Source organism: Ascaphus truei, chromosome 2 (assembly GCF_040206685.1).
Source record: "Ascaphus truei isolate aAscTru1 chromosome 2, aAscTru1.hap1, whole genome shotgun sequence".
Taxonomy (NCBI): domain Eukaryota; kingdom Metazoa; phylum Chordata; class Amphibia; order Anura; family Ascaphidae; genus Ascaphus; species Ascaphus truei.
The window spans coordinates 172,180,735-172,252,823 of record NC_134484.1 but is presented as its reverse complement, the minus strand read 5'-3'; the positions used below and the strand labels follow the sequence as shown (position 1 = coordinate 172,252,823).

The 72,089-nt window shown below is 41.1% G+C and overlaps 1 protein-coding gene across 4 annotated transcripts; it reads left to right on the top strand.

Annotated features, from left to right (window-relative positions):
- Positions 1-21,881: 21,881 nt before the first annotated feature.
- On the top strand, positions 21,882-70,726 carry SCGN (secretagogin, EF-hand calcium binding protein). 4 transcript variants are annotated; one of them, XR_012799527.1, is made up of 12 exons: positions 21,882-22,246; positions 25,501-25,568; positions 37,761-37,853; positions 41,065-41,154; positions 46,355-46,411; positions 49,844-49,921; positions 56,682-56,737; positions 57,445-57,490; positions 61,811-61,870; positions 62,779-62,929; positions 65,803-65,871; positions 70,208-70,256. XR_012799527.1 is itself a non-coding variant. In XM_075589050.1 (11 exons), exons 1-11 carry the CDS (start codon positions 22,123-22,125, stop codon positions 70,334-70,336), a joined length of 870 nt encoding a protein of 289 aa, XP_075445165.1. In that variant the 5' UTR covers positions 21,885-22,122; the 3' UTR covers positions 70,337-70,726. The 4 variants fall into 4 exon arrangements, 3 of the variants coding, with proteins under 3 accessions (XP_075445165.1, XP_075445167.1, XP_075445166.1); XM_075589050.1 differs by lacking the exon at positions 62,779-62,929 and having other exon boundaries at positions 21,885-22,246; positions 70,208-70,726; XM_075589052.1 differs by lacking the exon at positions 62,779-62,929 and having other exon boundaries at positions 21,886-22,265; positions 70,208-70,726.
- Positions 70,727-72,089: the final 1,363 nt, after the last annotated feature.

The following is a 72,089-nucleotide window of genomic DNA, read 5'->3' as shown; positions in this document are numbered from 1 at the left end:
GTTTGCCCATCTGTAGTGGTAACTAGTGGTTGCTAGCTGGGTTTATATGATGAAATGTAAAAAACTGTTTATGCAATGCAGTTTCTAATCACCTCCTCCGGGTTGCCTAGTATTATCTTCAATATGAATACAGTGGCCGTTATATACATCGGTGTTCTTCAATTTGCAGCCCGTGGGAATCCGGCCCGGGAAGGGCTTACTGGTGGCCATTGGACTATTCTGCTCCGGCTGATTAGAAGCTGATTAGTAGGGTTTACCATCACATTTTAAGTTATGGTAGGTGAAATGTGATGGTAAACCCTACAGTCTTGGAAATGCAAAGCCAGCAGAACAACCAACTTCACACTGATGATACCCATTAAGATTGAAACATGTCTGTGAATGGTTTCTCTGGCTTTGCATCTGATTCCCATGCTGTGCTTCAAAGCTGTGTTAACACCGAGCATTAGCTTATATGGGCTCCATGTAACAATGGTTTTTCAGACAAAAGGTGACATATTGTGTGCTCATTTGAATGTCATGTCCCAGAATCCCTTGCTACAGTGGAAGCATTGTATCCTGAGGATAATGGTGAAAGGCAGGGTTGCAGACCTGCCTAAGACATGTGAATGTGCTCACAAGTGATCTTTTTATTTGCTATATGCAATACGGTGGAGGTTTCTTGTTGCCTTTTTCACCCACCATAACTTAAAACGTAATGGTGTGTGTGTGTATATGTATATGTATATGTATAATTTTTTTTTTTAAATCTCTCTCTATATATTATAATTACTATTGGTTGCCACAGCTGTTTGAGACAGTTTATAAGAGTTTGAGTGTTATGTTAATGTTGATGCTTTAGGCTGAGAGGCGGAAGCTTTGTGTAAATATACCATTGATTTTATCTTCTGGCTGAGAGGCGAGAGAGGTTTGATGTTAAAATGTAATACATTGATAAAGTTTATGCTGCGGCCTTTACCATCATACTGCTTTGTCTTATTTAATAGTTAATTTGAACACGCAACTTGCGCTGGACATAAAAATATTTGATGCAAATGTCTAATCTTTTTTACTTCTTGTTATATATATCTAATATTACATTGCAACACCCTTCGAGCCCTCCTATTTTAAAATAATTTTTGATCTGGCCCTTGTAGTTGTAGTTGCCTCAGGGTGGGTGGTTAGGCCTCCCGGGAGAGTTGCAGGGGGGGGGGGGGGGGAAGAGGAGATGAATCCCTTTATTACCTCAGCGGTAACTACCATTAAGGTAATTAAGGTGCACTCCACCCGCACCCCAAGGACACTACCCCCTTAACTCAACACCAACACCTCACAGTAGAATGGACAATAGCCCTATTAGCCAAATTTGGCGCTTAGTGCTTTTGCCCATTCAAATACAGTATACAGTATAGTACAATAAAATACAATTACATTAAAGCTGCAGACCAACCAATATCCAACACGTGTTTTTTTTTTAAATAAATCAGTTCTGTATGATTGTATTGTATGTCTTTATTTATAGAGCGCCAAAAGTGTACTCAGTGCTTCACAAAGAATACATTACAGGGAATTATAATAATACAATAAGTGCAACAAAATCAGACAATAGGAAAGGAAATCCCTGCCCCGAAGAGCTTACAATCTAAGAGGTTTGATGGGAAATTTACAGCAGGTGAGGGAATAAGTGCTGCAGATGGCAGTGCTTGGTCACAATAGGTGGTAGGAGTGACTGAGTGTGGGACAGTAACCATGAGTGCATGCTATTGGGATGCTTGATTTGTGGGGAAAGTTTTAAGGTTAGTCAGTATTCAAATGAGAGGGTTAACACACTTTACAGGGGAAGAGATGGCAGGGAGGCATGGGTGAGATCAGGTGTGTATGTCTGGGTTCAGGCTTAGGAGAGATCCCCAGCAGCAGGAAGGAGTAGATAGAGGGTGTGAATAGAGGATTTGTGGGGGTGTTTTTTATTGAGGGGTAAAGAAGTTGTTGGGAGAGAGGTGTATAAATAATGGTGCAGTGGGGAGTGGGGAGTGGGGACATTGGAGAGAACGGAGACGCTCACAAAGGAGTGAGGAAACAGTAAACAGAAAAAGCAATAGGGAGGGCATAGTGAGATGCGGGAGGAGAGACTTCGCAGTTATTGGAGGATAGGAAGAGTACAAATAATCACAGCATTTAGAAAATTAAATTCTCACAGTTGTAAAGTTGTTGTTTTACAGAGTCCAGATCTTCCTCTAATAGTCAACACCAAAATTAACTCTGCCAGACCCTTAAAATGTGACACTTAAGATGGGACACACAGCCATATGGCTCACAGCCAAGATAGTCTGTCTTAAATACTGTGATCACGTGCAATTGAATAACAATTAAGGGAGGGGTTTGCCTATCCTGCTCAAGGAAATATACCCAAATAGTTCATTACATTTTAAGTTCTCTTGCAATTGATGAGAAAATACTTGTAGCATTTTTTTTAAACAACTCTGAATTACATTTTTATGTGTTGTAATGTAACAATCATTTTTTGTTTCTATAGCAACCATTTAAAAAGTCACATCCCCTTCTGAAACAAGCTCTAGCACACCCCTTTTTGAGCCCTGCCCTCTCTCTCTAGCAGTGCACTAATTGTATCTAGTGACTGCCTGGTCACATGATCTTCCCCACAGAACTTTGCATCTTTGTTCCTCTTCTGCTGCACTGACAGCCATTTAGTGAACCCCCAAGCCGAATCTTCGGTGATCGATCGGCAATTTAGCCAATTACTAATCATCGTGTGGATTGTATTGTTGCCCATCTTAAAGGGAAAGAAAATTTAAATAAAACGGCAGCTTGGACTGCTGCTTTAAAGGCTTGATCCAACATAAGTACTTGTTTTACAATATGTCTGTAATTGCTTTATGGTTGGAATGGTGGGCTGATTTACATCACACCCACCTTCCGAAGGCTTTGTATAATGTAGATTGTCTCTGCTGTGCTTGCTCGCAGTATTCTTAGCTCTGCTCCATACTGATTTTTTGGTATTTCGGAGGTATATTCTAACAAAAGATGCGATAGGCTTGACCCTGTTTACCAGCTGATGCTGACCTGGTGCAGGTTGGACCAGTTGTTCTTCTGGAGCAGAGGACTTTGCCTTGAGTATCAAATTCTCTCATGCGAGGTAGGGTGCTCCCTGATTATTTATTTAATAAAATGTTGAATCATGCTTTTGCCATTTAGAAACTCTTCAGCAAGTGGGTCACCCTGGTTGAATGTGGAAGTCCTTATGTACACCAATTATTGAAGTTACAGGTGACATGATAGCAGCAATGTTAATGTCATCCCCACCTAGGAATATGACATATGTTTGATAGTGCTAAGCAGCAAGAAGGGGTGCTAAAACACCAATAAACCCCACAGTCTGAAGTAAATCCAATAGAAACACTGGAAAGATGATAGGTACTTAGAGTAGGCTACTCAAGGTAAGTGTTCAGTGTCCCACAGACAAAGGTCAACAAAATAAGGAGGGTCACTTGGATGAGTGCTTCAAATTGGCAGAGGCCTGTGTAGGCCATAGTAGGCCATAAAATGTCAAAGTACTTCCGAGGAAAGGGCTGTTCAACTCTCACAATACACATGATTTCAAAGATTATGTATTTAACTCTGGCTTGCGATATAACGCTGAGGGGAATAATCTTCAAATTCACAGTTTAAGCAAAGATTCAATAAGCCAACTAAGGAGCAAGCCTGCATTTTGGCAATGTTAGCCAGCTTCCTCTTGGAAGTCACCATTAAAAGTGCATATCTAAAGATTTCTGGATTAATTGATGTTCATTTTTTGTTGAGGACACTATCTAATGAAGAGGTATTGGTTGTTTTAAATAAAGTAAGTACTATGTTAAAAGTGTTATCACAAGGTCAAATTTAAAGTTCAAAACAGATGTTCATTGTCTAAAACCTGAAATGGTGTATAAAACATTTAAGCATTGGTTTCACAAGGGAAGTGCTACCTATTCAATATGCTTCGCTTTAATAATTAATTCCAGTGGGATACTGGTTACAGCAGGTGTTAGTAAAAAATGAAGTACATTTTTTCTATCCGTGTAAATAATTCATCAGATCGCACCCACAAATATTTTGTTAATGCAACAAAAAACTTTCAGCTGGAAACGATGATGTTTATGTACTCATTTATCATGTTGCAAAGGTTTCTTGGTGACTGTGGTTGAAGACAATAACCATTACTAATTATATTGGGGATTATCTAGCACGATTACAGGAAATGTGTGCCCACAATATATTTTGATTGTGTCTTCATGAAGTGTCGAATAAGGATATGCAGTATATAACGTCCATATAAAAATCACAAATACTATTTTTGGGAGGAAAATTATACATTTATACATGTTCTACCCACATCAGAGGTTAACTGTGGAACACTTCCAAAACAAAAATTCCGAGCACATTGGAACACCAGCTTTAACTTACTGTATCCTATGAAACACTTTAAACATACTTTTGCTGTAGAAGAATAAATACATGTATTTATGTATGTCTTTATAAAGTTACATATTACTTTATCATACATACAGATGTGCACTTCAAGGTGTACTTATTTCAATAGACCTTGATATAAGTAAGAGATCGCAGTGTGACTGGGTCGTCTTTGAACCTCCTGCTACAGGGCTTCTGCCCTCCCTCCAGCGTTTCCACCACAGGTTGTAACAGAAGCTTGTGCCATAGCGTTGCTTCCGTGATGTCACTGTCTGGATCTCACAAACAAGGCTTGAATAAAGATGGCACCCAACGTGTTTCACCAGTACTCTTCTGGTTTTATCCTGGGTATTTATTGACTTTAGACTCCTATATTTAAATCTAAATTCAAGTATAAGATAAGAACTTATCACGTATTCTATATATGTATATTGTTGATCAAATGTCACCTTATTGATTGTTATGTTCTCATTTTTATTAACCTTTAGTTGGTTAACGCATCTGTTTGTTTAATCAATTTTCATTTACGTGCTTCTGCTATTTATTCATAACTGTTATATATGTGTACTCTGGTATGTATATATGTGTACTCTGGTATGTATATATGCGTGTGTGTTTATATATATATATATATATATATATATATATATATATATATATACACACACACACAGTTAGGTTCGGAAATAATTGGACACTGACACAATTTTCATAAATGAAATGAAACAACTGAGATGCAATAGAAGTGCAAACTTTCAGCTTTAATTCAAGGGGTTGAACAAAAATATTGTATGAAACGTTTAGGAAATGCAACCATTTTCATACACAGTCCCCTTATTTCAGGGGCTCAAATGTAATTGGACAAATTAATACAATCATAAATAAAATGTTCATTTTTAATAATTTGTCGAGAATCCTTTGCAGGCAATGACTGCTTAAAGTCTGAAACGCATGGACATCACCAAACGCTGGGTTTCCGCCTTTGTGATGCTTTGCCAGGCTTTTACTGCAGCTGTCTTCTGTTGTTGTTTGTTTGTGGGTCTTTATGCCTTAAGTTTTGTCTTCAGCAAGTGAAATGCATGCTCGATCGGAGTGAGATCAGGTGATTGACTCGGCCATTGCAGAATATTCCACTTCTTTGCCTAAAAAACTCCTGGGTTGCTTTCGCAGTATGTTTTGGGTCATTGTCCATCTGTAAAGTGAAGCGCCGTCCAATCAATCTTGCTGAATTTGGCTGAATTTGAGCAGACAATATATCCCTATACACTTCAGAATGCAGCCAGCTGCTTCTGTCTTCTATCACATCATCAATAAACACTAGTGACCCAGTGCCATTGTAAGCCATGCATGCCCATGCCATCACACTGTCTCCACCGTGTTTTACAGATGATGTGGTATGCTTCTGATCATGAGCCGTTCCATGCCTTCTCCATACCTTTTTCTTCCCATCATTCTGGTACAGGTTGATCTTAGTTTCATCTGTCCAAAGAATGCTGTTCCAGAACTGGGCTGGCTTTTTTAGATATTGTTTGGCAAAGTCTAATCTGGCCTTTCTATTCTTGAGGCTTATGAATGGTTTGCACGTTGTGGTGAACCCTCTGTATTTGCTCTCGTGAAGTCTTCTCTTTATGGTGGACTTGGATAATGATATGCCTACCTCCTGGAGAGTGTTCTTCACTTGGCTGGATGTTGTGAAGGGGTTTTTCTTTGCCATGGAAAGGATCCTACGATAATCCACCACTGTTGTCTTCCGTGGACGTCTAGGCCTTTTTGTGTTGCAGAGCTCACCAGTGCGTTCTTTTTTTCTCAGAATGTAACAAACTGTTGATTTGGCCACTTATAATGTTCCTGCTATCTCTCTGATAGATTTTCTTTTTTTTTGCAGCCTAAGGATGCCCTGTTTCCCTTGCATTGAGAGCTCCTTTGACCGCATGTTGTGGGTTCACAGCAACAGCTTCCAAATGCGAATGCCACACCTGGAATCAACTCCAGATCTATTACCTGCTTAATTGATGATGAAATAAAAAAGGAATAGCCCACACTTGTCCATGAAACAGCTTTTGAGTCAATTGTCCAATTACTTTTGGTCCCTTGAAAAAGAGGGGGCTACATATTAAAGAGATGTAATTCCTAAACCCTTCCTTCAATTTGGATGTGAATACCCTCAAATTAGAGCTGATAGACTGCACTTTCAGCCCATATTCATTATTTGACTGTAACTTGAATTTATTTTGGTACACAGCCGAAATAACAAAACTTGTATCGGTGTCCAATTATTTTCTTAATGTGTATGTGTATGTGTGTATATATATATATATATATATATATATATATATATATATATATATATATATATATATATATATATATATCTCAAGAATGCAGAACACACTTAGGTTGCACTAAAATCAAACAGTTTATTGCATTATCAAACAAATATAACACTACACAATATAAACCAGTGTAACCCATGTTCCCCCCCCCCCAGACGCAGATGTCTATCTAGGGTGTAGTGAGGCTGGCTACGTGTACTTGGGTGGTGCGTACCTGCTTGGAACAGGAGGGCCCGAGTCTCCAGCGTTGGATTGGGGACAACAGGACCAGGCTTCTGGGGTAATGGCCTTCATTCTTTAGTGGTGCAGCGCCTCCATTCTCTATAAGCCCCAGGGATGTGGGGTAGGACCCTTACAGAGAAAGAACCCTGGTCCAAGGGTGAATGCTCCAGATCACACACACACAGTCTCTTGGTAAAATAGAAGCAGTGTCTCTTTATTATCCTTGTACAGCTTATCCTTGGCAGCACACAGCAGCAGCACACAGCAGTTCATAAATACCCCGCACTTTAGATATTTACAGGCCTCTCTCCTCCTCTCCTCTCCTCTAGGCTGTACTCCAGCAGGATGGCCTGTTGGGGCTGCAATACCCCTGATTTCACCCCAGGGTAGGCCCTATGGGTGAGGCTAGATCTCTCCCCTCACCCCCTCAGCAGGGGGAGGGCCATTGGTCCACTCTAGCTCTGCTCACACTCCAAACTCTCTTCTGCTCCCAGGATAGCATAGAACTATCTCCTCCAACTCCCAGGACAGCATAGCACTAACTCCTCCAACTCCCATAGCATAGAACGAACTGTCACTGACAGGAACTGGCCACTAAATAGAGTCAGCCCTGTCCCTCATGATGTCAGCAGGACCTCCCCTCTGTCTAGGCCTGCACAGAGTCAGGGGGCCCGCCTCCATCACTCCAGGCAGGGCTTGAAGGGGGGAAAACCCATGGTTACTACTGGCGCCTGCCCTTACCAGGGCTTACTCCAGTAGGAGAAGGATAAGTAGCCCACTCTTACTTACAGGGGCTACACTCTCCCTCTGGTGGAATCCAATGGTCCCCACTTGGACCTACTTTTAGCAGCACCATCCTGCAGCGAACAAACCTGGGAACACAAACACAAAACATGGCAGTTTATTGTTCATAGACAATACCAGGTGAGATAAGATATCAACAGAATACAGTTACTCCCAACGGGGAGAACCCTAATAATAATGCTTCGGATCACGCTTCCGTATCCTTCTATCATTATGGTCAGTTATGGTCACATGATATTACTGTACCGACCCAGACTCGGGCCGATATATTACATTGTGCATGTATATGCCCCGTCCTATACTCCAGATCCTGACCAACTCACTGATCCGGTCCTGATTGTGGTAACCTGCCTTACCAAATTTCGTCCGCAAGTACTCTTGTACGGCTTCTCGGAGCCAACTATCCCTGTTCTCCTCTATCTCTCGCATTATGGGTTCAGGCACATAAGGGTATTCATAACCATGGGATTGCCTATACCTAGCCACTATGGCTCTGTCTGCTCGGCTCAACTTGATCAAGTTCTTCCGACCCGCCCTGCTTGGCAGCACCCAAAACTCCGGTTCTACAGGGGCAATGTCATCATACAAAAGACTAGGCCCCTTCGGCAGAATGATCTTTTGCTCTATCTCCCGTACCGATGCTCATCCAGAATGATCTTTTGCTCTATCTCCCATACTGATGCTCATCCACCACCTCCTGGGGAGTATAGGCACCTACCGCCCACCAATAATCAACTATGTCATTTCTGATGAGTACGAACCTGGTGCGGTCCATACCTTCATGGTACCCGGTGAACAGGGGTGCCCACCACTTGTCACGGTGCTCGTACTCTGATAAGGGGCTACCTGTATCTACCTCTGACTCCACTTGTGATGAGACACCGGACGTACCCGCCTCTGTAGAGCGCGAGCAATCTCTCCTCCCTTTGACGTTGATGTACACCATAGGGTTCATCTTGTGAACCACTTCACTTACATGCACAGTCTCTGCTGTAGTGTGGGACACTTGGGCCCTCCCTCTAAACGCAGGAGAAAAAGGCACAAGGTTAGGTATACGAATTACATTATCATATGGTATCTCCCCATCAGACCCTTCATCGCTCAATTCCCAATCCCTTACATCTCTTGAATATTTAGGGTACTTGCTCAATTTATCCCCGCTAGGTCCTGGTGGTAACACTCGTGACGGGGCAGGGGCAGTGGCCGGGGCGATGGAGCTGGGGGTTGGGGCTGGGGCAATGTTCAAATCAGTGTCCAGCAAGCGGGTAATACCGCGACCAGTGGGCATCTTCTTGGTTGCTCTCTCCGCTGAGGCCCGTGATCCTCTGGAAGGACCTTGGCCTCTCAGAGTTGCCATTGCAGCTGCCATTGCTGTTCTCCGTGGGGAGAACAGCGCTCCCGGGCCTCTTTTCCAGTCGGACCCGGAAGTGATGTCATCGTCGGCGCCCGCGGAATCTCCATCCGCTCTGTGGTCACGCACCGGAAGTGCGTCGAGGACCGGAAGGGGCGGTGGTGGATCATCCGGTCCGCGGACGGGTAAGTAGGCCGCACGCCTCTCCTTCTCGCCCTCTGCAGGTTCCGTCTTTGCCTGGCGGGAGTAAGGGGGTGGTGGAGTCTCCTTACCTCTCCGCTGCAGGCTGGTGATCTTTGGTTCCTCCGGAGCCGTATCAGACGCCATCTCCGCCGCACTGGGAGTCACCACGGCCGTGGGACTTCTACGGGCCTCCGGCCGCACCAGCGCTCGCCGTCGGAAGGTGTCCGGACTCGTCTGCTCCCTCTCTCCGGTAAGTGAACCGACATCTTGGTTACAGCTGGGGTGGTTCGCCGGTAGGCGCATCGCCACCGATGGGATGCCATCTTCCTCCTCTGAAGTTATTAGGATCGGATCCTCCGCACGGGAGTCACCGGGTTCTTGGGTGGTACAAAACGGGCTCGCTCTGGTACCTCCACTGTGGTCGCGCTCTCCTCTGCGACGGTTCTCTCAGCTCAGTAGCTGGCTGGGCCTTGGTTCCCACCGCATGAGTGACGTGGGGAACTAGGGCAGCCTCGTCTCTTGTCTCCGCCACCTCAGTTAGTGTTCCCGGAGAGGCACCCCGCGGGGTCTCGATCAATGGCCATGGCTCGTTAGGCCACAGGTAGTACGTGTCACATTTAGGGCATCGTGCTTTCATGCTTGGGACCTGTCCGGGTCTCCCGCAGTGGACGCACAGGCACCGGAGGTACTCGTGGCCCTCAATCTCCACTACCAGTAAGCCTCCTGGAAGCTGGTAAATCATGATGCTCAGTTCGGCCATATTTCGCTCATGGGTGGAACATTTCAAAGTTTCGGCTCCTCTCTCTGTGAATGTCAGACAGAAGTGAAGCTCCTCGCTCTCACTTCCTGTCCCTCCCTTCGCTGGGGAAGACTCTTCTGATTGGCTCTCCTTGTGCCCCCTCCCTCTGGTGGAAACAAGAGGAGGGGCACTCCTTCTTTCAGTGTGACGTGGCCTTGTCTGTTGGCCAGTCACAGCACAGGTGGGTGGGCTTTTGCCTTTCGCGCCACTCCGCTCCCTTTCCAGGGAATCTGGGTTTGGCGCCAAACCCCTGCACATCTCCCTCCACATTTCTCGCACAGTCTCTTTGCACGATTAATTTGCGCGCTCCAGAATTGTCGGGAGTCACCATTTTAGTTCGGCTGCAAACTGCTGGGCCGTGGATGGCGCAGCGGTCGCCATTTTTAACTCTTTATTGCTCCGCGGAGCACATGTAGTGACGGCCGCCATCTTTGATGAGCCCACCAAATGTATATCACCGCTATTCTCAGTGTCTAGTGCAAAACTCGTTCCTAGACACTGACTATACTCAAACTGTTCACTGAACACTCTCTGCATGCTATTTCTCTGTGCTTTACCCACTAGTATGATGTGGCATACCCCAGGCTAGGCAGAACTCCTTCTCTGTGCACTGCACTAGCTGACGGTTCCTACAAGTACTCTGTGGTGGGTTTTATGTGGGTGCTGGCTAGTGTACCAGGCATCTCCCTAAGTACGGGCGTCTTCTACTTTTGGCCACTCATAGTGCGGGCCCTGGGCCATGGTCCCTGGACTAGTTAACAGGCTAACCCCCCCAGTTGCCTCACACTATCTGCCTCAAGGGACTAGCACAGCAATAGCTCCACACCCATCTTACATCACCCATGTAGTGCACCCAGGGTGTACTGTGCGGGAATCCATGCTCCCCTGACTACCCCTGGTATTACATGCCCTACCCTCCATAGCCCTTGCACGGAAGGTGCACTTCACTCTTCCTGCTCTGCTTCGCTGAAAGCCTGTCCTGTTCTGGATCTCAGCAGCTCGCCTCCAAATGTAACCCATGTCCCCCCCCCCAGATGCAGATGGCTATCTAGGGTGTAGTGAGGCTGGCTACATGTACTTGGGTGGTGCGTACCTGCTTGGAACAGGAGGGCCTGAGTCTCCCGCGTTGGTATTGGGGACAACAGGACCAGGCTTCTGGGGTAATGTCCTTCATTCTTTAGTGGTGCAGCGCCTCCATTCTCTATAAGCCCCAGGGATGTGGGGTAGGACCCTTACAGAGAAAGAACCCTGGTCCAGGGTGAATGCTCTAGATCACACACAGTCTCTTGGGAAAATAGAAGCAGTGTCTCTTTATTATCCTTGTACAGCTTATCCTTGGCAGCACACAGCAGCAGCACACAGCAGTTCATAAATACCCCGCACTTTAGATATGTACAGGCCTCTCTCCTCCTCTCCTCCAGGCTGTACTCCAGCAGGATGGCCTGGTGGGGCTGCAATACCCCTGCCTTCACCCCAGGGTAGGCCCTATGGGTGAGGCTAGATCTCTCCCCTCACCCCCTCAGCAGGGTGAGGGGCATTAGTCCACTCTAGCTCTGCTCACACTCCAAACTCTCTTCTGCTCCCAGGACAGCATAGCACTAACTCCTCCAACTCCCAGGACAGCATAGAACGAACTGTCACTGACAGGAACTGGCCACTAAATAGAGTCAGCCCTGCCCCTCATGATGTCAGCAGGAACTCCCCTCTGTCTAGGCCTGCACAGAGTCAGGGGGCCCGCCTCCATCACTCCAGACAGGGCTTCAAGGGGGGAAAACCCATGGTTACTACTGGCGCCTGCCCTTACCAGGGCTTACCCCAGTAGGAGAAGGATAAGTAGCCCGCTCTTACTTACAGGGGCTACACCAGAATCAAAGCTTATCTGCTTAGAGCTTTGGTGTCCTTGTAGGGTTCGTGCGGAATAGAGTGTCCTCACAGAAACTACCACCATTTGCTGCAATGCTGCACAGCTATGGATCCTCACTCAGGACAAACTTAGGATCTTTAGAATATATATTATAATATGTTATTAATTCAGTATTCGTTTTTTATAAAACAAAGGGAGGGTTAGGGAGTGATCACAGGGCCACACTAATTGAGTAAAGTGAGAAGGTAAATAATAATAATGGTAATTGTAAATGTGGGTGCAAACTGTGAACTGAAAAGTGAATCAGGCAAAAAGAGGGGGAAGGGGAACACCAAATGAATGAGTCCCCTAAAGAATTCACTAACTGCACACCTACATATTATAAAATCTAACTTTTAATAAATTTACTTAAAACATATATTACCAAACGTAATGTACTAAATGTTTTTAAAAAATGAATTAAATATTCAATAACGTGCAACCATGTCAGATGAATGTATGATTGTACAAACCCAAATGTAATATTCCTGGGTTTGACAGGACAGTGGATGCTGCAAGTCAGGGTGTTAACCCCTCTGGAGTATATATGCAGACTGTAGGTAACCGTATCCTACTCAGTGAGCCTTTAACTGGTCACAGACTCAGCAATCCTGCAATGATATATATAGCAGCGAACACCTATGTGTTAAGTGCATATGCTTGAGAAGTGACGCTGATACAAACACAATCAATCCATAATACCCTCAGTATAGTTAGGCTGGAACTCGCAGTGCCATTGACATAGAGTTTCTCAGCAAAGAGGCTCAGATTGTATATATATCATGTATTGTGTATAGCAGGAAAGCAGACTCACTGCCTGTTGTTATATTTATCAAGCTAATGCCGTCTGCATAGATAAAACCAGGAGACTTAAGGCACTACATTAAAACAGCTCCAAGTAGGAGACTGACACAACTGCGCGTCCAACGCGCGTTTCCCTCCAGCAAAGGAGCTTCTTCAGGGACAAATTATTATTTGTCCCTGAAGAAGCTCCTTTGCTGGAGGGAAACGCGCGTTGGACGCGCAGTTGTGTCAGTCTCCTACTTGGAGCTGTTTTAATGTAGTGCCTTAAGTCTCCTGGTTTTATCTATGCAGACGGCATTAGCTTGATAAATATAACAACAGGCAGTGAGTCTGCTTTCCTGCTATACACAATACATGATATATATACAATCTGAGCCTCTCTGCTGGGTAACTCTATGTCAATGGCACCGCGAGTTCCAGCCTAACTATACTGAGGGTATTGTGGATTGATTGTGTTTGTATCAGCGTCACTTCTCAAACATATGCACTTAACACATAGGTGTTCGCTGCTATATATATCATTGCAGGATTGCTGAGTCTGTGACCGGTTAAAGGCTCACTGGGCAGTGAGTCTGCTTTCCTGCTATACACAATATATGTTATATACACAATCTGAGCCTCTTTGCTGAGAAACTCTATGTCAATGGCACTGCGAGTTCCAGCCTAACTATACTGAGGGTATTATGGATTGATTGTGTTTGTATCAGCGTCACTTCTCAAGCATATGCACTTAACACATAGGTGTTCGCTGCTATATATATCATTGCAGGATTGCTGAGTCTGTGACCAGTTAAAGGCTCACTGAGTAGGATACGGTTACCTACAGTCTGCATATATACTCCAGAGGGGTTAACACCCTGACTTGCAGCATCCACTGTCCTGTCAAACCCAGGAATATTACATTTGGGTTTGTACAATCATACATTCATCTGACATGGTTGCACGTTATTGAATATTTAATTCATTTTTTAAAAACATTTAGTACATTACGTTTGGTAATATATGTTTTAAGTAAATTTATTAAAAGTTAGATTTTATAATATGTAGGTGTGCAGTTAGTGAATTCTTTAGGGGACTCATTCATTTGGTGTTCCCCTTCCCCCTCTTTTTGCCTGATTCGTTTTTTATATATGCAGGTCTGTATTTATGTCATCCAGATCTGTATAGTTCTGTGTTGTCTCTACGGTTTATATCTTCTTATCAGGACTGGTGTCCGCTTGTATCATCCACTGTGTTGTAGTCAGTAATCTTACTAGACCATCTGTGTATATGCTTAGTCTGTTAGTACAACTTTCTCTCATCCTCCATTTGTAGCACCCATTGTCTATCATACACATATTTATAATGTGTATGTGTGTGTGTGTGTGTGTGTGTAACATTGTTCCCCTCCCCCCCTGAGAGATACACTGTATTACTCTGTTTGTGTGGTGTGCTGAGGCATACCTGTTAGTTTCAGAAGAGCTGAGTGGCCGTGATGCTAAGGTGCAAAAGGACAGGCTTTTTGTCTCTTGCATGAGCTTCGGTTCTTGGTACAGCGCCTCCAGCTTCAGTGAGCTAAGGGGGTACCCGAGACTATCTATCCTGAAGCACTTCCATACCCCATTCGCACTGACTCTTATCACAGCAGGGGTATAGTAAAACAGGGATTCTTTATTTGCATCACTGCATTAGATGTTGTACAGCGTCTTATAGGATCTTAGAGGATTCCAGGCCTCAAGAGGATGCTGGCTTCTGAGTCTGGAGCTTTAGATCTTCCAGGACAAGGTCAGCCATGAGGCTGCCTGGCCTTCCTCATGCCCTCGGCTTAGTAGCTGTATTGTAATAATCTTAGCCTCACTACAAATCATTCAACATATATACGGTGGTGCGGTAATTACTAATATAACTGCTAAGGTATATACCCTACAAACTGAAGAAGTGTCTACGGACACAAAACGGCGTCGGGGTGCAGTGACGTCACGGTTGTGGCGCCTGCGAGCAGGATGGTGTTCAGGACAGTGGTGGCGGGAGATTTCCTCACTCTGCTTGGAGATACGGTCGTATACCAGACACTGCTGACATTGTGGTGATGCAGCTGCAGCCTTCTGATATTATCAGTTTTGGGGTTGAGTGTTGGGGCATTATCTGACAGAGGCATTCTTAGGCGTATAGGTGTTTATCACCGCACCACTATCTCTTGCCTGCACATACAGCGTGTATGTTGTTATACACCACACTCTTTATTATACTTACCTCTGCTGCGGCTGCAGCTTACGATATACCACGTGTATTCAGTTTGTAGGGTATATACCTTAGCAGGGTTATATTAGTAATTACCGCACCACCTTATATATATGGAATGATTTGTAGTGAGGCTAAGATTATTACAATACAGCTACAATGCCGATTGATCTCACTACTAACTTTCCACCTGATACACCTCCCCTCAGGAGATCATTTTTATTCCTTTTTTAACTCACCTGTACATAGTTACATTTGTTTCGGCGTGACTGTCAACATTAAAGTTTTGTTATTTTCTGTTTTTATACAGACTGTCTGTCTGTTATTGTTGATATACCCTCATTGGGGTAGTGGGAATTTTGGTTGAAATTAATGGATATGTATCCTTGTTAATTATACTTGTGCATCATGTGTGTGCCAATAGGGATCTGGGTGATTCTGTTCGCCATTTGTGTTTTTGCTTTATCTCCTCCCTACGCACCAGGAGCCTTATACTTGATTGTTTGTTTTTGGTACTGAGCGATAACTGTATTTTTGTGTGTTCAATCCCCTACAATCTATCCTTAACGCTGCTGCCAGAATCACTCTACTCTTTCCTAAATCTGTCTGTGTCTCCCCTGCTGAAATCACCCTCCTGGCTTCCTATCAAATCCCGTATCTCGCACTCAATTATCCTCCTCACTTTTAAAGCTTTACACTCTTCTGCTCCTCCTTACTTCTCAGCCCTAATTTCTCGCTATGCACTATCCCGACTCTTGTGTTCTGCTCAAGGATGTCTTCTCTCTACCCCTTTGGATCTAAAGCCCTCTCCCACCTTAAACCTTTCTCACTGACTGCCCCACACCTCTGGAATGCCCTTCCCCTCAATACCTGACTAGCACCCTCTCTATCCACCTTTAAGACCCACCTCAAGACATACTTGCTTGAAGAAGCATATAAGTAGCACCGTGGCTAATACTAGACACAATACATAAAGCTTGTCCCCCTGCAGGCGCACTTACCAGAACTCTCTCCTTCTGTCTCTGTACATTCTCCCTACCAATTAGACTGTAAGCTCTTCGGAGCAGGGACTTCTCTTCCACAATGTTACTTTTATGTCTGAAACACTTATTCCCATGATCTGTTATTTGTAGTTATTTGTTATTTATACGATTGTCACATGTATACTACGGTGAAGCGCTATGTACATTAATGGCGCTATATTAATAAAGACATACAAACATACATAAATCGCATACTGCACAGGGGGGAAGGATAGGCTCCAGTTTGATACATTCCAAGATGCACTGTTTTTAAGTAGAAACCTTTCTTGCTTTATCCATTGAAGCCGTAGACCCAAAATGTTATTTTTTTTTATAACTCATATTTTATAACTCAATTATGGTTGAAGACACAACTGATATACAATCATGATGGGTTTTTAATTTTTGATATAAATTTTTACATTTTTAAAGAATACTTGTTATCTTTTTATACTTTTTTAACCTTTTTTAGAAAAATTGTTCCATTTTATCACCTAGCCATAAATTTAGTATAGTTTTGATATTTGTCCTTAGAATGAATTCTCATAAGCTTATTGAAATATATTCGTATATGAGATGACTAATGCACTTTTTCTGTCTTTTCTCTCTCCCCCGTGGTACCGCAAGTGTTATTTTATTAACATGTTTTACAAAATAATTTTCAACTCATTGATTGGTATAAAGCTTTTAAATAGTACTAGATGTAACTGATAGATATGTTTTTTTCTGATATTTAATAAAAGTAACAAATGCTGTTTTAGTATGTTAATTATTTATGTGTAATTTTTGGACCACAGAATACCTGTGCCTGTTTTTAGAGGCGAACCTGTGGGTTAAAAATATGTTAATAGGTTAAATGATAATTGCCAATGTGCAGTCAATTAGCGATACCATATAAATAAGCACCACCCATATGAGACGCCATTCTGCTCCTGAGGAAGCTGTATGTTACACAGCGAAACGCGTAGAGCCAAAGAAGTTGCTGCAGCTGCCTAGACGTGAAGACGCCGGACGCTTGAGTTACATTACAGATTCTACCCCAGCCCGTCGCCATCCAGCACGACTGGATGTGGTCACCCGCGAGTCAGAAGTGATGTCAGACGCCACCACCGGCGGCAAGGTTGGAGGTACTGGAGGATTGTGGGAAGAACTACCCTTAGGACTGATAGATATCGCCGAAAGAAACCAATACATGTACAATTGAGTTGTACTTATTGTAAGTACATTTCCTATCATCTACCTGTGTTATAAATTTTTGCTTTGCAATCTAGACCATTGGTCTGTTCTGTTTCCATTGCATGTATTATACTGGGATCTGAGTGCATTCAGCAATGAAAACATTCTCTACATTGGATCCTACTTGGGCCAGGATACACCTTGAGATGTGACATCTATCTCCTCACACCCTGACTGAGTCAGACCACTGCGTTATAAACTTTACACTTGTTGTAAGTAGGAAATCCCAAAGAGCCAAGATATCCATCTAGCCCCAATTACACTAATATACTGCACAATTATTGTTTTTATGTTTTTTTGTATTTACATGATGTGTTCCTGATCTGATCGCTCCCTTCCCACCCCAAACTGTGCATGCATTGTCTTGTATATAATGTATACCTTGTTCATTTATGTAACTGTACTTGTAACCAGGTATTATTTGTTTTACTCTGTGCCCAGGACATACTTGAAAACGAGAGGTAACTCTCAATGTATTACTTCCTGGTAAAATATTTTATAAATAAATAAACCAAGACTGTATCTGTGGGAAATCTCTGCATATTTCCTGGAAAGGTTGAGAAGTATCTTTTTGGGTTACACTTCACGTTACATTTTGTTTAAATTCGTTTGTTGTATTTCACTTCTGCTAATTGGTGTATGGGAAATTTGGCGCCTATTCAAATCACTTGAGTTCAATCATATACGTAACAAAAAATAAATGAGAAAACGAAAAAGAGGGAGGGGCAGTGGGGTCTGTCTTCCTCTCGATCCTCCCACTTGTCCCCTTCTGCTCTTAGATTCGTCCTTGCCGCCTCTCATGGCAGTACCTCCCGCGTGGCCTGTAGCACCGCTTCCCAAATCTACATCCCTCTTCTGAGGCTCGGTAGATCTAATACCTAACTCCTTTAGGTCAGTGGAGAGCGTGTTTCTGTTATTATCATAGCAAGATTGAGGTACCATTTACTCCTGGGATGTCTGTTTCTGCTAGCCACAGTATCCAGATTTTTAGAAATGTAGCGCCAGTATCATTAACCAAACTCGTTAACTTTTCCATCTGGCATACGTACCAAATTCTGATGATTTTTTATGTGCATAAAAGAGCAAAATTTAACATAGTTACATAGTTGATGAGGTTGGAAAAAAACACACGTTCATCAAGTTCAACTTACAGTATGCTAAATTTAAATGGCAGATACTTATCTTATATTTGTATTTACAGTATATTGAAATAGAGGAAGGCAAACAAAAAAAACCCAGCGAAATATCATCTTATGATATCTCATAGGTGGAAAATAAATTCCTTCCCGATTCCAAACATTGCAATAAGAGTACTCCCCGGATCAACATCCTTTCCATGGTTACTTATTTGGTACAGTGGCAGCCGCCTTTAGCCTCCTGCGGCCGTTTCCCCGCGATTTTTGAAATCGCGGGCAGATGCGGCATGTTTTCCGTCGTTTTGGGCGCTGCGGGCGCTTTCAATTGTTTAGCGCTATTAGCGCTGTCTGGTGAGCGCAGCTGATGCGCGACAAAGTGCGTGAAAAACGGAAAACATCCCCAAATTTTTTCGGGGATGTAGGAGGATAAAAGGGGCCGCAACAGTATATCCCTGTATAACTTTCCTTTCTAAAAAGATGTCCGACCTTTTTTTAAAGATATCTATTGTATCTGCCATCAAATTCTCCATGCGTAAGGAATTCCACATATTAACTGTCCTTACTATCAAGAACCCTTTCCTTTGTTGCTGGCGAAATCTCCTTCCTCCAACCTTAAGGGATGACCCTGTGTCGTTTGTACTGCCCTTGGGATGAATAGTTCTTTTGAAAGCTCCTTGTATTGTCCCTGAATATATATTTGTATATAGTTATCATATCCACTCTAAGACACCTCTTTTCTAATGTAAACAAATCTAATTTAGCTAGCCTCTCCTCAAATCAGATTATCTATCCCCTTTATTCATTTGGTGGCTCTTCTCTTCACTTTTTCTAGTTCCATAAGAACTTATTATGGAGTGGTGCCCAAAACTGTACTCCATATTCAAGGTGTGGTCTTACTAATGCTTTATAAAGGGGCATAATTATGTTTACTTCCCTTCCATCCATTCCCCGTTTAATGCAATATAAGATCTTGTTTACCTTTGCTACTGCATGACTCTGGACACTATTGCTAAGCCTGCTGTCTACAAGCACTCCTAAATCTTCTCAAAGGATTCTCCTACTTTATCCTGATTTAATTTCTAAGTTGCCTTTTTATTCTTGTTTCCCAAATGCATAACCGTACATTTATCTGTATTAAACCTCATCTGCCATTTACCTGCCCTGACTTCCATTCAATCCAAGTCCTTCTGGAGAGAAATTACACCCTGCTCTGATTCTACTATTTTGGCATGACCTATCCTTCATAAATCCATGCTGACTATTACTACTGTAATAATTTTGTTTTCCATTGAGTATTCCTGAATATTATTGCATACTAAACCTTCAAGTAGCTTCCCCACTATTAATGTTAAGGCTTACAGGTCTATAATTACACGGTTGTGATCTAGCTCCCCTTTTAAAATGTAGACACCATGTCTGCTTTACACTAATTTTGTGGTCCTGCGCTTGTGGAAATGGAGTCCTTGAATATTAAATGTAATGGTTTGGCTATTACTGAACTTATCTCCTTGACAACTCTTGGATGTATGCCATCGAGGGCCAGGTGCTTTATTTACTTTCATTTTATAAAGCCGCCTATGAAGTTCTACAGGCATACCCCGGTTTAAGGACACTCACTTTAAGTACACTCGCGAGTAAGGATATATCGCTCAATAGGCAAAAGGCAGCTCACGCATGCGCCTGTCAGCACGTCCTGAACAGCAATACCATCTCCCTGCCTGTACCGCAGCTGTGCGCAAGCGGGGAGACTATAGAGCCTGTTACAACTGCGTTATTTACATCAGTTATGCACGTATATGACAATTGCAGTACAGTACATGCATCGATAAGTGGGAAAAAGGTAGTGCTTCACTTTAAGTACATTTTCGCTTTACATACATGCTCCGGTCCCATTGTGTACGTTAATGCGGGGTATGCCTGTACATCAGTTAACTAATTTTCGCTTAATATAGAGGTTGTGGCTTCCTTCTGCAGCACTATTAATGCAATTGATTCCTCCCTGATAAATACAGAGGCAAATAATTTGTTTAGTACCTTAGCTTTTTCCTTATCTCCAATAACTTGCTGGCCCATCTCACACAGAAAAGGTCCTATATTTATTTGTTTTGTTATTAAGGTACTTAAAGAACCTTTTAGGGTTGAGCTTACTTTCTATTGCAATCCTTTATTCATTTTCAATTTTTGCTAATTTGATTGCCCCTTTTGCAAATTTTGTTACATTCCTTATAATTCTTATGTGATGCCTCCATATCTGACATTAAGAATCTAAACACCTGCTTCTTATTTTCAATTTCCTCCCCTACCTATTTATTTAGCCACAATGGTTTAGATTTGTTTCTTTTATACTTATTACCCTAGGGTATACACAGATAAGTGTGTTTTTCTAACAATGTTTTAAAGACTGCCTATTTATCTTCTACATTTATCCCTGCAAAACCATCATCCCAATGTATTCCTTGTAGATTAGTCCTCAGTTTATTAAAATCTGCCTTTCTAAAATGTAAAGTCTTTGTTGAACCCATGTAATATGGCTTTTGATCGTTTATTTCAAATGAGACCATGTTGTGATGACTGTTTCCCAAATGTTCTTGGACTTGAATATTTGTTATTAATTCTACATTGTTTGATATTACCAAATCCTGTAATGCCCTTCTTCTTGTTGGTTTATCAATAATTTGGGTCATATAATTGTCTTTAAGCACCCCCAAAAACATGTTTCCTTACGTTGTAATGCTAATCTCATTGCCCCAGTTTATGTTTGTATGTATATCTTTATTTATATAGCATCAAAAGTGTACTTAGCGCTTCACAAATACACTACAGGGAATTATAATAATACAATAAGCGCATAATCAGACAATAGAAAAGGAAATCCCTGCCCCGAAGATTTTACAATCTAAGTGGTATTTTGGGAGACCTTGTTTTGATACCTTCTCCATTTGCAAAAGTATTTTGGCTTCCTCATCCCACAAACATGTGGTGGTTTATAGCATATCCCTACAAACATTTTGTTTGTACTTTTACTCCACTGCTAATTTTTATCCACAGAGTCTCTACATTTTCATCATTCCCTTCATATAGGTTTTAGACCTGGTTTAACATATAAGCATACACCACCTCCTCTTCTATTTGCTTGATCCTTCCAAAAAAAAGGGAATAACCCTCTAAATTAACTGTCAGTCATGAGTTTCATCCCATCAAGTATCAGTAATACCTACGATATCATACTTATCCCTTATAGCTATTATTTCAAGCTCCGCCATTTTATCTGTCAGGCTTCTTGCATTGATGTAGCCAGGTCTCACTCTTACCTTCAGGCTGAAGACCACATGTTTCCAGGCAACCAATAGTGCTGCTAGAATCTCCTGAGGGGAGATTGGAACGTTAGTTGAGCTGACAGTTAGGACAGTTAGTACTGTTAGGGGAGTTAGTGAGTTGAATCTGGACACTGAAGGGGTAGGGTGTGAGTGTGCAGGTGTCTGTGGCATCTGCACTAGGCCAGAGACCCCTGAGAGGCCCCAGCTAGGCCCAACTCCCCTCAGATTGTGGCTGCTACAGGGACAGGCCCATAGATAGGGATACTGCCCCTGTAGCTTGTAGTGAGGGACTCAGCCAGGACACAGTGGCATCTTGGACCTTGGTGGTCTGGGACCAGACCATTCCATGGAAGGGACTATCCTTAAGATGGATACCCCACGCGGGGACCACCCCATGCTTAGGCGGAAGCGCCAGAGTTGCGGATCATCGTTGGGTCCGTGTACCGCACCGCAGGATGCAGCGTGCCAAGGTGTGGACACACCCGGCAGGTACCACACGCACAAGTGCACCAACATACACTATAGTGGCAGTGCTGGCCACATATAAGGGTGAGGGATTATATCGTTGTGGACACCAGGATAGTTGGCTGCCCGAGGGCCCCGTCATGTACTGTGGGGACTGTGGACAGGAGTGTGGGACACTTGGCAGATGATTACGGCCGTGTGAGGCCTGGCGGGTAGGCTGTTACCAGTAGCCATACTTTCGTCATACAGCTTTGCAGTAAAGCTGTTATTTTATGTTTTACTCAGTGTGTGTGGTTATTGTATAAGTGTATATGTGTATGTATATATATATGTATGTATATAACTTGTGGTAAACCTCTCACCAATCAAATAGATGTATAGAATATATAGTCAAAACACAGCCCGTGCAAAGGCATGGTAATATCATGCAGAAACAAACAAGGAGATCACAGTGTATCCAAAAAGATCCCTCTTCATTGCACAGCAGGGCTGTTGTAGTATAAAGGAGTATAATACTCCCAGACAAATGGTCTAATTCGCTGTATGGGGTACACAAAGTAACCGCTCCCAACACTGTAGGAGGACGGTTGCCACTAAAAGTCCATATCAGGCCAAAATAATAAAGTTTTATTCATACAAAAATAACGACGCATACTCAAATTCATAAAACCAATTAAAACACAAGGGTGATAGGTAGCATCAATGGGATAATAATGGACAGTCCCAGTATAAATACTGAAGTGGAAGGTTCCAATACAAATAATCAGGTATTCCCTAATGATGGTAACTAGATCATGGTGTGGGGTGGATAGAGAAGTATCTATATAGTGCCTAGACAGTCAATATACACTCTTTCACAGGCAACAGTGTTAATAGCAGGCAACAATAGTTATAACAGTGGAGTAACACTCAGATACAATGTATCTTATGACACAGTTGTATGTGCATATTATATATATATATATATATATATATATATATATATATATATATATATATATATATATATATATATATCCATCCATCCTGTTATGGGTAATTCCACACAGTAGAAACCGTTACAGGTGGAGGCGCTGAAGAACACCGTACTAGGCTCCCTGTAGCGGAAGCTCAGACTTACTGTGAGCCACAGGTATTGCACCACACACACCATAGCCACACATTCTTCCAGGGGGTGGGGGGAAAGTGCGCTACATTAGCAAGCATGCTTTTATGTTTTTTCCAGTCTGTGCTATTATCTTATCTGCTCCTGCTTTTCTACTTCAATTGTATTTAGTCTTTACAAGTTTTCTAGTATTATCTGTATTTAATATGGGTGTCTCCCTGCTTGCCAAACACCCACTATCCCCCATTCTACCTCCATGGCCCCTTGCTATTTCCCCATCCCTATCTATTCTATTTAGTTCATTATCTGTTTCTTGTCCCTCCCCCTCCGTTCTATTTTAAAATCTCCTCCAACCTTTTTAACATCCTCCCCCTAGCACATAAGATCCATCCAGACATAGAAAGTGTTTGTCTTATAATATGTGCATCAGATAACTCTTACTACTGTATAACCACTCCCCAAACATTGATACTAATAAAGAGGCATATTCACAATATCCCTCATAGTAGTAATTTAATCACACGAGGGTCACTTGCTTTTCTTAATATATGTCCCCAAATGGGTACCACAAATACATATTTTTGTTTGTTTGTTTGTTTGTAACTATAAATGATCAACTCCAGCATAGTCTTTAAATTCGTAAATAACACATCTAAATTATTGAGGTGATTATCTAGCCAGTGAAAATTAGAATTAGATATATTTCAAAGTATGCAAATATTTCTTACAAATCTAAACCTCATAATAATTGCTATATACCAAGCATGGCAGGTAAATGCAGACCGTGCCGTATGAACAGCTCCTTTGTGATGGAGTACATAAAGCAGCACAGTATGTACAAAGGTGTGTATATATCTCCGTACTGAACAATAGGAAGTAATATAAGGCTTTGAATGACCATACCCTCCTACTCGCGTCACTGCCCTTCAGTGCAACATGCAGAATACATCACCGCTATAGCTACAACCCTGCCTCTTGCAAGCAGAGCAACAAGTGTTTCATGGGAGGGAATCACGACAAACACAGACACCATAAATAGACGGGGTAGCAGAAGTGCAAAGATAAGGTTCCGCTTCTGTCCTTGTGCTGCACAGAGCCCCTTCCTCCTGCACCACACATCATTCAGCACCATGGACAGCGCCTTTCTCAAGCTGGATGCGGGCGAGTTCCTTGAAATTTGGCAACGCTTTGACTCTGACGGTAGGTACCACAAGAAGACTTTTATAACTGCGCGAGTATTGTCATTGTTACATAGATGCATAGTCAACCCATTAACCTTCCTCTACACAGAGTTTGCGCGTTTTCAAGGGCAGCTACATATACTGTTTTCTCATTGTGCAATTGTTGGTCATAATGATAGCAATGCCTATTAATTACCCTGACTGGTGTTCAAGATTACTTTTCACATGTATCTAACGGATCTGCAATGAGACTGACAGTGGTTAAAGTATTTTATCTGTCAGTTTCCAACGCACATATATCTTCACAAATGTATATTTCAAGTGTAATATAGTAGTTGTATATATAAGTATTTGCATTCTATACCATTAAAGGTGTATTAAGTGTAGTTAATAGGAAGGAGACACAGACATACTGTATCATATCCCCGTTTCTGTTGTCTAAGAACTTGTGATTCGTGCCAATGTGACCGTGTCTCCTCCAAATACATCTTGGGTCATTGATAAACAGGGTCTCATATCATTAAATACAATATATAAGCAGCAGGGATATACTGTACATATTTCAGTTTACCGTTTGGGAGGAAATTGGGTTCAGATTTAATTCAGATAGGATTACTAACACCAGGCGAGCAACACCTGGGTAACAGACCTTGTGTAGCCCTGAATTTATACTGGGGAACTTAATCAGGGTTTTCATCTATTGGAAAAAATGTACACGTTTTCCATAGGAAAAACACTTTTACTTCCAACTGGGAAAACATTTTTCATTTTAAAAACGTAACAGAGAACCGAATTAATCTATGAAGAATTCCCTCATATGATTTTCATTGCGGACACCTGGTAAATGTATCCTCTATGTTATACTTTTAATGAATGTTATCCAGATTAGGAATACAGTATATTATTAGCAAACAAGGAAACAGCTATCATAGCATCCTTAAATATACTCATATATTGTTTCCGTTATATTTAGACAACGGTTATATTGAGGGAAAGGAGCTTGATGATTTCTTTTGCCACTTACTGAAGAAACTGGGCACCGTAAGTAATAATTTTATTGTTCTGTTTATAATGATCTATGCTAGTTATTATAAATATTATTTTACTATTATTGTGATTGTTAAATATTAAGAAAAACGTCAAGAAACCCATATGATGCTTTCCCATTTATTGGATTTTGTAAACAAACGAAAGTAGTTCTCTAGGTCACACTACAACAGTTTTTCTGTTAGTGCACTTGGTATCCTTTTTAAGAGGCAAATAGGAGTTTATGTTGTGGTCATATTTTTCATTGCAAATGTTTCTCTTAATGGAACATGATAATGATGCAAAAGATTGAGCAAGGTATTCACAAAGTCTTATTTAATGCGGTTCTCCTAGATGATGGATATCAACAAAACCACAGAATTTGCTTTATGTGGGTGTTTTGTCCAAGAGAACAAATGAGTTATGGTAATTGCCAAAGCAAAAACTTGATGCCTTAGAAATCAGATAACACTAGTCCCATTCTCAAACTATTATCCATAGATACATGATATGCATATTGTTATATATTTTTAACATTGACAACAATATTATGAGTGTGTAAAATAAATGAATGATAGAAAATTGTCAAGTATTCTATGTTACTTTTTAACCTACAGTATATGTATTTTTACACATATGATGTTTGACTTTCTATGATCTGCTCAATAAATATGAGGTTTTCCTGCTATACTGTATGTTGTGTACCCAATGGCAAGTACAGAATAATAGGACTTTATTTTAACATGCACATCCACATTTTAGTAATTATTTCACAATTATATATATTTTTTTAAATAGTCCTGGACTTTCTTCCATCATAGTATGCAAATACATTTCAAAATGTTCCCTGCACACTGCATAAATACTATATTATAACTTTATATCAACATACTTTACACATTATGGGAATAAACACAACATTTCAGGACCTCAGCCAGTGCTGCCACCATCCTTGTTTTTCTTCATTCCATTACCGCTTAGGGCAGATACATCTACTGGCACTTCATTCATTCCCATTTTTGGGGTTTTAATTATTCAAATGGAAAATATATTATTTCACTAACAATTCAAATGTTATAAATAAAGCTTTGGTAAATGACCCAAAATATAACTTTTTTTGTGATTTATAATGGTCTCTAAGAAGCCATTTGCGAAATCCATCATGAAAAACTTAATTTCTTACTTTTAAAGATATAATAAAGACAAAAAAATGGAAGAGTTGGTATTACAACACAGGCACACGCGAGGAACGGAAGTCATGCTCTTACTTGGTAACCCACAATATGGGACTGTCTGGCTGAAGATATTACATTACTGGAAAGTGATATCCATTATGAAGGAAAAAAAGTCAGACAGTAATAGATTGTGATTGAGTGCTGGAGACACATATTAAACTGAGTACAATCTGATTAAGCACTGAAATGACAATGACATTCATGTTATTTATTTGTAATATTATGTTGCTCAGCCACAAACCCACACAAGAGTTGTTATGCTTGAGATTAAACTTTAATGCATTTTATTTAAGGTCTCTTAAGACCTTATGTAAAACTTTTTTTATGCAATGTATCTTATGTAATTCAATATGTGTTTTTCATTGCCTGACTTCTTAAACAAATCTATTTGTATCAAAATCCATGTGTTGTGTTTTTTTCTATTATAATCTTCTGTGAGTTTCTTCCTTGAAATGATCACTGTATTTAAAGACTGCACATTTTGCAACTCATTAAAATACTGAATATGAATCAATTTATCTGCTATCCACGAAAAATATAAAATGGCACGGTTAACTCTCTGTGGTTAGAAACCGTCTATAGCTGGCCCAGTGTCAAACAAAAAAGCCAAATGCAACCACAAAGGGGCCGCACATATCAAACTGTGCAAGTGTAATTAAGGTAGGTTTTTGACATCTATTCATGTTAATTTTGCCTGAGACTATACCAACCTTGGTGGATAAAAGTCAGGTGTCAAAAGGCTGGAACCGGATTAACATTAACTTTCAATGGCAATTTCAATAAATCCCCTTGGTAAACCGATTTCCATTCTTCAGTACATCTGACCATTAAAATGTAATACAGGCAGTCCTCATTTTACAACGGTTTGCTTTACAACGAATTGCTTATCCAACGCTGTGCAATGCATACCTATGTTCATTTTTGCAACGCCAAGACGGCTTATCCAATGCTCATACGACGCTTTGCAAAGTTGTTTATGTGTATATAATATATATATATTATACTATATTATGCTATATAATATATTATATTTTTATATTATATATTATGTTATATTATATATATAATACAGTATATGCACTATATGATTTATGTGTGTGCTGCATATCTTATTGTCTGCGTAAAATATTTTGTGTAAAAATGCCTTCAGGAACGGAACCTTTCATTTAAACAGTGTTCCTATGGGAAAACGTGTTTCGCTTTACAACGTTTCGCTATCCAATGCCATTTTGAGTAACGCATTGTGTTGGATAACCGAGGACTGCCTGTACATGCCAGCATAAACCTCTTTCTGTTTTGTAGCTACGTGAATGTTACAACTGCCCGTCACATTGCCTTGATCTCACTTTGTGTGCCAATAATTGCAACGTTTCATGGGAATATTTTTGAGAATGCTTGTTAGAGATTACAAAATACTCCCCAAACAATATCGGCACTAGTGATGTAGAGTACTAAGGCAATGCTCTTTACATACAGTACATTGTGAGGTTGTATTAATCTACTACAATGATATGTTAGAATCAGAAATACTGTATTAATAATGAAGTTTGCATAGATAGAAAGAAGCAATGACTAAATAGTTTATATTGATTCTTTCTACTGTGTGGTAAAAAGGAAAGTACCGGCCTTTCATTTCTCCCAGAAATCATGTCTACTACTCCCTTGAACTTCAAGTGGGCTGTCTTAACCCCACCTATCTCACACAGCTTTCCATCTACTTGCTGATTTACATACAGTACACTCCTCAATGCTACATTCTCATATGATAGTATACTGTACATTGTTGCATTATGCATTAGTGCTCTCTCAAGGTTGTCTTATTTGATAGGTTTCCTTTAATACAGGTACACTGTATCAGTGTATTCTGTATTTGAACAAGCAGTATATGTAAATCTAGCCTAATGTATGATACATTTTTGAAGTGAACTTCTTTAGTGGCACCTACCTGTAGTAAATATTGATGGGACAAAACTCCTTCATGGAGACGAAAATGTGAAACGGAAGTGACCTATTTGCTTTCTGTTGGCTGCGCATGCGTAGAAGCAGCCGTTAAATTGCACACATGCACAGAAACGCCCATCGCCGCCAGCGCATGCAAAGGCACGGCCGTTGCCGCTTACGCTGCCGTCGCCGCCAGCGCAGAAGCGGCTGGTGCAGCCAGCGCATGTGCAGATGCAGCTGGCGCTGACAGCAGATGCTCAGGAGCGGGAGCAGCCGACAGCGCATGTGTAGAAGTGGCCAGCGCAGGTGCAGATGCGTGTACACACCCACCCACCTTCTCAAGCGCTTGTAGTGTATGTGTGTGTGTGTGTGTATGTGTGTGTGTGTGTGTATGTGTACAGACACAAACAAAAGAAACAGTGATATTAGAGGAATTCAAAGTGAGTACAAATATAGAAATGCAAATAGCAATTTTTTTTACATATGTACCATTTCTAATAAAAACTGGAGAAGTGCAAAAGATGCAGGGTATGTAAACATAAACACATTAATTCTATATAGATTATTATAATACAGTATAGTCACTGTAATGATTACAACAAAAAAAGAGGGGGGTGGGGGTGTGTGCCTAGCACGCGCATTGTAACTCAAACTTCTTTGCATTTTGTTACTGATAATTGTATTGTGATTTATATGTTTTTGATTGAATGAAAGACTTTTGAGAGTAATGCCATTTAGATACTTTACATTCCAAAATATATGTATCTTTATTTAGTTATCATAAGTCATTTTATCATTGTATCATGTATTCCAATTATACTAGGGAAATTTCTGCAAAAAATATATATACTCTCAAAAGTCTTTCATTCAATCAAAATCATAAAAATCTAAATACAATTTCAGTGCCAAAATGTAAAGATGTTTCATTTACAATGCGCAAGCTCGACACACACACACACACACACACACACACACACACACACACACACACACACACACACACACACACACACACACACACACACACACACACACACACACACACACACACACACACACACACACACACACACACACACACACTTTTATTTAAATCATCACATTATTTTGCTACATTTTTAAAACACCACATAAATTAGGTTATTTGAAGCAGTGTTGATCAGCTGTCAATTTAGAGCCATCATGGGAAAATTTCAAAACAGAAAAGATACAAACTGCACTGATGCACAGTATGAAATTATCATTGTGTAACTACTAGAAAATTGTTGTTTGGTAGAAAACAGACGCCCTATTATCGGGTTTGTAAAGTGAAAGTGAAGGTCGTTTTATTACTTAACACAGTTGTGTTAATGTTGTGTTGATCTGTGGTGGGGTGCTTTAGACGGACGTTCACAGAGGTACACAATTGGAGACTTTATAAGGTGAAATTATAATAGGCTTTATTGTGCCTTTTCCTTTTCATCAGTAAATCATCCAAACACAGGGGGGGGGGGAACAAAGCTTCTATTCACTTGGGAGTATTTCTAGTGAAATCCTATGCAATTAATTCACATCTCCGTTAGTTAAGCATTTCTCCCAGCCCCAAACACATAGCATGAAATAAGCAGATATAAGCAGTCTCTTAATAATGAAAGTCTTATCTGTTAGCTGCTGTAGAGTAAGCTTCTCTGCTCTCCTGGAACCGCACCCATGCATGCACAGAAAATCAGCCTCCAGGTTTAGAAGTCTTATTTGGTGTCTTGCAATCAGCTATGCTGGGCAGAGCTCAAGACTGGTCAGCTTCATAGATGTGTGTTCTCTTGGTCAGTCTCTCCTAGGAGACTCAAGAACACTGCTCTGTCTCCAAAGTTCAGCTCTCAGTCAGAGCTAAGGAGTTACTTCCTGTTTCAACAGAAAGGCTTTTGTAAGCATCAGGCAGGTGGTGTTTATTAATTGACTACCAGCAGTTAACCACCACACTGCTAGATTAAAGGCACATTACAGGCATACCCCGCATTAACGTACGCAATGGGACCGGAGCATGTATGTAAAGTGAAAATGTACTTAAAGTGAAACACTCCCTTTTTTCCACTTATCAATGCATGTACTGTACTGCAATCATCATATACGTGCATAACTGATGTAAATAACGCATTTGTAACAGGCTCTATAGTCTCCCCGCTTGTGCACAGCTTCGGTGCAGGTAGGGAGTTCAACTTTGCTGTTCAGGAAGTGCTGACAGGCGCATGCGTGAGCTGCCATTTGACTATTGGGCGATATGTACTTACTCGCGAGTGTACTTAAAGTGAGTGTCCTTAAAGCGGGGTATGCCTGTACTTGAACAGGGATTACTCCCCTGTTACAGGTGCACTTTCCCACCTTGTGGTGAACGGCATACAATTGATAACAAGATTAGTCACAACACTCCTCAATTCTTACATTTTTAAAACATTGCTCTTTATTATACAGTAACATCACATATATTGAAGAAAGTTTTAAAATATAAGCTGAAACATTCCTAGTTGCGAAGCATTTAAAAAAATCGATCCATATAGTAGCAACGTTAGATATACAATTAATGGTTAAAGAATTTTGTTTGATTTTTAGAACATGTCCCACTTGATTGCTGCTCCTGGATTGTAACGTGTGATGATCAGACAAGAGTATTAGATAAAGTTGACATTTTGAGTTTATGTTTAACATAACATACAGTATATTTGCAAGTTCACCATACAGGTTATAATTAATGAAAATGAATGGTGAGGTCATCATAAAAGGTAATATTTTCAGCAAAGCCTGTGAGTAGAAGTAATAATTTTTCAGAACTACGTTTTAGCATTAATAGTATGAGTATAAAGCTATACAGTGCACATAGGTTATGATGTGGCATTCTTACCACCATAAGGACCTGTAAAAGTGATATGTATAAAGTAGCAATACTACATTCCCCCATTTTTGTTAATTATGTGTATATGTAAAGCATGTGGCAATGTATAATTCTACATTCTTACCTAAGCTGGCAATTGTTTGGTGGTCCAGTTATAAATGTGTAAAAATCCTGATTGTGTGACTAACAAAATGGCTGATTCAGAAGCCTAATTCAGCAGCTACAATGTATCCTTATATCTAAGGTTAGGCTGCGTCCATAGTAGATCCGATGTCACGAGCGACGTCGCTCACACCGAATACAAACAAATGGATGCCAATGCGCTTGTGCATATAGATTGCGTGTGCACAAGTGCGACGGGGTGACTGGTAATTTGCGCAACAAACTGGTTTGAATTTGCCGCGTGACGGCCCGGTCACGTGCGTGGTTCAGCCAATGAGGGTGGACTGCTCACGTGATGTCACGGGTATGCCCTCGTGTAACACTGCAGGACACAGATCGCGGCAATTAAAAGCGTGCCCGAAGCCAAATGTGTGGTCGCGCGCGCACACCAGTGCTATGTACGTGGCCTTAGAGTTTAGAGCTCAAACTGTTGGGAAATTTGGCAACAAATTATCCCTAACAGGAAAGGTGGACGTCCTCTCTTCACTACAAGTTTCTTCTGAGGGATCTGGATATTCCCTCTTCCGAACTAGGATAGGAAATCCTCCGTGGGACTGGAGGCAGCGAGGCCAGTGTGAAGGGAGCCGTGGAAGGAGGAGGTAGTATCCAGGGAGCAGTCAGCTTCCTGGACTTGGCCAGACCTTACCAGCTAGGCCCCCGGTAGCCCCTTCACAGTAGCTGAGTGTGTGAGAGATCGCCTACAGCGTATGCTGTGACACCTCCGTGGAGCAGGACACCAAATTGCGATGTGAGCTACCCCGGCTGGAGACAGCACCGCATATGCGGGCTGGACGTGAGGCGAGAGGGGATTGGTGTTGGAGACCTGACCACCCCCCATCTTGAAAGCATTTCCTGGTACGGCCTGGAAGGTAGAGTGCACCAATGATACACGAGGGTAGCATTGGCCTCACATATACACTTGGGACAAGAGAGATTCTGATGGACACAGGGTTACCGTTGCCCAGGGTACCCTCAGTATTGGGTGGAACTAGCACCCTTATTATTGCACTGTTATTGTTATTGTATTGTTATCGTATTGCTGTGTTGCATAATGTTCTCCTTGCTATACTGTGGGATCACAGTAAAGACAAATTGCATAACATGTGTGAGTGTGATTTCTGGGGTATACATTACAGGTATACCGGTTCCCGTGAGGAGCTATCCCCCCAACGCTGGGGAGGCACTGCACCAATTCACCCCAGGCTCCCCACATGCGGAGGCTTAGCCCCCTGTAAGCCAACAGGCAGCACCGTAGCGCATAACGCCTGCAATTTCCCTTAGGGGTAGGGAAGGGGTGTTACACTAGATATCTTTAAAAATAACACACAGATCTTCAATGGCTCCTAATTGGGTACTCCACTAAGTAAAACACGATTTTTAAGGCATTGTGGTTAGTTACATGCTGTATTCTGTTATATTCTGTTGTATTCTGTGTTTGACTCAAACATCATTCATGGCCAGAAGAGTTAGAACTTATTCTGCCTCAAATTTTTCTCACAAGCTTGTTTGTAACCTCTGCCAGTTACAATTAGAAACCACTACATTCTAAGTTGTGTAAATATCTGTGTGTCTGAACTGCCATAACCTTAAATTCTAATGTCGGGATTTACTCCGCTCCAACAAGGAGTATCGGAGTTCAATTCAACATTAACTGCCATAGACGTAAATGGTAGTTAACGCCGGATGAAGCTCTGATACTCCTTATTGGAGCTTGGTGAATCCATCCTAAGGGCTTTATTCTATAATACTTGAATGGCAATTTTCTGCTTATTACACACACTTATTGAATAAGACCCTATATGTTTGTGTACTGCAAATTTGTATTGGTCCAATAAATGTAAATTTTTTGTCTTTTACTTTACTCTTTCTTAAAAGAAGAGGCATTTTCAAAGCTGTGATAATTTGAATAGAACAAACATTTTTTTTAAATACCTTACAATTTTCTTTATGAGCTGTGGAAAAAAACAGTAGCTTATAAAAAGCATATATCTGTAGTATGCACCTCACTAAGATATAGGGGGAAATTCTATACACTCCTAAGAGTTATAACGAAAAAACCCATTGACGTCAATATTTGTAAGCATGAAAACAACCTGATTGAATGCTTTGGAGTGTATAGAAATATCATCATAGTGTAGTACTGTATATACCTATTTAAGGTTTGCCTGGCGGCAGGCATTACATTGTTAGCAAAATATGTCAATACAAAATCCCTATTTTTATGGGGAATTTAGAAATAAGAAAAGATTAATAAAGTTATTGCATTGCAGTCTGTGATGCAACATATGGAATTGTTATTGTGTTGTGTGTTTTAGTCGCACCCCTGCCTCAGAATTGTAACTGTAATGAAGTATTAAAGGGGCATTCCCTCATAAGCCCAAAGTAAGATAATATTGTGACATGTTTAAGGGGGTGATTAATGCCTTTTTTTAACCCAAATCTGAAACCTATATGTACTGTATTGCTAAATACTTTTCTCAAGTTAGTATAAAGATGAGATGAGAATCGGGACGGGTGTGATTTTCTCATGTGACTGTGTGTTCCACAAGTGCTTGCATGCCTGAGCCCCATCCCTCCGGAATGAGACGTTTGTGAGCAGGGCACCTCGTCGCCCGTGCTTTGACGCCATGTTTAAATGGCAACGTCCCACTCCCCTGCCGACAAGCCATGTTTAAATGTCCAACGTGGGACCGCTGCATGTTGTAGACCGCTTGCTCTATGTTCATTGTAGACCGCTTGCTCCGGGACATTTAAACATAAGCCATGTTTAAATGTCCCGTGAAGGACATTTAAAGATGGCATGTCAGAGAGGATAGTTTAGGACATGTAGCAGTCCCGCACGGGACATTTAAACAGCTTGTCCGAGCGGGTGGCGAGGGAGCATGCGGAGCTTGTCGGACAGAGCTTGTAGTGGTGTGGGAGCACGCGCAGTGGGATATTGCCATTTAAAGATGGCGTCAGAGCGTGCATGGTGAAAAGCGTGCGCAGTCAGGTGCCCTTTGGCCAGGTGTCCAGCCGGTGAGTTGCCACGGCAGTGACATATGTGGTGGTGGAGCGCCCATGGCGGTTTGGTCATAGACCGCTCTCTCTCTTCCACTTCCCTTATCTTAATCAGCTCTATGGTGAATATTATATATATATTATTTTATTTTGTATTAATTATGCCTGAATATATATATATTTTATTATTGATTTGAACTAACATTTTGAATTGATTGATGCTATTGGTACACTTCATACATTTTGATTTTATAATATCATTGATCACAAAACTATTTTAATTTTAACACTTAATTATTTTGTGTTATGTTTATTTTATACGTATGAGGTTTATTTTCTCCTTCATTATATATGTACATATATATATATATATATATATATATATATATATATATATATATATATATATATATATATATATATATATATATATATATATATATATATATATTGGTTTTGTGTTTATTTTTTCAATACACTTGTTTGTTCAATTCTGGAGTGCTGCCTGCTGATTTCGTTTCCAAACGGTATCGTGTTGCTTATTCTTCATTATAGGATCTGCACCCACACCAGTGACTATTATTACGGAGTGCTTTTTGTTCATTTTCTATGATATATATATATATATATGTATACAGTATGTTTCAAATGACATGAATTTACAAGCGGAGAACTACTCATGAGATATTGCTGGAACCACTGGTTGGTTTTAGAGAACTGCTCATGATTCTTTTCTTCATCAATTTTCTATGTTGCTGGAATATACTGATTGCACCAATGTGACATGCAGGAGTATTATTAACTTCTGAGATATCAGATTTCAAATGCAATATTGGGCTTGCTGATATGAACTACTGGATGGACGTCAAATCAAATCATCTTTCAGAAATGTATCTCGCAGAGAAATAATTTGCAGGAAATCACTGTTATGTTCTATATCATTTAATGCGGATCCTGAAGAGGAATTACGTATTGAGTAATTGCAAATAATGTGGTTTTTTTGTTGTTATTTTTTTTTCAGATTGTACGTTTGTCCTGTAATTATTTTTCCCTTTTTATTACTCACCGCGAGTCCTTAATCAAAGTCTCCGGGGCTGCAAGATGGGTGCATTTGGCATCCCATAATTAGAAACAAATAGGAACTAGAAACAGCGAGGGGTTAAATCAGGAGGACTGGTGCCTTTTTTTGCTTACCAAAATCAGATGCCTGTATAGTATGTATTTTTTTTTAACTACCATTTGGGAGAGGTTTGATTTCATCTGCCTACTCCCTTTTGTGACAATGCTACCAAGTGTTCAGCAAGAGTTTGCACAGGCAAACAACATCCCTCTCCTCTCCCCCCCCCCCCTACCACCCTCCCCCTCTCCCCCTCTCCTCTCCTTAACTTTATTGCCTCTCTGTCAGTTAAGGACAGGGTAGTTGCATAAGTGTAGAAGAAACACTTGATTGACATGCACGCCTTTATTCAGAGGCCCGGGAGAAAAGGAATGTGGGCTTCATTTCCAAAGATGGAAAAGTGGCTACATATTTTTCTGGACGCACATTTATATTTAATTAAGGTAGCCATTAAGTTGTGTACAAACTGGTGTTTTTCTGTCACCTTCCAATAATTGCACCGTTGAGCAATGTTTTTTTTTTTCTTTATTTCATTTTCGCAAGTTTTTCCACCTGTTTTACGGTTGGGAAACTGCAATAAGCAACTAGCATGTTTTCCACTCGTAATCGATACCAACATGTGGGTCCCTCCACTAGATAAGTACAACTTTTAGGAAATGAAAACAGGAAACCCTATTTTAAAAATCCCAACCTTTATGTCTAGTGTGCTCATACTTTAGAATCAGATCACCATAGTAATAATAATATTTACACATTAGTGTTCTTTTATTGATTTTAAACCTTTGCGTGCCACTGCCCCACCAGCACTCCGGATTACGTGGACCAAATCGGTCATGTAATCGCTCCATCACTGATAGAGTGAGGGAAGGAGTCTTCCTTCCGTCCCACCAAGTGACAGCTCGCGACACGATCTCCCCATGAATAACGAGCAGCATTTTTATGACGTACATCATGGGGCCCCCTGGGGTGTCAGATAAAATGACGTAGTAGCTACGTCCAAAGGGCACACACAAAGTCAATGCAGTAAATTGTCTTTCAGTGCAATGGGTTTTTGCTACAAACACTGATTAAATTGCCATGGTGTTGAGTTAAAATGTTAAACCTTTCATTTCCTTATCTGTGAGGATCTGCAGTTGAGAATATGTATAGGAGACTTTCAGATGTATAACCTTCTTGAAAGATATAATATAACAGGGATAATTGAACACGTAAGTATTTAGAATAGGTAATATTGCTAATGATGGTGCCATACCCTTTGATGAAAGCATTTCAGTGCTATCAGCAGGCAGGAGATAACATAGTAATAGCTTTTTAATTGACCGACTGGGATTGCTGAGAAAATAGTTAAAGGTCCTAAAATTAATAAATGAATAAAGGTTACTAAAAAATAATACAAATCAGTGAGAGTGTACTCCTAACTGTCTGTCTGTAAGGGTTGGACATGCATGTGGGGTTGGACATACATGCTGAATATGCCCTCTGCAGTTCACTTTAATGAGTAGCCATAACATTATAACACTTTTACAAGGGTAAGCATTATCGAAGCAGTAACTCATAAACACGTTGTTTGTTTTGGAGTAATCTTTACTGATAGTTTTATAGACAACACAAAAATGTGATTACATTACTCTAACAATATATGAAATGTGTTTTCATTTGTAGTCAATGTTTTCCACATAATAATATAAATTATTGGAATGTATTTTATATATATAATTCATTTAGATGGGTGGATGAAACTTTCTTGTTTGAGCGAGTAGAAGGAAGTTGCTGCCAACAGGATTCATAGTAATGAACATGAACATGTCGTGAAAATACAGGTATCAAGGAGCTGCAAATGTAGTATGTTCTTCACTCATTGAACTTTTTTTGTGCCTATTTTATAGAACGCTATAACTACAGAGAAGGTTCACAGAGTGAAGGATCGGTTCATGTCTGCTTATGATGTCACTTCTGACGGCCGTCTACAAATACAAGAGGTATTTATAAATTGTTCCTAACTGCACTGCACTAAGAATTAGGAATACATTTTTTTAAAAGTGTGTGTGCCGAGCACGCGTATTTTAAGTGAAACTTCTTTGGCTTTTGTCACTGTTTTGTCACAGAAATTGTATTTGTGATGGTGGTGTTTTTAATTAAAAAATTTCAGTGCCAAAACGCAAAGTTTGACTTAGAACGCATGTTTTAGCTATTTGCACTTCTATATTTAATGTAACTATGAATTCCTCGTGTATGTGTGTACATCACTTTGGGTGTGCGTCAGTCAGTGTGTGTGCACACACGTAAGTCAGTGTGTGCACACACGTAAGTCAGTTTGTGCACACACGTAAGTCAGTGTGTGCACACGCATCAGTCAGTGTGTGTGAGCGCATCAGTCAGTGTGTGTGTGCTTGCGTGCATCAGTCAGTGTGGGAGTGTGTGCGTGCCAGTCAGTGTGCGTGTGTGTGTGTGTGTGCCAGTCAGTGTGTGTGTGCGTGTGTGTACGCCAGTCAGTGTGTGTATGTGCATGCGCCAGTCAGTGTGTGTGTGCCAGTCAGTGTGTGTGTGTGTGCGTGCCAGTCAGTGTGTGTGTGTGCATCAGTCAGTGTGTGCGCGTGTCAGTCAGTGTGTGTGTGTGTGCGCCTCAGTCAGTGTGTGTGCGCGTCAGTAAGTGTGCGTGTGTGTGCGCATCAGTCAGTGTGTGTGTGTGTGCGTCAGTGTGGTGCTGGGGTGGAGAGTGTGCCCAGCATGTCCTGCAGGCTCTCCAAGCGCTCCCTCCCCCCTCCGTGGACACCCTGCTCAGCGCTCTCCCCCCTTCCTCCGTCAGAGCTATGGGGAAATGGAGCATTCAGCGCTCTCTCCCCTCCCTCTCCTCTGACCTACGGGGACCCGGCACGCTCAGCGCTCTCCCCCCTCCCTCCATCTGAGCAATGGCGCGCTCAGCGCTCTTTCTTCCCCACCCCCTCTGGTGGTGCTTTGGGGACGTGGGGATGTGCCACGCTCAACCTCCCTCCCCCTCCCCGTTACCGGACCGGTGCAGCCCCCCTCCCTCCTCGGCAGAGCTGTGGGGACACAGCGCCCGGATCTCAGGGGGAGAGAGGTAGGTGAGTGTGTGTGTTCGTCCAGCGCTGACTCCTCCTGGTGGAAGCTGGCAACACTGACGGCCTCTTCTGCCAGGAGTGATGTCACTTTCGTCACCACTGACTTCCGTCTCCAATCAACTACATTCACACCGCTAAAGAAGTTTTACTTCAATAATTACTATAGATTCAACTATCAATTATTGTTAACTTAGTAATGTAGAATGGAAGCAAGTATTATGTCAGTTTTGACTTTATGAATGGAGGTTAGCTATCAAAAGCTTGTGAAAAGTTATTTTTGTATTGAGTTGCATTTTGCAATAGGGAATGTGTGAAAGACACATTTGTGAACAAGTTTATTTCAAAACCTTTGCAAGGTTCCGCAGGACAAAAAGCAGAATCAGTGCAAGGTCCATAGCATAGTTACACCAGACATAACCAGAGCTCAGAGCTACGGTATGTGGCTTTTATGCACCTTTGACCATAAATCTATTCCTAAAAAGGGAAGTAGGAGTGAACAGGTCAGATCAGAATATGATCACTTTTATTTCTTTTTGCCAGCATGGCATGTTCATTTTGGCAAGGTAACGTTTCTTAAATCCAGTTAATCTACAACCAAACAACACCAACTCTATGACAGCTCAATACATGACACAGCACTGTCAGATCTAGAAATGTGCGAACTGTTCAGGTTTCGTCTCACTCATTTCTTTGCAAAGTTTGTATACTGTACATGGGGTGTGAAATGTCATCCTTTTTGTTTTACATTTGGCAGAAATTGTGAATTCTCACCCTTTCTTAATGAGCTTTCTTGTCTAATCTTTCAGAGTTCGCAAACTTTTGCAAACAGTATGCGCATACTGTATCTAGTCGGATTATAACATAGGAATACACCGTTATTCAAGAAGGAAACTTGTAAAAGATTTGACTACATTTAGACATTCCTTATTTCTTCTCAAATAAATGTAGTAAAATAAAAAGATCTTGTAAGATCTCTCAAAACAGTCGCTTGTACAAAAAGTACAGGAATAGACAACCTTTGTTTATTCTGGAACGTAGTTTAGTGACATACTATAGAGATCCCTACGGAGCTACATCATGGATCTGTCCAAAAGTGACTAATGCAGAACATATTTAGTCATGAATCTGACAAGACAGAGGCAGCATGTGTGTTCCTTATTCACTAGACCATTTAAAGCAGCTGCACTATATGTGAATGTACTTAATACAGTAGGTTAGATTCTCTTGGGGTGGACATCCCCATCTCCTGTAAGTAACATCCACTTCAGACATAGAATAACAATCCCAACTCTCTATAGACCTTCAACTTGGAGTTGAAGTAAACAGAATGCAAAAAGTATATAATATTTGGAAATGTTGAAATATCTCAGTACTATTTCACGAGGTGCATGCAGAATTGTAACGTTTACTTTTCTATCATTTGCTTTCATATTGACATTCATTTCTGATGCTTGTCATCAGGGCTCAAACCTTTTAAACATCCCTGTACTAAAGGGATAGGCACTGGATTCATGAGCATTGCAATGCACGCCCACCAAACACGGAAGCGATTCAATATATATTCCATCTAGAGCCATTCCACATGGAGGCTATAATCATTATCTTGTATCATAATCATATCGACACACTATATCATTATTTTCTGCCATCAATTGCACTCAATTACATCACAAGCCGTTTATACACCGCCTTTTTTATAGCTATGTAATCCTCTGCCTTTCATCTCAAGTCTGTCCACGTATAGTTATCAAATTCTGCACAATATGAAAAATGACAAACGTGTCGTGTCATTCAGATTAAAATTCAGATTTTTGCACAGCGAGTAGAATGACAAACTTTGTTTAGAGTGTCATGTATGACTCATACATGACTTCACGCATTCACAAACTGTCTTCCATATAAGGTTTACAGAAAAACTTGATAGGGTTATTTGTATGATGTACAGAGCTGTCAATCTCTGCAACTAATGATGCGGTCATTAAAAATGTAACTTTATTTATTTTGACCATGGTTTTAACAAAGTAAGTGGCTCATATCCAGTTTTTTTATTGAATACATTTAATTTAAGACAGTTTTTATATTGTCTGCATTACTTTTTGTCATTTTCTAGCTTGCAAACATGATCCTGCCAGAAGATGAGAACTTTCTGTTGCTTTTCCGAAGGGAAACTCCATTGGATAACAGTGTGGAGTTCATGCGGGTATGTGTGGAACAGGTGCAAATCATGCCCGCAGGTTGTTTTTTTTAGTTACCCGGCTTCTGCTTTGTTGTCTGCCCAGCCACATCATGACACCATGAAAAGATTTAAAGACCCAGCGTAATAATCGCAGGAAATGTGCAATCACACGATAAACGTGTTTCTTTATATTACAGACATTAAAGCACTTGTTCCGTTTGTGTAATGGCCTTAAGACAATACAATAGAGAATTGGTGGGCAAGATAATATACTTCAAGGACCACCTATGCTTCTCTGCACAGACAACCGTGTGAAAGAGCTTCTCCCCTCACCCTTTGGTCAGCTGTTTTAATGCTGGTGTGCACATGAATACTGCCTTGCTCCTGTTTTTACATTGAGAATTAGTGATTAGCACAGGAGGGGAGTGAGGCAGTGCAGTATTTATCCTGTCATTAAGCAGCTAATTGAGCAGGGGGAAAACTATGATCTGCTGCAGCATTATCCTTACTCCCACTGCACTGGGGAGAGGGACAGCAGGCTGCAGGGGTGGGCAGTGTTTGGGGGCTGCTAGTGAAGCCCTAGTGGGCCGCCTGTTGCCCACTAATCCTATAGAGTGCAATAAGAAAGCAGTTTTCCTTTTTGAGACAAAAGTAAGTACTGTACTCTGTAAATATTGGTGGTGCTCTGATTAGGAGTACAGTATTTGTCAAAAGGGCTTTAGAGCCCTATCTGATTAATACACCAACTATCTGTTTGCAGCTTTTATTCCTCAGTCACATATGCTCTTGCAAAGCAATATTTATTTCATGTTCACTGGTACATGCTATGGTATGTTTTGAAGTTTGTGGGTCATTCACTAAAGTATGGAAGTTTCCATGATATTGGATATTCAGGGAAGCAGTTACATGGCTGAATGCATTTACTGTAATGCTACAGTATGAATGGTTTTAAAACATGATGTGAGCAAAGTAAATATACTGGTGAATTTACACTGGAGAAGTAAATCATAATCAGTATTGACCAATTTAATGCTCTACTTTTTTTTTTGCCATTACTACTTCAGGGAAAATCAAATCAAAGTACAGTCCTCAGTTATGACTGGGCATACGGACAATTTCCGAGGGTTTCTGAAACTTGCTTATACTGTAGTTACAAGTAGTACAGAACGTAGGAGCACAGCAAAAAAATTCCAGCAGGAAAAAGATAAGTTGAGGGCAACTCCAAGATGAAATAAAAAGGCTTTATTAAATCAGCTCACAATGGAAAAGAGAGTGAAAGAAACGCACCAACGCATTTCATCTCGTAGGACTTTATCAAGGTGTGATTACTCAAAAAATACATTAACATTTATAGGGCGCCTGTTCACGCCAAAATCTACTGTAGTTAGAATTATGTCTGCCTTGTTTTGCACTCATGCATTCCACATACGTATCAGACTGGATTAGACTCCTTGATCAAGTGTACTACTGTACATGAAACGCGTAGGAGGGTACCTACCTCCGCTTGCTTTTATGGATCAAGTTAAGAGGGGTGGTGGGTCACAGAGGTGGCCTAAAAGATTCCTATTTGCACTCGCTAGACCAGTTAATTAGGCTGGGAAAAATTCAATCCTTGGAGATAGCTCCATAGCCATACATGTACAATTATAAAATCACATTTATTAAACATATATACAAAAGACCTAATGTCTAAAATTCCACTATGTGGTTTCTGGAAACACAGAGAGAGCACCGGGGTAGTGCAGTATTTGCTATGAGAGTAATTCAATTTTTGGGAGACTGTTGTTTAGTATACTGTCGTATTGGTTCTGCTGGTGTTCCCATCATAATCCCATATTAGTATCATAAAGGTATATAACCTGTGTAGTGGGTTGGGATCACAGCGTGGGCGGATTATTAGGTAGTTATGGCTTATAACCGTGTAAGGTGGGGCTATGTATTTCAGGGTAAAGTCCCTATCACCCGAAACATATCATCCACAACATCCCTACGGGACAGTTCCTTAGATTAAGAAGGAACTGTTCAACTGTAGAGGAATTCAATAAACAAGCTGATGATATGACTGCTAGATTTATCAACCGAGGCTATTCAAAAAACAACATACGCAAGGCCAAAAAACGGGCTATCAACACACCACGAGCTCAGCTACTGGTAGACAGACAACATCCACAAACACAGACTGGCAAAACCATACGGTACATCGGGACATATAATAACCAGTGGCAGGATCTGCGAAAGATATTTAGCAAATACTGGCATATCCTAACGAATGATGTTGACTTAAAACAGGTCCTCAAAGACACTCCAACAATGACATGTAGGAGAGCACGTAACTTAAAGGACAGACTAGTACATAGTCACTACAAGGACACTAAACCTAGGACATGGTTAGGAGACAGGATACCCATGGGGTCATACCCATGTGGCCGGTGCAAGGCCTGTCCCTTTATGCAAGTAACTAGAAACATCTGCAAACCTGTAAGTAGTGACTATACCATAAAGAGCCACATCAACTGTCTGACAGAAGGGGTTGTATACCTCATCACGTGCAGGTGTGGGGCACGCTATGTAGGAAAGACCCATAGGGCCCTTAAAGTGAGGATCCTGGAACATCTAGGGTCCATCAGAAATAAGAAAGACACCCCCGTCGCCCGCCATGTTCTAAACGAACACAATGGGGATCCCAAATTCCTCACCTTCTGTGGGATTGAGCATATACCTTGGGGCCAGCGAAAGGGCAACTGGGACAGACGTCTTATGCAGCGTGAGTGTCAGTGGATATTCACACTGCAGACTCTGACCCCAGGAGGCCTAAACGAGGGCTATATCTATTCGGCATTCCTGTAGGGATCATACCACGACTGCCACTGTAATAGTTAAACATGAAGATATGATAATGGGGCCGCTGTGATAGATGACACATAGTGTCAGGTCAAGTAAAGATCAATGATATCAGACAAGGGAGCCAAGATGAGGGGGATAATCAGTTGTTAATCACTGACCCAACATACTTTCACTACACAGAGATGGGGTCCCTGCATCCACTCTCAAGACATCAACAATGAGAGAACAAGACAATGGGTAGTTAAATAGAGTCCTAAACTCCTGAAGTTCGTATTGACTTTAGAGGCGGACCTTAGTACCAACGTACACTCCTATACCTCACACATACATACCTAGATGTAAGGTACTAAATCACAACCACTAACTGAAGTACCTAAACACATTGCTGAGGATCAACCTAGATGATGATCAACAACACCGTATACCAACCCCTACCCCCAAAATGATGGGGACAATCTGTAGAGACCACGGATCCAACATACTCTTTGACCATATAGGGATGGGGTTCTTACATCCACTCTCAAGATACTAACAATGAGAGAACAGGACAATGGGTAGTTAAATAGAGTCCTAAACTCCTCTAAGTTCGTATTGACTTTAGAGGCGGACCTTAGTAGAAGCTAACACTCCTACACCTCACACACATATACCTGGATGTAAGATACAGAAATACTATCTGAGGTACCCATTGCTGGTAATCATCCTAGACGATGATCAATAACATCTTGGACTAACCCACACCTTATACATTCAATCAAATTGATATCAATGACAGACTAATTCGCAGTATTTATATATCCCTCATATGACTTTGCCATATCACACGCGCTGTACATCCTGTGCTGATTATGTACAATCATTTCTGCCCCTTATGAGTATACAACACCTCATACACTGATTCGGATACGTTACCAAGGTAACATGAATCACTGATAGCCGGACGCACATTACACATACCCCTTAACGGGGATTAGTTACAGCTGTCCTCCTATCCACACAACCCTGGGATTGGTTGGGAGATGCTACACGCCCCCAACCAACCAGTATTTAGAGTAGGGAGGAGACTAGTGACGTCACTCCCATTACCCTGACGAAGCGCCTACGAGCGTGAAACGTGCGTTGGTACGTGATGACGCACTTGCGGTGACGTCATCTGGAGTCGCGGAGGAACACAAAGCGGGAAGCTGAGAGTTTTGCCAGGCTGACAGGTCGTATGAACAGCTAAAGGGAGCGCGCTACAGACACACTGGTGCATGCATTTAGACAGCACCAATAACAGCACCTTAAGTGGTATAACTGACTGTTTGGCTTCTTAACTAATAACGGAGCCACGCCATATGTAGTGACGCCCAGACTGCTATCGGTTTTGCCTAGTGGGGCACATACATCAGGCGCTCCAGGCACCTTACTCAAGGAAGGTAGAGGGACAGTATATAGGGGTCCCTAAACTATTCTGTCTAGATATCACTTGACATATAGGGACTTTACCCTGAAATACATAGCCCCACCTTACACGGTTATAAGCCATAACTACCTAATAATCCTCCCACGCTGTGATCCCAACCCACTACACAGGTTATATACCTTTATGATACTAATATGGGATTATGATGGGAACACCAGCAGAACCAATACGACAGTATACTAAACAACAGTCTCCCAAAAATTGAATTACTCTCATAGCAAATACTGCACTACCCCGGTGTTCTCTCTGTGTTTCCAGAAACCACATAGTGGAATTTTAGACATTAGGTCTTTTGTATATATGTTTAATAAATGTGATTTTATAATTGTACATGTATGGCTATGGAGCTATCTCCAAGGATTGAATTTTTCCCAGCCTAATTAACTGGTCTAGCGAGTGCAAATAGGAATCTTTTAGGCCACCTCTGTGACCCACCACCCCTCTTAACTCGACTATATATCCCTTATGCACCCTATCATTCTCTACCAGTAAAAAATTTTATTCCAATTTATGGAGAGCGGCAGCCAATCCCTGCCTTGTTTTTTATGGATCAATAAAGAATTATACTTCAACCACGCATTGGTGACCCACTCTTTTGGCTGTGCGCCAGTTCGCTTCTCTTCTCTGGATTACACAGTTACTTGAGAGCAGAAAACCCTCCTTTGTATTGTAGTATATCACAACGTGTTTGAATTTACAGTAGATGTAGTCATAAAGGCCCCTATTTACTAAACAATGGTATTACATACAACCCCATGCAACCCATTCAGGCGCGTCTTGTCTATGGAAAAGCACTGCTTAGCAAATATGGTCTTTAATGCTGAACCAGGTTTTGAGCGATTCTCATTGGCAAAGTGCATTAAACTCGTTCAATATATAGTATATGGATTATTGGCACCAACTTATATGTTTCAGATTTGGCGGAAATATGATGAGGATAGCAGTGGATTTATATCTGCAGTGGAACTGAGGGTAAGTTTGTACCATGCTAATCCGAAAATCAGTCTTTCAATCTATTGTAAAATATCATAGGGCCTATGCACTAAAGGTTCATTAAAAAAATTGCCGGGCCATTTATATCACCGTTTTTATGAGCGTTGCTATCACAGTAGTCAGAAAGCCTTGATTACCTGTCATAGCAAAATTAACAAAACGGGTGATAAGCCGGTGATCTGATGAACGACCGTCTGAAAAGGCCTTACCCAGCGAGTTGTATCTGCTGCAGAGAGAGCTGCTCCGAGAGAGCCGTCTCTCCCTGTGCAAATATTGCCCGAAATGTATGTGTATAAATTTTAATTTTGTTAATAGTTTAGATGAGCAGAGGGTCTCCTGAGCTGTACCGCGTTGGTTTCAGCCTCGGGGACTCCCTACTTCCGAGATACAGACCCCGTTATAGGGTGCCGGTGTCTCCTATGCATTTTATTCCCACGGTCACGTGACGCAGACATTTAAATGCATAGGAGATACCGGCACCACATAACGGGGCCTATATCTCGGGAGGTAGGGGGTCCCTGAGGCAATCCACTATGGTAATGAAGTTTACTGTAAATGCATTTTTATTGCACAGGATTCATGCCAGGGGTCTCTGGTGCTAATATTAATGGATATCAGCTCCTGAGATTCCCGTCATCAATCCTATACAGGAAAAATGTATTTTTTTCTAAGTACCATCTCGCCGCTTCTCTGCAGGTTTCCAACACCTTTAAGCCAACATTTTCTGGCGTGAGGATTTTGTGATAAAATCACTATTCTATAGCGGCAATAGGCGTTGATGCCTAATCACTGTTACTAGAATTGCGCGAGTTTAGAAACATGCCGAAAAGTGGCGATAAGTGGCTTATCACCGCTACCTCGGTGATTTTTTTTTATGAGCAATTTTTTGGGGGCGATTCAGTCTTTTGTCACCCACTTATCACCGCTTACTGAATAGCAGTAGGCATTTGGGGCGATAAGTGCTTGATAAGTGGCTTAAGAACGCCTACTGCATAGGCCCCCATGTTTATTTCATTGTGGAAGAACAAAAAACTGCATGTTACTTGTAATATTTAATTTTGTTACCATATTAATGACAGTTTGTTTGCATTTTGAGTACAGAAAAAAAATAATAGTAGGAGATCCCTAAAGATTACAAAAATATATATTTTTATTAGGGAAGAAAGCGTTTTGCACAAAGGACCCATCATAACCCACTTAGCATTTAGATTGTGCAGGGCCTTTAGCAAACTAAGATAAATTGCATTAAAAATCTTTAGAGGCCAGATTTGGTATAATAATGCCAAGGCTAATTCTCACTCAAAATGCTGTTATTGTCAATGGTTTGTAGAGCTTCTATATGCTAGTATATTCTGTATGGAGTTTCCATATATACTCGACTGAAAGGGTGTGGGCACGTTAACAAAAGAACAAAAGCATTTCCATTAGGTGGTATTTCTTCAAGGCCGTAAACTTTTTTCTATTCTTCAAGAAATGACATTGTTGGATACAGGTTACTGAGCTTAATGGATCACCTGGGATTGGCAGACGAGATGTTCTTACCCACGTGTCTCTGCTGCTAGAACTGTTTCTGTATAACTCTGAATGTAACCCATCCGCTGCCAAAATAAAAACATTCGAGGCTTATCTGGCAGTGACGGGGTTAACAAGTGCCTAGGGCTATATGAGGGAGTTGTCCCTTTAAAATGACTTTTCTTAATTTTTTTGCCATTTTAATGCCTGCAGTGATTCTTTCCTTCCGATTGCATGCTGCAGTACTCCGCTTGCAAATGTGTAGGGTTTTTTTTTTTGCTACTTTCAAAAATGTCTGCAGTTTCTTCTCAGTCCAAGAATAAGAATTAAGCTTGTGTATTTAAATTATTTATTTTTCTTCTAGTTAAAATCAGAGAGCAAAACAAAGAAGCCTGGAACACTAATAATCTATCTATTTTCTATATTTCCCCCCAAACAAACCTAATATTATGGAAGGCCTATTTTAAAAAAAAAAATTTAAGCCATGTAGATTTGATTTTGGTTGCCAGGACGCTTCTCCAAAAATACTGGACACAATAGTGAAAGGTGCGACACGCTAGACACACACACACACACACAGACACACAGACACACACCTCCGCTCCATGATGTTTCCACTGCCCTTGGCCCCACCCCCAGGGCTCCTGCCACCTCCTCCTGATTGGCTGCATTACCCAGCAGCAGCCAATCAGGATGCAGGAGGTTGTCCAGCCTGCGAACAACAGCCCTGCTTTCTCCTGGCTCCCCCAAGCTGGTCAGGTCACTATGTCCAGAGAGGTAATACCGGACACATACATGTCCAGTATTACCTCTCATTTTTTACTGGACAGGGTGTCCAAATACAGGACAGTACGGTTAAATACTAGCCACCTGGCAACCCTACTTAGGTAAGGACAATAAATACACTATTTTCGACAGTACATTTATCTACTAGTAGTTCTGCTAAAAACTTTAACTTTAACATTTTATATTATGAGAAGAACGGCATTATATAAATAAACTGCTCCCCATAGCTTTATTACAGCTTTCAACTTTTCCAATGCATATGAAGTAGCTTAAAGAAATATGTATGTATATGACAACTATATAACGTGACTTGTCCCAGTCTAAAGTCAATCCCAAAAAATAGAGATGTGGTTTTAAATTTACATTTAATAATGGTACTGTTATGCAAGATACTTCTGTCTCAGAGCATTGGAAACGAGAGCTAGTTTCCGTTTTAGGGTACACTTTCAGATCCCTACATTTAATAGGTGACAAAGTTATGGTGATGTACACATATGCAACATTCCTTGCTGCATACTGTACACCAGCACCAGATTAATTAATAAAAAATCCTATTAAAAGCAGTGGTCTTTATTTTGCGACCTGATGTATTTTCTTCAACAATGATGTACTAGTTTGTGCACCACGGAATATTTGATACATACAGTACTTACAGTATGTTCCTCTCTTTGTAATTCCTTCTCAATTGAGTCCTCAGAAAGCCTCAACCAGGGCTGATTTAAGGATTTTCCAATGTATTAGCAGACAGACACTGAACAATGAAATAGTGTCTGGTCATTCTTATGACATCATGTAGACTGGGCTCCATGTAGTTACATCTGTTAATTACAGTACTAATTGGTGAAATGAAGACCCATTTACTAGACAACACTGAGCCATAATACACTTTGCAGCCCCAGAAGACACCTTCCAGCCTACTCAAGTGAATGGGCCAAAGTTGTATTATGGCACAGCACCGCTTAGTAAATATGGCCCTAAATGACACACACACACAACAGTAGAATGTTACTACACTTCGTGTTTGTGCCAACAAGGACAGTTGTTGAAAACATTTGTGACTTAATCTGAAAGCAAAAGAAATAATTTATAATTGTCATTGTTTTGCAAAAACAGAACTTCCTGCAAGATCTCTTTCTACAACACAACAAGCTAATTCCAAAGGATAAACTGAATGAGTACACTGATACCATGGTAAGTATTACTGACACCAGTACTAATGTTTGCTGTATGTCATTATTTTAAGATCCCAGTTGAACTATGATTGCAATAAATATTAAAATATGTGAAGCAGAAAACAAAATACAGCATTTCAAAGCATTTATTTCATATGAGCGGTTTGTAGCATGACTGGCCCCCAAAAAATACTTATTGTACTGAACGTGGCGGTTGCAATTTATATTATCATTTGTTGACAGTGACAAATAGGGTCAAACTAATATTCCAACATTTTAGAAAAAAACAATGCACAACACTCAAAAACATAAAATAAAACCACAAATTAAGTATCACGCAGGGATTAAAAGTGGTGATTAAGTAGACAAAGAGAAAAGTAATTACATCACTTAGGGTTTAATTCTAAAAAGGGGACAAGCGTGGAAAATCAATATTACACATTAATGAGGAATCAACAACCAAGAAAGTAATCCACCTATTATAGAAAAATAAATAATGCTGTGTTTACATGGGGTTTGATTTTACCTTGGAGACAGGTAATTCTCTTGACTAAGATGTTGTGGGACAAAGCTTAACCATTATTCGCATGACAGTGATTCAATTATGTCAGCTCAGACTTCTCAAATCACCTGCTTACCTGCATTTATCAATAACAGAACAGAACGAGGAAGACACCCCTAGTTATAAGTTCAGTCCCTCCTATGACAAAAGTAAACTATTTAAAAAAAAAAAATTAAGATGAACTTGTCCATCGTAAACTAAAACTTAAGGGGTCTTTATTAATGTTTTTTTTGTAATAATATTGTTTGTTATTCCTCAAAACTAGATGTGAATTGGTGTTTTTGTTTTGTCCATTGTTTGTATAGTCATTTTGAACCCATAGTTAAACATACACATTAAGTAGCTGATATGTTTGAATTTATGCCAAACATATTAATTCATATGTTAAATAGTTACTTTATGGGCGATATATTCTTTCCAAAGAATCCAATTACATTGACACGTTTTTGACTCTCTATGTGGGACTGTCTGTTTAAAGTCACTGTTTCTTACCACCAATGTGAACAAATGGCAGCACATTTTCAGGGGTTACATCTGGGTAATGCCCTGTATTACCTATGGGAACCTTTTTCTTGTTACTTTAGTTTGCAAACATGTGCTATAATTCAGAATTACCAACCTGGTTTCATGTCATCATAAGTTGGGTCTACAACTTGCTGTGCAGCTCTAATCCTCTGTATCTCTATGGGCAATGGATACTTTGAAAACCAGATCTAGACACCAGTCTCACAATGACACAGAGGTACTGTAGGCTGGCAAGTCTGAAAATTTGTCTGGGATTCTTTTAGCTTTTTTTATTATGTCCCTCAACTTGGAACAGGACCTGCTGCCATGCGCATAGCATCCTCACCTTTTCTTCTGGCAGGGAGGGTTCATTTCATTAACATAAACGTGCAAGAGTGGAGGAAACTGTTCATACTTCTGAATGCTGCTTTTGAAGGTCCCATAAGTAAAAAAAAAAAAAAAAAATACTTGTAGAAGGAGTCAAATTAATTTTTTTAAGTTTGAATACTGTTTTTTTTAATTTTTTTATGATTTTTTAATTTAAGTCCTATTTAGAAAATACATAAAACCCAGTAATATAATATAGGTATGTCAAGACTATGGGGCCTATTTACTAAAATTATAGTTAACATTTTGTCAGTGCTAAAAAGTAATAGAAACCTTCATAAAATGTGTGTCGTATGCATGAAGACTTTATACAGCACATATGACACTTAATTTGTTGCTTGAACTTATTGTTGACACATTGCTTTATGTTGAATACCTGAATGATACAATTTAAATTAGAATAATGTGTATATTTTATTTATAACTACAATATAAAATATTAGTGCCATATTATTTTTAATAGCCATACTGTGCAATAATAGATTTGGTAACCTTTATAATAAAGCACCCTGCTGTGTCACAGAAAACGGGTGTGCTTGTCAAACCGTAGCCTGCGTGTCCTTCTGCGAGGGAAAGTAAAGATAAGGAAACGTGAGAGGGTGTATGTAAAGTAACTGTGAAAGTTCCTGTTCAGCAGACAGCGACTTCATAGAAAAGCAAGAAATCAAACCCTCCGTGTTTCAGTTTGCCCTGTTAACAAACTAACTTAAATAGCTCGTTTAAAATACTTATAGCAGTCATTTTTTCTTTTCTTGGATAAAGTCAGCTAGATTTTACCCTATTAAACGTGTCACTGCCATTGGTTCATTGTGGTCCTAGGTCTGTTCCTTTAACAAGAGCGTACAAAGAAGACCGGCAGACCCCACAAACCAAGAGCTCCGTAGCCGGAAACATCATATTCATGTTATTTAAAAGAAGGACATTTGACCAAATGTAGTCCTAAAGTGCAGGTGCGGTCCAGCAGGAAGAGCAGTTCCTTAGGACCCTTGGTCTGTTGACTGTAGATTCAGGCCGGGTAGGATGCAGAACGTCGGATAGCTGACTCTATCTTACTTTTCATGGTCAGTCAAGTACTGGGTGTGGCTGCCCGGGGGCACAACAGTTTGGGTATTTGAGGTACTGACCAGTAAAGGTTTTTTTCCAAGGGTAGACAAGAGGATAAGATGGGTGTCCAGCTCAGTGCCACTCTCGAGTGTTGGAGAGGAAAGCAGGTACCTCTGACAGAGGTGAAAGGGCATCTGGGAACAGCTCAGGATCCATAGTCCTGGGTGGCGGTAATAGCCGCATATGAACTGTACCGCTGTAATCCCAAAGGGAGGTGGTAGTAGACCACCATTTCAAAGGAATGCCCCCATTTTAATGCTGCACCCTCATCCTTGAACAGACATCTTGGCTGTGGGCCAAATCTTCCAGAATGCCCTGCCTTTATATACCTGCCTCGACCAAAGCCGGAGCACTCACCATTAGCGGGATTTCTGTGGAAAGCCTACTAATGGGGCAGGAACTCATCCCTGCACTACTGTGCAACAATGTTGATGGCATTCAACTCTGGAAAAACATTTCCTAAGGTGAGAAATTCTGCAGACACAGTCCTCATGGCAAGAAAGTCCTTGCAAGTGCCAGAACAGACCCAAACACTAACAGTGCAAAACTTAATACAATGGGTAAAATGGGAAAAGCACTGCAGTTTGGCAATTGTAGGCCTTCTCATACTATTTGTTCACCCAGGTCCTGAATTTTGGCCCCCCAATGTCGGCTTTGTGTGAGGGCGTGGTCCAGCTGTCAGGGCAGCTCTGCAGAACCGCCAGGCTACCAAGTATAAACTCAGACCTAGGTCGTGTGTGGAAAGACTAAAAGCTGGCTCCAATTTAACAAAAAGGGGATTTATTGAACGGTATATAAACTAACAGCTTTCATCTGTTCTGTTAAGTCCTGGGTTTTCGGCACCAAAATATAACTCAAAAGTGCAGGTGTAGTCCAGCACCACAGGGCAACCAGGGTACTGACTGTGATGTGATCACATGAAAAGAAAGAAGAGACAGCGCACGAGCTCTCATAGTGTATAAATGTGTCATTATAATTAAACAGTAATTTGTGGTATAATATACACGTACAGGCTGTGCAGGACTCCAATGCAGGCACTCGGCGCGGGCACACCTCCACACGGTATTGGGGGTCACAGGTGTTGATATCAGGATACAAGGCGGACAAATGGAACAAACTATCCCCCAACTGCTGGCTCTGGGGTATAATCCCACAATGCAAGCCACAGCTCCACAGCACTACCAGGCGATACGCTGACGTCACCGAGTTCCGCCGCACTAGACGACCGACTCGCGCTGGCTCAGCAAAGTACCGCAAGCCAACCGGATAAGCTTAAAGCAATATAAGGGGATTACAGCAATTTGTGCCAATAAATCAATACTCCTACGCGTTTCGTTGAACTAGTCAACTTCTTCTATCCCCAAAGAACAGTCGTTACTCACGGAGTGGATCGTTTGGATATCTGAGCGGTAACACGTACCCAAAACATGTCCTGCTTAACCAATTGATTTTTTCTGTACGTGCATATTATACCACAAATTGTTTCATTATAATTACACATTTATACACTGAGAGGTTGTGCGCTGTCTCTTTTTTCTTTTCATGTGATCTATTTGGTGCCGAGCCATCAACTGTGACGAGCAGCAGACGTTCTCAATACATTAGGTTTAAAAACTAAAGGTTTTTTTTATACATATTATACATTTTGGGTGCACCCTTTATGGTCATTTTTATGGTTACCAATAAGATTATTTAATATCACAATATTGTATACATTATAAGTCACTAATATTACACTGTTTGTGCGCAGTTATATTTTTTCTTTATATTACTCACTGTAGATTTGGATCTCAGTAGGATGCGGCAGGACTGAAATCTGACTCAAACTTAACCAAATGGGAATTTATTGAATAGTATATAATCAAACAGTTTTTACCTGATCAGTCGATCTTTAGAGTATTTGAGGTAGCGCTGAGTAATTCCACTCCATGCATCCTACCAATACAGACTATATTTTTTTTGTACTAAAAATAATTGAAAATATATTAAAGATCAAATACCAAATTATATTGGAACATACAGTATTTGAAAGAGCACAGAATATCTAAAAACCAGATAAAGGCCATGACATCATCCATTAGGGATAATTATAGTCCAGGACAGGAGACGCACAATGTAATACTGCAAATCAGGTTAGATCTCTTACAGTAACTACAACACTGCAGAAAAAATATTAGCAGGCAGTACAGTAGTTGGTAAAGTATAAATGAAACATTCCTGGAAATACAGTATCTTTAAAAGAAATGTGCATCCTCTTCCCAGGTCCACTTCAGTGATAAGGTCGATAATTCATTGGTGTTGTATTATATGAAGGTATAAAGCCATAAAAATCTCCAATCTAAACCAACACTCATACGTACCTGTAGATCTTAGAAAGTGATATGATTATAGTTATAAAACACGGTACAACAGGATACACCCCCAATAAAGGTGTCCGGTGTGATTTCATGATTTATAACTATGTATTACATAACAAAATGCTGCTGAGATGACATGCAGGCAGAACATTGCTGCATATTGCATTGTGCACCTTTTCTAGGAAAAAAAGATGTTAAAATAAGTGTTTCTGAAGTCCACATATTACTGTAATATTGCATCAATTTTCAGTGCATAGTCCTGTTAGTACTGTAATAGTTAACCGTATAAACTGATATTGTTAAAATACTATTACCTTTTACCTGATAAGTATACAGTATACTGCAGAGTAGATATGAGAGAGATTTTCTCCCACTTAGAGATTTTCTCCCACTTCAATCATATCATACAGAATGTTTATAAAATACAGCACTAGTAAAATTCTAAAGGTCAATTCATTTAAGATGCGAGACTTCTGGCGTTGGAAGGTATCTTATGAAAGAGCACCGCTTAGTAGTGGATATGGTCCCTAGTGTCTACATCAACTTAGAAAAGTAGTAAGGTTACCATGGTGCGAGGAGCTGGGTTGTAACGTCCAAAATAACCATTTAGTGAAGGTTCTATTCTATTACAGGCATACCCCGCATTAATGTACGCAATGGGACCGGAGCATGTATGTAAAGTGAAAATGTGCTTAAAGTGAAGCACTACCTTTTTTCCCACTTATCGATGCATGTACTGTACTGCAATCGTTATATATGTGCATAACTGATGTAAATAACGCATTTGTAACAGGCTCTATAGTCTCCCCGCTTTCGTACAGCTTCGGTACAGGTAGGGAGTCGGTATTGCTGTTCAGGACGTGATGACAGGCGCATGCGCGAGCTGCCGTTTGCCTATTGGGCGATATGTCCTTACTCGTGAGTGTACTTAAAGTGAGTGTCCTTAAACCGGGGTATGCCTGTATTTGATTTTAAAAGGCAATTTTGTGTTCCTGTTGCCTGTGTATAGGCACAATACTCTAAATAAATATATATATAAAAAAATATTTATCTTTTGAGAGCAATCCCTCCACAATATTATTATTATTATTGTTATTATCGTTTAATTGTGAAGCGTCGACATATTCCACAGCGCGGTACAATGGGGTGCAGAGTTATGTATATTAACAAAAACATAAACAGTTACATAAAGGTGAGGACAAACAGATACAAATAGAGGTAATGATGGCCCTGCTCCTGAGATCTTACAATCTAGAGGGAATGAGGGATAATGTTGAAACAAGCATGTAAGGTGGCTGCTCATTGTAGGATAAGATGTGGCTCAGGTTACAATATGACCCAGTCTGACAGCTGAAGCCATTAAGGATTTTTTTTTGTTGGGGGGGGGGGGATAATGTTACATAGGGTTGTGATTTCCCAATGGGGTTGGAGGGTTTAGGGGAGTTGGATGTTAGAGGTATGATGAGTAGGCTTCCTTGAAAAGGTGAGGTTTCATGGAGTTTTTAAACACTTGAAAGTTGGGGGAGAGTCTGAGGGTGCGTGGTAGGGAATTACAGAGAGAGGGGGCAGCACGGGAGAAGTCTTGCATTTTGGCAGGACCCTCCTAAACTTCCTTGGACACTTCTAAGTGGGAGAAAATCTCTCTCATATCTACTCTGCATGTAAATGACCACTAAAAGAAATACTTATGAGGCCTAGGTCATCCAATTCCTATTTAATAATAATCAAAAATTGGTGGCATGAAATAACAGAACAGTGCTTTTGTTGTGCGTTTCCTCCGCAAAAAAAATGAAGCATCTGTACTTTTAAACAATTGAAAACAAAAAATACTGTTTTACTTACTGTTAATGTCATTTCCATTTTAGATGAAACTCTTTGACAAAAACAAAGATGGCCGCCTGGATCTGAATGATTTGGCGAAGTAGGTATTTTACAAGGACTTTCTTAGTTCTGATTTGAGTGAAAGTCAGCGTGTCCTCTGTGCAGTGCGTTCCATTCACCATTACAGATAACTAATGTAAGTTAATAATAGGCACATTGTAGGCGGATGAAAAGCCACAAAAACTCATAAGTGCTCCCTGTGATGCCATCTCCCCAGGGAGTTGAGTGACATCTCCCAGATAACCCTGCTGAAAACGCAATGTATTACATTTCTTATAATAATGCTTCTTGATGTTTATTCTTCAACAGTGATATATGAGTATTTATATAAGCTGGTATAGAGGGTTTTTTTTTTTGTAATGTAATTTTCTTTAATTAGACATTTATCATATAATAACATTAAATGGTCAAAGACTAAGCCGTAGAAAATTGCATACATATACAGTGGAAGGCTGTTGTTTGTACATTAGGTTATACTTGCTGTATGCCCAGGCTTCTAATGAGGATTGTCATGTAAAACATCAATCTTCAAAATGTTGCAATCCAACAATGAATCAAATCTCAGGGGATGCCTTATATTGTCATCAAGAAAGACGGCATGTGAAAAAAATAATACATTTAAGTATAAGAAACATTAAAACATTTCCAGATATAAAAATAAACTGACAGTTCAGCTTGTGCGTTTTTTCTTTGTAAAATACAAATCATTACATTGATAACATCTGCTGCTTATTTCCTGCTTTTAAGGATCCTGGCACTTCAAGAAAATTTCCTTCTACAGTTCAAAATGGATGTAAGTAATATGATCGATTACCAAAGATACTCAATTCAGATAACCAATACTGCTTGTCTTTATTGGTGTGAGACGTGACATTTTTCAATTAAAGCAACTCTGGCCAGTTAAAGTGTCTACATCTAGAAATCTCGGGGCTCTACATGGTTATTACACCCAAGCTATATACAGTATAATACAGAATTCGCATGAAACACAAAACTAGCGCCGTCTCCTTTTTCTTTACCTGCCTTTTTCTTTTCCCTCCCGCCTCAGGGGACACTTAATTCTATCGTTAGGGCTGCTGCAGCTAAGTAATGCTTAATGCTAATGTACGGTTCGTGATTAAAAACATCTGCCACCATTATCCTTGCGGGTTCAAAGTACACCGGAATACAGAATAAACATGAATTGTATTGGGGGAAGGGAAGTAATGGTACCATCAAGCTAGTGGTATAAAAATGAAGGACAATGTCATAGGGGAAAGCAGGGGAAAAAAAACAAACACTGCAGGGACATATTGCTAAATATATGACCCACACCATCTTACACTGATGCTTTAAAAATGCAATCTGGAACTGCTTTTCTTTCATAGATTAACCTGTTTCAGCTACACTGCACAACGCTATATACAGTATGTGAATGACACGTTGGTTACCGAGCAGAATTTGCAGGGTTTACATCCTGAAATGAAGTGCAAATGTTAGATTGTGCCTCATCTGTTATAGTGGTGGGGGAAAGGGGAGCAGGGGGGTATATTTTTAACTTCAAACGATACTATTTTAAATTACATTATTTCTTTTGTGAACGCCCCAATCATTATATTAAAATGTAGCCTGCAGATTAGGCAAAACATCCACGACCATGTCACTGACTGTATTTAGCTGCAAAGCTCACCTCGTCGCAGGGATATCTCTCCGCCAGATATTTAGCCTAAAAGGTAAGCCCCTAACCTTACCCCAAACCCTAATACTAACGCTACCCCCTAAACTAAAAAACTTAACTGTTGCTTACCCTAAAGCCCCTGTCCTTACCCCTTACACTAAAACCCCTGTCCTTACCCCTTACACTAAAACCCCTGTCCTTACCCCTTACACTAAAACCCCTGTCCTTACCCATTACACTAAAGCCCTATCCTTACCCATTACACTAAAGCCCCTATCCTTACCCCTTACACTAAAGCCCTATCCTTAACCATTACACTAAAGCCCCTATCCTTACCCCTTACACTAAAACCCCTGCCTTTACACTAATGCCCTATCCTTACCTTGTACACTAAAAGCCCTATTCTTATCTCTTACACTAAAGCCTTTTCCTTACCCCTTACACTAAAATACCTATCCAAACCCCTTACACGAAAACCCCATACACTTACCCTTTAAACTAAAGCCCCTACCCTTACCCCTTTCACTAAAAGCCCATATCCTTACCCATTACACTAAAAGCTCCTATCCTCACCCCCTTACACTAAAAGCCCTATACTTACCCCTTACACTAAAAGCCCTATACTTACCCCTTACACTAAAACCCCTATCCTTACCCCGTACACTAAGCCCCTATCCTTTCCCCTTAGACTAAAAGCCCTACACTTACCCCTTACACTAAAGCCCCTATTCTTACCCCCTTGCACTACAACCTCTACCCTTACCCCTTTCACTAAAAGCCCATATCCTTACCCATTACACTAAAAACCTCTATCCTCACCCCTTACACTAAAACCCTATCCTTACCCCTTACACTAAAAGCCCATATCCTTACCCATTACACTAAAAACCTCTATCCTTACCCCCTTACACTAAAACCCCTGTCCTTACCCCTTACACTAAAACCCTATCCTTACCCCTTACACTAAAAGCCGAAGGGTCCACCAGTGGCCACACGCCGGTGCTGACTTGGATGTGGCAGAACGGCTGCATATATTTCCCCCTCTGTGTCCGAGTAGGAATGTTTGGAATGTTTGAGTAACACAGTGAGAACATCCTCCTAACTGGGACTTTGCACAAGGACCACATGTAAAATCTATACTGGCTGGGAATAGTTAAAACTAGAAATCCCACCTGGTAAATATAAACGGTAATATTTAATAAGTAATAAGACAGCACATTCACTTGAATAATTCTGCCCAAATAATTCCCTAATGTGCAGCGTTAACGCAGAAATCCTGTCCATTATGTGCACTATTTGTATTTGACAACATTTGAAATGGTTGGTCCTCAAGAGCTAATTCGTGATATTTTTCGCTCTGGTGACAGCCCGGTCCTAAAATATTTACCCGTTTAATTCGTCCTGGGCATTTCAAGATGGCCACTAGGAAGCCACAACATCAGCCCTCCAATTACATTGTGGCTTCCTATTGGCTGGTGGCCATATTGATTTCCCTCAAGGGAGAGAAAATACTAGCAATTAAACCGGTAAGTATCTGAAGAACGGAGGGGTCCCAGAGCTAAAAATAACGAGGTGCAGTTCCAATTCTGTAAGAGAAGACCATAGGGGAAATAATGAGTAGTGGGGAAAGCTGCTTTAAGACGCAAAGTAATATAGACAGTAAGTTCGCTAAAGTGTGAGAATGAATATTGCACTTCAATGATTATACAAATTAGTCAAAATAGGCAAACTGGGCCTGTGAAGTCAGGACGTACCAGAACTTGACATTCCAAAACCGAACCCAAAGACAAAACCCTAAAGATTTTTATAATCAAAACCAACGCCGCAAAATGATTTAGAGCCAAATCCCGAGCCTATCTCTAGGTGCTTCTCAGCGTATCTTTTTAAAATGATTGCAGGTTTTTCAGTTATATTATTTTAGTTTCCTATTTGTTTTATGATTTAGTTCTTATTTTGCGCATTTGTTCATGACTTATTATGCAATTTTTTGTTGGCGTGCTCTCCTGTTTAGTGCATTTTTTCCTACACTTTGGCAAAAATCCAGAACCAAAATGAAACAAATTGAGTTTTGGCAAAGCCACGTCCAAAACGAATACACAATTTTTTTTTCTAGCACTAAAACCACAACCAAAACCAAAACACGAATACTTTTTAGAACCAAAACGAAAACACCCATCATTACAAATAATATGCTATCATTTCGGCTTCCACAGTGGTTTCTGATTTAGCCAGGGAGGCTTAAACGCGCGTCACTGTTTACTTTTGTTAAATGAACCGTATGCTAGCGAAGCACAACCTTAACAGTTTATATCTGCTGACTTACATGAAATCCCTTCAAATATGAAATGAAAGAGGCAATGTTTGCAGTGAAAATATGAAGGACATTTGCACAAGGTGTCCAGTGTGCTATATATAATGCTAGTCGGATATACTTTAGCTGTGTTCCCTAGAGACAATAAAAAGTTTAATACTGTATATGTTGGATTTTTGTTAGGATGATGTTAATATTTGTACTAGTCGAACTATATTTTGTATTTTATCATCTGGCTAACTATTAACTTACAATAGGCTAAAATCATTGGCACACAGGGGCATTGTTTACATAAAAGAATGATTTGATAGCAGTAAAAAAGCTTTCAGGTCACAGTCCTCGTTAAATAGGTAAATAAGGGTTGGTAGCTGTGCTGGTCCTTTCTTGAATGTGGTAAGGAGTAAGTCGTGTGATACCTTTTAAAGGACCAGCAAATAGCTCATGTTACAAGCTGTCAAACCTCTCAGGGTCCTTCATCGGGCTTGGCAGAAATATAGAATCAGAGGATATTTTATACAGGTTTGTAGAGAGATATCTAGTTACGCTGCATATGGGAGGAAGTGAGATGTGATGATAAGGGTGCTGGCAGGCTAGTGTGAACATTAACAGAGCAGGCATCAGTGGATCAGCTGTAAGGAATAAGGACCTTCAAATGACCTTACCTCAGTGTAAGATGGTATGGGTCATATATTTAGCAATATGTCTGGGTAGAGTCCTAGTTAAATGGATCAAAGTGGCAACATTTTGTTTCAAGCTTGCCAAATAGCAACATGTTAGACTAATGTTGTACAATTATTAGCAACATTACATAAAAAGCCGCTTAAAATGATTCAACTACTGTACATTTTGCATAGCTTTGTACATCTCTAGTGAGGATATATTATAGGCATGTTATAATGTAGTGACATGTTTACCTCACAAACAAGATTACTTGTTTTTTTTTTAGCCATGTGGTAATCACTCAGATCTATGGAGCTCTATTGTTAGATTATTTATGTCTCTTGTGATCTATACACGATAGCTATGTTCACCTTTTCCAGTCAAGCAATGATATTTGCATATTTAGAATTGAAAATTAGGGTTTACCTCAATGTTAACCGAAGATTAATACATTTTAAATATATACCACATTCATTTTTGTTTAGGCAAGCAGCCAAGATGAAAGGAAGAGAGACTTTGAAACGATTTTTGCACACTACGATGTTGTAAGTATGTCTTATGTACATGGTTTCATAGTAGATGAGGTTGAAAAAAGACATACAGATAAAGTGTGATTTATGTTCAAGCGCCGCAGTAATGTGCGGCAAGAGCACTTTGTTGTCCGCACCTCATCCACGGCCTCGCCGTGCTGAGCCGCACGGACCTAGTTTGTGATCAGACGTAATGATTGTTTGTGTTGTTGCAGTTCAGTGTGTAATCCGGCAGGTGGCACATTGAACATCTTTCCCTATTATAGTCTAAATGCTACAGTACAGTAATAACGGCAGGTGTCAGGAGAGAAGATAAACTATACACGTCTCTTTCCCTAATGACCTTGTACATCTCTACTGTAGCAGTTTCTCACTTTATTAAAAACCACTATGCATTAACCTAATCTGTTTTATAGCTTTTGTACTGTACTGTACATGGCATGGGACATGGCGCTTTCTTCATGCCACACAATATCGGCTTGCAGTTATGCCTATTTGATATATTGTGCCATTCAAGTCGGGACAGATAAGTGTCTCTGTCTGCGATCTATCAGTATATCGCTGACAAGTACCCATTCTATGTAAAAACACTAAGCCAGAAATTTTGGAGGAATTCTTTTTGACACAACTTAAACGTTAATGATTGCTTTATTAGAACACTGCTCCCGGGCAAGAGGGGCAGGTGCTTGGATGGGTTACATAGCATTTACATTTGAAGATACACTAGTACACAAGCACCAACTAGCATTTCTGCGGAGTATTTTAACCAATGCAAAAACTAAATTTTCATGGGCCATGACGCACTTGGGGGATTGAGACGCAATCTGCGAGACCTAGGCAAAAGTAAATTACCCTATATCTGTATGTCCATTGAGCTCTATGTTAAATGTAGATAGATACTCATCCTATATTTGTATTTACAGTATTTTGATGCAGAGGAAGGCAAACAAATAAAAGCGTTGAAACATTATCCAATGATATCGCATAAGGGGAAAAATAAATTCCTTCCTGACTTCAAATATTGGCAATCAGATGACTCCTTGGATCAACATCCTTCCCATGTTTACTTATTTGGTATATCCTTGTATACCTTTCCTTTCTAGTATGATGTACAACCTTTTCTTAACTATATCTATTGTATCTGCCATCACAGGCTCCATGAATTCCACATTTGAACTGCCCCTACAGTAAACAACTCTTTCCTTTGTTGCTGGTGAAATCTAATTTCCTCCAACCTAAAGGGATGACCCTGTGTTGTTTATACTGATGAATAGTTATTTTGAAAGATTCTTGTATTGTCCCCGAATAAATTTGTATGTTTGTATATAGTTATCATATCCCCTCTCAGAAGCCTCTTTTCTAATGTAAACAAATCTAATGTATCTAGCATCTCCTCATAAATCAGATTATCAATCCCCTTTATTAATTTGGTGGCTCTTCTCTGCACTTTTTCTAGTTCCATAATGTCTTTTCTATGGAGTGACAAATCACCCAAAAATCTACTCGCCGAACCAAAAAATCTACTCGCCACCTAGCCCCGCCCCACTTTTAAAAAATGGAATTAGTTCCTAATAAGAATTGTGTGTGTGTGTGTGTGTGTGTGTGTGTGTGTGACTGGCTGGGTGACTGACTGGCTGGGTGACTGACTGGCTTGGTGACTGACTGGCTGGGTGACTGACTGGCTGGGTGACTGACTGGCTGGGTGAATGACTGGCTGGGTGAATGACTGGCTGGGTGAATGACTGGGTGGGTGGGTGAATGACTGGGTGGGTGGGTGACTGTGTGGATGACTGACTGACTCCCCCCGTGCGTCTACATCCTGCCCCGGGCAGCAGCCACGGGGACAAAGGGAGGCCAACGCGCCTGACTGAACCCCACTGGCGGCCCGGCCGCGACCGGCAGCAGGGCCTGGCCAGAAGTCGGGGGGCCATAGGGCCAGGCTTGGGAGGAAGTACTGTATGAGGAGCTCCGTCTTTGACATGCTAAGTATGAGTCAGCAGAGGGCCATCAAGGATTATATATCGGAGAGACATTCATAGACTTAGTTAGAGTGACAGGTAGTGTTAAGCCTGCTGTTTTTGAGTAAAAGAATAACTATTGTATGATTGACGCAAGTGGGGAAAGTACAAAAGTGGAGGGAGGAGTTGAAGATATGTGAGTGTAGGGATTAGAGTGGAAGCAAGAGAGCAAGTGGTAGGGAGAGAGGAGGAGATCAGCAGTGACTTTTCCTTCTCTGTAAGGCTAAGGCCTCGCTGCACGTGCCGGCGTGCCCACCTTGCTTCCTGGAAGTGCGTACACGGCACTTCACCACGATCTGTGGTCTGTTGAGAGCTGTTTTTAGGCATGGGGGGGCGTGGCCAAAATGGATCGGGTGGGCGAAACAATGATGGGGGGGGGGGCACGGCCATGATGCACATTTTCTGATGTCTGTGTGTGTCTGTGTGTGTCCAGCATTGAGGGCTGAGCATGGTTGAGGAAGGATCCACCCCCCCTGCCGGCAATCCCCCCTCTTCTTTGCCTCCCTGCCACACCACATGACGCGTCGCTGCTCGAGATCAAAATTCTATTGTACCCCTGCTGGCTGATGCGCCACAGTGCGCAGTGAGCCGAGGAGCGAGGGGACAGCTAGGGAGGAGGTAAGGGGCTGGTGAGAGGCACGCGCGCGCTCCTCCAGCTGCAGCGGGGACCTAGCCTAACAGAGGAAAGCGAGTCGAGGAAGGCAGGAGAGTTTGGAAGAGGAGGTGGAGAATATGAAGAGGATACAGGGGGATGTCTTGAGGAATGGAATCCACCTTTGTCTTGAAATATTCAGCAAAGTTCTGTGGTGAAATTGAGTAGGTTTTTTTGGCCTGGAACAGGAGAGAGTTGAAACAAGTTAAGATACATTTGTAGTGAATGAAGTCTATGAGAATTTGAGATTTCCTCCAGAGGCGTTCAGAGGAGAGCATACAGGAGCAGAGCATGTGTGTATGGCAGTTTGTTGTATGGCCGGTAGATCAATGAAATCTGCAGAAATGAGGGGAAGATGGAGGTGAAAAAGAGGAGAACAGAGAGTAAATGAGATGAGGTGATGGTCAGAGAGAGAAAGGGGGAAATGGAGAAATCAGAGAGAGACTTTTTTGTGTGAAACCCAGGTCCAGGCAGTGGCATCCTTGTGGGTGCTGACTGTAGTCCATTGGTGAAGGCCAAAAGAAGAAGTTAGAGAAAGTCTGAAGCCCAAAGGAGAGAGGGGTAATCAATATTGCAGACAGAAGGGGGGTGAATAGAGGCATGTGGGTGATAGATGACTACCACCTGGAGAGGGAGAAACGGAAAAAGCTGGACAGTGTGAGCCGGCGCTGCGCAGCGACGTTTCCGGTTGCGATCGCTGAAGTCAAACAAATTTGTTTTTTTTCAGCGATCGCAGCGTGATGTCAGCGGCACGTGAGCGGTTCAGCCAATCAGGGCTCATGGCCACGCCTCTGCCACGCCCCCTGTCACCCTCTGTACAGACGCCTGCACTATAGCTATGGCGATGGCTGACGTCACGTGGTCGCGTCGCTGTAGCCAGGACTATAAGCGCAGCCTTAGTGTTGAGAGCTGCGTGAGGCAGAGCACTGAAAATGAAGATAGGATAAGCGCAGAGAGCGAGTCGGGAGAAATAAACACTTTTTGAATGGTAGTACTCTAGAATGTTGGTAAAAGAGTGCTATGTCTTATTGTCTTTGAAGATATCTAGTCCAACTCAGTTCAAGTCTATGCCACTTATAAACATGCCACTTGAACACAGGAAATTGCAACCCCTCACCAATTATGCATTTCTATAATGGCAGCCCCGCGACATAAAGTTTTTTGTTTTTTTTGTCTGATGGAATTCCAAAAGCAAAAGTAAACAAAGTGAATCGAACATAAAAAGGTGAAAGGTCATCTCTATTTATGACTGAACACTAATGTTTAGCATTTTTCAGAGTAAAACGGGGGATCTGGAAGGTCCAGAAGTAGATGGATTTGTGAAAGATATGATGGAGCTTGTGAAGGTGAGTTTTAGATTCATAAGTATGTATGCAATAAACAAGTACATAAATATGCTCAGTTAAATGTGTTTATTTGGCTTAATTACAGAATATGTACAATCTTAGTGTGTGCACTACTTTATACAATCCCTGGAATTAGGAGTCTCTGTGGAAAATAACTTTTATAGAGATTCTAAGGAAAAAGTTTAAAAAAAAATAACATACAGTACAGGCATACCCCGGTTTAAGGACACTCACTTTAAGTACACTCACGAGTAAGTACATATCGCTCAATAGGCAAACGGCAGCTCACGCATGCACCGGTCAGCATGTCCTGAACAGCAATACCGGCTCCCTACCTGTACCGAAGCTGTGCGCAAGCGGGGAGACTATAGAGCCTGTTACACATGCGTTATTTACATCAGCTATGCACGTATATGACGATTGCAGTACAGTACATGCATGATAAGTGGGAAAAAGGGAGTGCTTCACTTTAAGTACATTTTCGCTTTACATACATGCTCCGGTCCCATTGCGTACGTTAATGCGGGGTATGCCTGTACGGTAGATGTGTGTGGTGCTCTTTGAAATGTATTGTGAAACATCTTGAGTAAGCAGGACTACACCTTTTAAGATATAAATATTTCTGTTTTACAGAAGCAGCTTTTGATCTTCTGCACGATTTCTTGTAAAAATGTATATATATATATATTTTTTTAACAGAATTGGAGCCGAACCACATTATTTTCAGCTCCGGACACACTCCCCCCGGTTCCCGGGATATTTACCGGTTGACGTTGTAGCTTCCTGTTGGCTTGTGGGACCCGTAATATTTGACCACCCCTTTTTGTTGCCCTTGGATCGGTGGAGACACCGGTAACTTCACCAGTAACTATCTCGGGAACCAGGGGGTGCCCAGAGCTGATAATAATGTGGACCAGCCTCGGAGGACTCCCTGGTTCTAGCCATGCTAAAAAAAAAAATAAAAGAGCCGGAATTGCTGCTGTAAGTTAAAAAGAGTTTCTATATTAGCTCCAAAATAATCATCTGGTTAACTTGGCATCGGGAAACAAAGAAGTCCAGAGCAACATCCAACGTGACAAAAACACACAGCGAAATACCTATATATCTCTTGAAAAAGGGTCATTTAGTTAACCCTTTGGCCAAAGCGTATAAGTTAGAAAAGGGTGAATAAACCGCTCATCCGTGTGTGTTATTGGTGCTTAAATGCGATATGTAACAGGTGCTCTGAGGGAAAAAGGAATATATTTCAGAGTAGATCCCAAGAGGATCAAGAAAGGCTCCCTCATATATCGAGCACTCAATGTTAGGATGCTATAGTGAGACTTACAATAGTCTATAGGTATCAATACCTTTAAGTACACTCTGTCCTACTTAAAGGTATTGATACCTATAGACTATTGTAAGTCTCACTATAGCATCCTAACATTGAGTGCTCGATATATGAGGGAGCCTTTCTTGATCCTCTTGGGAGCCAAAGCGTATAAGCCTGCGAGCCACATCAAGGCATGACCATAATATCGCAGGTCCTAACACTAACTGATTAAAATTCTTATTTACCTCTATAATTAGAGGAATGATGGTCCTAGCATGGAACCTGTCACAACTAGCTGCATGAAAAGAAAACCTGCTTACTTGGAAAGTGGGGAGGGGCGAGCTTTAACCCTGGTTCTAGCCATGCTAAAAAAATAAAGAGCCGGGATTGCTGCTGTAAATTAAAAAGAGTTACATGAACATGTTACATTTCTTCTATGTTCGCTCCAAAATAATCATCTGGTTAACCTGGCAACGGGATTTAACTTTTTTGGGCCAGAATCCCCACACACAGTAAAATCCAATATTCCTATTAGTAAAGATCCATCACAGTCAATGTCAAATGTAACGTATGGGGCCCAATCTACTGGGCAGGGCTTGACACCATATGGCGCTGTAAGAAACTTTACACCTCATTCAAGGGCTGCATGGTGTATTATTGCTCTGTAAGATGTCTTGTAGCTTAGCACTGCTTACTACATAAGGCCCATAGTTTCATGACCTCTAATTCAGAGGTCTAATTCCAAACATTGACACCTTTAGTGCCAAAGAGGCCAGTAATGCATTGCAAGCCCCTTTGGCATTGAACGGTTTAATTAATTTTGCTGGACACATAGTATAATTAAGTAATTTAGTCAATGGCCACTGCGAGTCAGAAACCCCAGCTTTATGGGTCTATGTGACAGGATCCAGGTCTGTGACCAGACTGGGTAATTTTGTTGACATATCAAAAAAATTACATTTGCAAGTGTTAAGATGAGTGATGAGATAGGGAATTTAAAACCACTCGGTCTGAATGCAGAACCCAGAACAGTATACATTAGTTTTGTCCACTGAGCAAGAATACTTGCCCAGTGGAAAAAAATATGGTTGCGGTGTCAGGCCTGATCTGGCACTCAATAGAAAGCGGCTTCGGGGGAAGAGACTTTGGTACTTTCTATTGGTCACACCGCAGGCATATTTGTAATTTTTTGTGTCAAACACCAACACACAAAAAATACAAATATCTCAGTAAATGGGGGCTGGGGAAGCCCCCAGATAATCTCTGAGATCCTCCGGTTCAGGTGCAATAAAAGGGGGAAAAAAGACAAAAAGGGGAACTACTGGATCTTTTACGTCAACATGGCTACTTATCTGAAAGGGAGTAAAGAATTATAATTGTCATTCAACAAGTATTACCTGGAAAATATGGAGGAAATAATGCACTAGGCAGACACAAGAGACTTCTACAAGGGTATCAAGTACAAATATAATCTGACTTACTGTTTCCATGGCCATAGGAGTGTGTGTCACTGCTTCCTGTATCTGCCTTACCACAACATGCTACAGCGGCCTTATGCTGCGCTTATAGTGCCGGCAAAGGCAACGCGACCGTTGCGTCAAAACAAATGCATTGCTGCCGTCGTCAGCGCTTATAGTGCAGGCGACGGCGACGGAGCGACAGCGCTACCAAAAATCTGGTAGTCACTGATATTTGATTTTTGCGGCAACAGTCTCCCCTTCCAGCCAATCAGGAGTTTCTCTGTCCCTTTGCCTCCCCCTTTTCTGACGTCACTGACCTTATAGCCAGCGACGTCGCCTAAACTTTAAATGCAACTTTTGCAATGGCGACGGGTGACGTCATCGGTCGCGTCGCTGGCACTAAGCGTGGCCTTAGGCTACGGCCGCGGTGTCTGAGCTAAAGGCGCGCCTGCCACGCTGGCGGCACGTGGAGCTCTGTTCCCCGGTCTGTGCAGAGCTGCAGGGGGAAAGATAGGAGGGGGGGAATGGCGGGGGGTGCGGCCATGACGTCCCCCGGTAGGTTCGCCCTCATTGGCTGAACTGCCGGTGGGCATGGCCAGCGCTCCGTCACCAGTTCTGAAGACAGTTTTACTGTCTTCAGAAAAATCTGGCCGCGCGGCAGCCAAGGTAGGTTACAGGCCCGGACCAATTGAGGGGCAGTTCTTGTCCCTGCAGCGGTGACCTAGCCTTAGGCTTGTTATATAGTGGCCGCATGCGCTACGCTATGCGCGCACGCGGCACTTATAATTGGCTGAGGTTAGTCAGCTCTTCTATACAAGGGCCGCGCGCACACGGTAGTGAGCGTGCATCCGGCTGACAGCGGGGAAGACAGGGAATAAAATGATTTTGCGCAACTACCGGCGCTGAAACGTATATATATATATATATATATATATATATGTGTGTGTGTGTGTATATATGTATGCATGTGTATACATGTATATGTGTGTACGTGTATGTGTGTATGTATGTGTGTGTCTGCACAATGTTAATAAATATTTTATTTTTACCAATGTGTTTTTTTTTAATAAATAATAAATTTCACACACACACACACACACACACACACACACACACACACACACACACACACACACACACACACACACACACACACACACACACACACACACACACACACACACACACACACACACACACTAATACACTCGTGCACAGTATACACACAAAACGTGTGCGGCACGTGCACGCGCCTTTGCACAGGCACGCACGCGCTCGCGCACGGCCGCACACAGTATATAACAGCCCTTACACTAACAACTGGGAGGCAGATTTCTACCACGGTAAAGAATGAATTGAATATCCCAAATGAAAAGACTTTCTTATAGAGGTCATGGGAATAGTAAGTCATAAACACTTTAAAATCTGTGCTTTTCAGCAATCAGCAATAAGGGCTCTTTTCTGCCATTTATGTCCATGTCCAGTCTATTTTAGGGCTATTTACATAAGGTAACTGCGTGTTTATCTAAATAGTTGTATTAACATGTGTTTCTTTTGCTGGCAGCCTAGTATCAGTGGTGTGGATCTTGATAAGTTCCGTCACATTCTACTAAACCACTGTGATGTCAACAAAGACGGGAAGATCCAGAAGTCTGAGCTGGCATTGTGCCTCGGTCTGAAAGTTAACCTATGAGGACAGACTTCATCTGTCAGTTCTTCCTTCTCATGTCAGAAGTTGCTGGTGAAAGAGTAACAACGTTCTGCTAACATTCCTTTTATAGTGATGATTGTGAACTTTAGGAGAATCTAAAAATGTGTAATAATATGCATGAACAATGCAAAAATAACTGGAATGCATGAAAGGCCTTTAATGAATCAACAAATATATTGCAGTACATAGATATTACTTGTGAAATTGCTCTTCTATAGAAATGACACCCATTTTCTTGATAAGCAATCTAATGAAGATAAGAATGGCCTTAATGAATTATATTGATGTGAAAGTTTTAATGTAAAGCTAATAGCTAATTAGAGTGTGTAACTTTTATGTTTACTACAATATTGAAAATGTGCATGTATATGTTGCTCTCATATTTGCAACTTCAATGCTTTTGTGAAACAATAAAGTTTTATGTTTTGCAAAATATAATACAGTCTACGCGTCTTTTCTAAACTCCCCGGATTCATAAAAGAAAAATATTAGGTATTGCTGGCCTGGTTTTAGTTCTATATTTTGATCACAGATACAGGTTTAATGAAAGCGATATGGTTTTGCGTTCTCACCCTAACATGTTAGAAATGTTTTATGTCCATTTGTTTTCTTATGCAGCACTGAGTAGCGATCAAAAAGGTGGTGGTGGTTGAGCGCTCAGAAACGGTACCCTTAGGTGATCAGTGTAAATGCACAGTGATTAGACAAAACTGAACCCAATGGAGGGGAGCAGCAGGGAGGGGTGGGGAGGGAAAGATTGGAGCAAGGAGTATGGTATACCTGGTAGGTATACTGGATCTGCGTGCTTGATATAGGGTAATAACACTGAAATAACTATACCACAGTGTATGACATGAACCCCACAATGAAACCTTAATCAAGGCAGGCAATATAAATATCTGATGGAAAGTCAACACCTAAGAATATGGTCTAATAGTACAAAAAAAAAACATATTGTATGGTGTCTCAAGTGGTAGAGACAAAATAGTCAGTGGAGATTTCGGGCTAGTATATGGCACATACAGTATAGCCAAACCAAAAGTCCAGTCCCAAATAAAGTCACTTGCAGTGGTTGCAGCCCCAATATAGGGAGGATCAATCCTCCAACAGAACCTCAAACAAAACAAAAAAACAAGGGCGCAAGTGATGCAAAGATAAAATCAAATAGCTATCACATGAATATGTAGAACAAAGAACAGGATAAATTGCTGGTATAAAGTTCAAGCCCAATTCAAGGGGATGTGCAGTCTCTCCTCCGTCTTCTGAAAGTTCTCCACGGGTCCCTGGGAAACTCAAGGGGAAGCTGGTGCCGAAGTATACCGCTACGCTGTCTCCCTGCTGAAGCGCCAAGGAGAAAAACGAGCGCAATCCCTTGGTGTCCGGCGCACTGAGGAGTGGCGCTTCAGCAGGGAGACGGCGTTGTTCTTTGTTCTACAGATTCATGTGATATCTATTTGATTTGATCTTTTTTCACCCTATAAAGTATTAATTTGCATCACTGAGTAGCAATGTACAGTACATAGAAATGTGCAGGAACACTAAGGCCCAGAAAAACAAAGCTTCATTAACTCAGGGTTCATAATTTCATGTTATCAAATCAGTAACGGGCATTATGTTCCCTGAGTTTAACGCCAATTCACAAAGTTAAACATCTGCAAACACAATGGCTACTGGTGCTTCCATTAGCATAGGCTTAACAGCATGGTAAATAGCACTGCCTTGCGTTAGCTTAACA

Bases quoted from the DNA above. Each gene is read 5' to 3' on its own strand.
- SCGN (XM_075589050.1), top strand. From the start codon at position 22,123: ATGGAAGGGACTATCCTTAAGATGGATACCCCACGCGGGGACCACCCC. The intron at 25,569-37,760 runs GTAAGTAATAAT...CCTATTTTATAG, and splicing joins TACTGAAGAAACTGGGCACC to AACGCTATAACTACAGAGAA. The intron at 65,872-70,207 runs GTGAGTTTTAGA...TTTTGCTGGCAG, and splicing joins ATATGATGGAGCTTGTGAAG to CCTAGTATCAGTGGTGTGGA.